The sequence below is a fragment of the Akebia trifoliata genome, chromosome 2, assembly GCF_017979445.1.
Source record: "Akebia trifoliata isolate Shusen 1 chromosome 2, ASM1797944v1, whole genome shotgun sequence".
Classification (NCBI taxonomy): Eukaryota; Viridiplantae; Streptophyta; class Magnoliopsida; order Ranunculales; family Lardizabalaceae; genus Akebia; species Akebia trifoliata.
This window is the reverse complement of record NC_141376.1, coordinates 31,342,646-31,407,239: the sequence shown is the minus strand read 5'-3', so window position 1 is coordinate 31,407,239 and position 64,594 is coordinate 31,342,646. Positions and strand designations below refer to the sequence as shown.

Genomic DNA, 64,594 nt, shown 5'->3' with positions numbered 1-64,594 from the left:
CGCAACTCATGCAAAGAGGGGCAGCTGTAGACACCCGAATTGAGCGGGCCCTCGACGTAAAATACCTCAAAAAATTGAAAAATTGAAATGCGCCCAAGGCCCAAACCTACAAGAACACCATCGATTTTCAACTAATAAATGTCCGAGGCCACTCACGTGGCCCATGGACCCGCCACCTCACCACCACTCTCCTACATCCTTAAATCAACCCCATATTATTTTACCTAAAACCATCTTTATTCTATCCAAACCCAAACCACCTTATTCTATACTCCTAAATCCAACCCAACCTAAACCCAACTCATTACCCAAGTCCAACCCACATCCACTCAACCCAATACTATGCTACCCAAGCCCAACCATTCCTCTTAAACCCAAATCCATTACAATTACTATTCAATTTCCTATCCAAGCCCACACCCAAACCCAACCTAAGCCTATCAACCCAAAACCCAACTCATAACATAAGCCCGATTCAATACCCAAACCCAATCCAACCTATCAATCTCATCAAACCAATCACAAATTCAAATGACACATGTCATCACACCCTTTCACACCTCCCTCATCTAATCAACTCAACCCATAACCCTACCTAACCTACTAACCTATTCCCATCCTCTCAGCATCACCACCAACATCACAACACATACCCTACACACCCTAACCTATTCCCCATCATTTCATCATCAACAACCAACCACTCAACCCATACCCTATACACCCTAACCTATTCCCCATTCTTTAACAACCCACATCATAACCCATATCTCCCACACATCAAACCATCACTTTCCCTCAAAATACTCTCATAAAATCACCTCAACCCATACCTCCCACCATCACCCCCATACTCTTCTCTCTAATCATCCAACCACCATCACCAATCAACCAATCTTTCCATCTCTCCATTTGTCACATGTCATCATCCCTTCAATCCTCTCAAAATCAAACCAATCACTACTCATCTCTCCAAATCAAACATCATACCTCTTCAACCATCTCAACACTCATTCCCCAAACAACTCCCTTACACCACCATTCCTCCTATCAACCATCACTCATCTCACCCCACCAAACACTCTACCCAAATGGATTTGGGTAAGACCCAAACCATTTGGGTTAAAACACAATCCATTTCCCTCATTACAAAACTACCCTTATTTCCCCCTCAAATTTCACACTCTTTTCCTCTAAAACCCATGCCATTATCCTTTATTCTAATCCCTCACTCTATTATACCCTTAAAATACTTCCCAACTTCTATAAAAACCCCTCCATTCTCCTCTTACCACAACTAATGAAATTTTGATAAGAAATCCTCTAAAAACTATAACTTTCTACTCTACTCTCAACACCTCACTCTCAACTCAACTCAATCTTCTACAACCTCAAGCAAGTCCAAGTCAACTCAAGGGAAGACATATTTGAAGATCAACTCAAGGACAAGGTGGGTTCAACAAAAGGAACACCCCCTCCACATCCCCTCTTCTACTCTCCCTTTTCCCACACATTTGCACACACCACCATGGGTTAAATCACCAAAGGGCCCCTTCTACATAAGGGTACCCTTAATGATTGAAGCCAACATCGAAAGTCCCTCACACTTGAGGGCACACATCAAATGTTTTTTTTTTTTTTTAATTTCATTTTCATTTTCTTTTTAAGTTAAAAAACCGAATCCGAGGTTACCACATTGTGTGGGTGGAGTAGGGTGCCTAACACCTTCCCTACTCCACAAATGGACCCCCTTACCTTGAATCAAGGGTTGGGCCGCGTGCATTATCCAATGAGAGTCATCATATGTTCAAAGTGACATGTTTTTCAAGAAATACAACTTCGGGTGATCATTCACACCCAATTCCGCATTTGAATGGTGACGACTCCAAAACACCCAAAGTGAAGGGATGTTTGAAGAACATCGAAAATCCCGTATCCACAGGAGGTATGTATGGAATCATAGAAATCATAAAAATAACATTGATGCTGGCGTGACATTGGATTTACTACGATTCTCACATCTCAGATGTGGAGGTGCACACATAATTGTAGATACTTTTTACTCATATCTTGAGGAAACACATCTAAGGTTATGTGCACAACCCACATCGGAACTGTGAGAATCACAGTAAATCCCAATGTCACCCTTGCACAACTCTGAAAATAATTGCATTTATGACATTTTTACAATGATTTGCAAAGGTACCAAGCAACCTCAATGTTTCAGAAAAAATATATATCTATATATATATATATATATATATATATATATATTCAAACAACCAAGCGAATTTAGCTAAAATTCAATAGAACAGAGTTGTTCATTGTTTTTTGGTTTCATAATAATAAGTTTTTACTCAACAAGATGAACAATAAGATCATGGTCAAAGAACCCATAAAGTGTCCTACCCAAATAGAATTTACTAATGCTATTTCATTAACAACTATTTGTCAAATTATTTATTTAATAAAAAAATTATTTAATTGTTATTATTATGTTTTTGGTCCGGGCTTATATGAACGAAGTGATTTTAAGCCTATCCCCTTTGAATTTTATGATCTTGAGAATTACAAACCCTATCGTAAATTATTTTCAATACATTGACCTCATCTTCAATCCATCTTTTCCAACCTTGCCTTGTGAAAAATCCTTAATTTTTTTCACCTCCCTAAACACTGTCTTGTTCTTGGATATTTGAAGATTGAAGTTGTTAGAATTTTAAAATTGAAAATGAGGGTAGAAAATTTTGACCCAAAAGATTGAATATGATTGGTTTTGGGAAGAAAATTCTTAGGTTGTTTTGGCTACGGGTTAAAGGAAAGGGCATTTAGCACATTTTTAATTAATCAATTAGAGAAAACTGAGATCAAAGGGCATGTCATCAACTTGAAAACACAGGAGGGTATCTCAAATAAATATTCACCAAAAGTGAAGGGATATATATCCAAATCACTCCAAAATGATTTATTTCATGGTTAAAAATAATTTTGGTGACAATCGGTATACCAATAACATTTCTTTTATATGGTAAGCATGTTCAGTTATGTGGGTCTGCACAAGCATATGAGATACACACTAGGATCTTCTGCAAACCTAACCAACACACTAAAAGCACCTAGGCCATATTAGTGTGAAAAGTTAAGTCTTTCTCTCGAGGTTGACACTTCGACCTTTAAAAGATCGAGCTCAATATTTTACATCATTTTTTCATGGAGCGACGTTTGTACTGAGAAAAATGATGTTTACATGAAGATTCAATAAAAAATGACATTTGGCTGGATATTTGAATATATGTTAAGTCTTGAATTTGAAAAAGGTATTTCTCGACATTTAGTCAAATCTGTAGGCCACAAGAAAAGTTGGTTTCGTAGTATAATATTTGAGAATCATAGAGTTATTTACATATGGAGTTAGAATAAAATTTGAGGAAAAATATGTCATACCCTCGTCATTGCATTACTGGATGGAAGGATGGCTAGGCTTGTAGTTTCGGGGTGTAATAGTAGGGAGGGGGTAAAGTTAGTCCCATATCGACTAGGGGACGTTTCGAGATTCCCGGTTATAAGTAGTCTAACTCCCTAATTAGCTCGTAACAATGCATTTTAAAATCATGAGAATAATCTAAAGCAGAAAATCTTATAACTTGGTCAAGGGTGGGGGCATTAATAATGATATTAGAGTTGAGGATGGCTCTCTTGTTAGGTGGGGATTGTTGTACATTCTTGCCAGTGTGCTACATACTAGACCCATGATCGATCGGACATGCATCATTGTGAATTCGTGGTTCACGGTGGCAAAGAAGAGGAGGAAAGAAGGGGGGGGGGGGGGGGGGGGGCATTCGAGATTCTGGACTATAGGTAGTTCAATTCTCTTACCTTGAAATAACGCGCTTTAAAGTCATGAGGAAAACTCAAAACAGATAATATTGTCACCTAATCAAGGGTGGGAGTGTTACAAAATACAAGTCTTATCTAATTTTAGGAAAGCTAATAGTTATAAACTTGTAACAAATAAAAGGGATAGATAGGTTGCATATCACTTAATACGCGTTGTACTCCATCACTTAACAAAACAACTTGAACTGTACTAGTATGATTGCGAATGTAAAAACATAAGCATTATTTTCTTCTTCTTGAAAATCATAGTGGAAACATGGAGCCTAAGCTTCATAAAATCTTTATAGTCTACAGGAACTCCTACTAATGCTGGTTTGTAAAATTCCTTATCAAGGTGGAAGAAAAGGGTATAAGATAAAAACATTAAAAGATACAAAAAGTAAGCATTTTTTAGGTTGGAGTGCCACTAGTACTAGTTGATGTCAAAGTAGTCAGTCCCCAAGTAAAATTCTCAGTTAAGCGCATGGGAATAGGAACCATAGGTATAAAATTCCACTCTTATGATATTTTGAAAATATAGGCAAAGTTAGTGAAATCTCGGCTGAGTCAACTGGGTTCAAACAGCTTTGGAGTTGACAAAAAATTGAGTGGATAATAATCTTTTCAAGATTATTATGAGGAAAGATCCATAACTTACAGTTGGCCCAAGCCCAGACCATCAACTGTCTTCAACTAGGCCAAAAATAAATAAAGAACAGGCCCAGTCAATTTACATTTCTAATGTTCAAGTGGAACAACAGTCTCTTCTCTCTTCTGAGCTATCATTGGGGAGTAACTCCACATTACTTATGGTGATAATCTTATATGAACCTAATTAATTAATATATTAAAAGTGCATAGACCGCGCGTACTGGTGGAGAAAGTAGAGGATGATGCACTTTGTGTTGGATATCGGTTTTAAAATCTCATCCGAGACTGAGATGACATGCCCAAGTCATCTTGGTATCGTCCATCAACGAGACAGAGACAAGGTGTCTCAAGCCTGTGGAATCTTGTGAGATGACTCAAGCCAAGATTTTGAAAATCCTGTCCAAGCTCGTAAAACTTGACCAAGTCAACTCTGATTTTGTATATCTTTATTAAAATAATTCATTTTTTTAGAATTTAAATGCATATTATCTAAACAAAATATGATTTCATGATTAAACATCTTATAATCAACTTTCTTTTTTATAAAAAAGTTATGATTATTTTTATATAAATGTGTGTGAATAAGTATCTCTAAACCATAGTTTCGAATCTTTATATGCCCATCTGCATAAAAATGGCAATATGTAACTGTTGAATAGTGCTAGGGTGGTTGGTACGCGCAGCCCGTCAAAGCAAATATATATATATATATATATATATATATATATATATATATTAGAGAGAGAGAGAGAGAGAGAGAGAGAGAGAGAGAGAGAGAGAGAGAAGCCAAGTCTAATGATTTATCTCGTCCGAGGCGAGTTGCCTCATCCGAGATGACTCGGTCTCGTCCATGAAAGAGACAAGATGTCAAGGGAGATTTAAAACCATGTATGTTACATTGGTGTTGTGAAAAATCTCCTTTTGACCGATCAAGATTGATAAACTATGAAGATTAAAACAGAGAAAACAGAGAACACAAAATTGAGACTACAAAAAAATTTGACTATGTCCACGGGCGACGATGATAATTCTTTATTGATGGAAACTATGAAAATACAATTCAACTTTTAGGATTTCTAAAATTGGAATATATATGGCATCCTAGGGCAAAACACACATTTTTCAATTATGAAAATACCCCTAGAAGTTGTAGGGATGCCCAAATTAAAAAAGTCAAATTTGAGCCTTTGACCTAGAATTGGGAGGGAACTTCGTTCCCCTCAGGAGCATGTGCCCCCACACCTCCGGCTATAAGATACCCCCCAAAAAATTCAAGTTAGGGCCATAAACCAACAATTGGTACTCTTATTGGTGCAACCCACTAGCCCTTTTCCTAGGTTGTCCATTCCACTGATATTCATGGTTGCTAACTCGTAGCGTTTGTCACTTTGATACCCTTGTTTTTGGGCCATTAGGTGGCCATTTTCCAAGTCACCCCTTTTTTAGATTCAATCCTTGAGAAGTGGTACTAGCTTAAATACCATTTGATACAAGCATATGAATACACGAAAAGCACTTAAATATGCATTAACACATAAAGTTAAGCTCTATACAATCTTAGGATCGTTGTAGGATATTCATGAGAACATTGTCGATGATTACCAAAACATATAACATACTTTTATACCTTATTGTAGATTATAAATAAGCGAAGTAATTGTTGATTTCTTTAGTTGTTTCATAGGTACTTATATATTAGTCAAATGTATGAGAATGGTTTTTCTTCTCATTTTTGTCATGGCTGTCGAGGATCAAAGTATAAATAGAGGTAAAAAACAAATCACACTACGTGAAAATACACAAAATTCGACGGCCCAAAACCGTCGAATTATGTAACTATTCGTCGGCCTCAACCGTCGAATTCATCTGTCGAATTTGGCCTTGTCGAAAAAAAATTCGACGTTTGAGAACCATAGAATTTTGATATAATTCGACGGCTTAAAACCGTCGAATTTTATAAATTAGACGGCCCAACACCGTCGAATTTTGTAAATTAGACAGTCCAAAACCGTCGAATTTTTTAAATTAGACAGTCCAAAACCGTCGAATTTTTTAAATTAGACGGCCCAAAACCGTCGAATTTTTTGGAATTTTTTAACAGAACATTGACTGTAATTGTTTGTGATTTCCTCTATTAATTTGATGGTCTTCCATCAATTTATCCCTACAACTTATAAGAACAAACAATTAAAACTTTTTCTACAAACAATTACAGTAAAATCAAGCTGAATTAAAAGAATATTTACAAAAAAATAAAAAAAATAAAAAAAATAACTTGAATTTAGCAAATCTTGTATCAAACAATTTCATCTAACATCCTACTAGTTTACAAAACACACAGTTTGAGGATCAAAACCCCCTCACAGAATTCTGCCGAATTTCAACAGATTGTTGATCTTTCCTTGTAAAACCATCTTGTTTCCTCCAAAACCCAAATGGGTTATTCTATTTCCACCCATATCCTTCATCCTCCCCATCAAATTCCTCCTAAAAACTCTCCTCTAACTCATCTGCACTAGTTCTTGAAGAACCTATTAGAATCTCAGACCATAACTCCACATCTCCTCCTTTACTGCAAAACACCTGATTTCCATGGCTTTCAATCTTACACCCAACACCTTCTTTCTTCCCTTTATGCCTCTTTCGTTGTGGAATACAAACTTACCAAGAGCCCACCAGTCAACTGCACTAGTATGGCCAGCTCCAGTGATGATTTCCTGCAAAAAAATTTCGTTGTGAATCACAAAATTCTGAGAACTCTACAAAATGATAAGGTGCCACGTGGATGTAAAAGCATAAAATTCTAAAAAAAGGAAACATTTTTCATCGTTGATGAACACATTTTAACAATTGTTAGTACAGTGGTTGAAACCTTTTATCAGGATTCAGGAGAAGAATGGTTTCCTTAAATCTAATATATGTCGTGAATCCTATAGGAAATATTAAAGTGATCTATTTGTGTAACTACAATATTAGAAAAAGGAAAATGCTGGAATTACACAAACGGAGACACAAAGGCGACAAAAATGATGTGGTGGCACACACATAACCGTAGCTGTAGATTCAAGCCAGAGCACTCTAGATTTCTGCCTGATTGCAGATTCCTCATGCCTAGTTTGGAAACAAACAATATTTGCAACAGAATTAAATGCTACCTAAAGTGCAAGCTCTTTGGTTCATAATCATTTTCTTGCTCTTCTCATGCCTGCCTTTTGTGCTAAGTCAATTAAAGTGTGAGATTGTGCATTTAATGCTAGTCTAAGAGTGCATTTGATAGGTAAAGGGTTGGTGGTTAGTAAGGTGAAGTTGGGTTCAAGAGGGTTTGAACCTAAGACATGGGAACAACACTCCACATGTCTCTACCAACTTGGCCAAGTTGGCACTTCAATGAACATAAATTTTAACGGAAAAAATATAATCTGTTCTGTGATAGATATGCCATTGTAGATTAATCCAAAAGAGCGTATTAAATCGGTTAAGAGGACACTAAAGGAAATTGTAAAACAGTTCAAAGTAATTTCCATTTCAAGAGGATAATGAACAATAATGGTATTTAATTTTATGATAAAATCATATAATCTGACATCCACATCAAGGGTTTCAGTATTCTTCACGAGCCTAACCTTGACCTTGGCTTTTAAGAACCAGTTACAGCAGTTCACCCAAACATGCAGAGTACATATTGATTGCATGTAAAAAAGAATAAATATGTGAATGCTTACATGCTTTGCCATCCCAAGGATGGATCTTTATAGTCCCGGTGTTCTTTTTCCTAATCGGTTCCTCTCCCACAATCCTCTTTATAGTCCCGCCTCACCACGAACTTACAAACAAATACATGCCTGCAATACAAGATTAAAAACAAATAGGTATCACCTTAAGCTTTAAATCCGAACTTCTAAGTTGAGAATAGCAATTAGAATAACAATAGTATTTAACACTAGGTCGTGGTATCAATATACCAAGACTTTAAACAACTTAATTATGATAATGAAGGTGGCATCTTCCCAAATTAGACTTACTTGCACTTCTCCTCCATGAACTCTTTCTGTGACACAGAGTTGGTAATCGCTATAACATGGCAACTTGTTTACTTGTGTGCAATATGTAAAGTCAAAGCTCCCATCCCGCACCCCAGATCGAGGATGCTCTGCCCATCTTTTATTTGAGCCCTCTCCAAGTATAAATCCATCATTGCTATCTCAGCCTCGTCTAACGACATCACTTCATCCTTGAAATAAGAATAGCTGTAAAAAAAGAAAAGAAAAAAAAATTTACGTTATTTTTTACTACTACAAAAATTAAATCCAATAAACACCAAATTCACTCAACATCGACCAATATCATAATTAATCTCTCGGACTTTACCCACACAGACTCGAGAACATATTGATCACACACGCAAAAACAGTAACCTTCCTGTCTCCAAGAATCAAATCATAGCCTTTCCAAATGAGAAGACAGAAAAGAAAAAAAAAATGTGAGGAACCATATTAGAAATGTACTCAATGTGTACTATGTCCATGACTTGTTGATGACAGCCTAACTAAAACCAGACCGAATGGACACTTCTAACTTCCCTTTGTGAGAACTATTGATACTTTTGATCTCTCTTATACCTACCAACCAACCATGACTACTTGACATTTAGTGAGCCACCCTACATGGGTACAAGTATAGTTGAGGAAAAATGATCATGACCAAGGAAAATCAACCATCCAACAAATAGAGCCACAAAGTCAGAAAAATACAAAAGAATAAATTGTGATAATAACTGATGAAAATAATATAAAGTGGAGCAAAAACAAGGTGACAAAACAGAATAAAGACACTTAAGAGAAACTGCAAAACAAGATGGAGTTATTATTACCTTCCAACTATCATAGACAAAAAAAACAGTATACTCAATGATATATGTGATGTAGTCACTAATGGACCTATAATATATGGTGTAAATTTGAGATACATGGAAGAACGCTTACAGCCTCAGCAGCATCTTTTGCAGCTCTGAATCACCGTGAACGCTGCTGATTCATTTTAGCCCTTGGTGCAACCCCATCTGCAAAATTTAGAATTAAGCTAAAACCTATTCTGGTGCAAGTTGCAAATGCAAAGAGAAGCTGATATGGAGCTCACCAATTGCCATATAAAGAAGCTTTCTTGGGCGAACCAATTATAAGAGATGATCAATGTAATCAAATATCAATTTAAACACATCATCATAGGTAGCAAGTACGGGCTGCATGTTAAAAGAATATATTGGTATCAAGGAATCATGAAAAATGTTCTAGCATGAAGAGATGTTAAATGCTTGCTCCTTATTCTACATAATCCCAAAACATAATTAAAAAGAGATAGTTGTTTTGGACTCTGTGAGTGTGGTAGAACTCAAATTTCTGAAATGGATAGTTGAGGTTTCTTATAAAGAATAAATAATTAACAAACACCATGTAAACTCGGCATGTCATATTCAACTTGGTATTCTTATCAGCATGCACATCCAACAAATCAACATTCAGGTCATATCTGCAAATGTCATTGGGAGGCATTAAAAAGAGATTTTTTTTTTCCAGAAAATTGATCAATGAGACCATTGAAAGGTATACCCTATCAAGTTCAAACTCTCAAAAACTTCCTTAAGACTAAGATATTTTCCATCTTGGAATATGACAACCTTCAAAATAAAAATGAATTAGGGTTTTTACAAAAAAAATCCACTAATAACTTTACAATTAGAATTTCATTTTAGCACAAACAAGTCCGGTAAACTAGATTAAAGCATCTAAAATAGAATTTCAACTAGATTAAACTGAAATTACAGAGAAAATTATAAAATGTACCTTTTAAAAGGCTAAAACGAGGCAGGAAGAAGATTTCTGGATTTGAACAGATCAAAACTCTATCGATGAAGTGAAAAGAGCTAGGTGTTCTTCGATCTGAGCTAGCTCTGGTTTGATCGATCGATGTTCTCGAATGCCTCTCAAATATCTGGTTTGATCGGCGTTCAATGTTCTCTAATGCTTCTCGAAAGTCTGCTCGATTGCTCAAAACATTGTGAGTGTAGATCGAAGAGGGAGATTGAGAAGAAATTCAGAGTCGAAAGGGATTAGTGAGTGTAGATCGAAGAGGGAGATTGAGAAGAAATTCAGAGTTTGTGAGTGTAGATCGAAGAGGGTGATTGAGAAGATATTCAAAGTCGAAAGGGATTTGTTAAGAGAAGAGGGAGATCGAAGAGAAATTCCCAATCTCTGAACTTCTCTCTAAAACCATTCATTTTCAGAAAATCAAAATAGTTTTCATTTTAATTTATTTATAAGAAAAAAAGAAAAAAGAAAAAAACCCGGTGGTTCGTTGGGCTGGGGCTGTCGATTTTTTTTGGTGGGCTTAATTGCTGATTTTGGGCCGGCGAATATAAACGTGAGACTTGGGCCGTCGAAATTAACGCTAAATAAGTGCAGAATTTGGACTTTTTTGACGTAGTGTCAAGTGTATCTTTTAATTGTCATTTTCCTTTAAAAAGGTGCTTTGGATATTGGGTGTTTTAACATGTAAATTGTCTTACATGCTTATTCAATAGGGGTGGGTCTTCTTTACATCTTGAAGCTAGTCAATGTTATATATATATTTATTGTGAATGAAATTTTGAGGTGAGGAAGGTTCGATTCCTAGACCTCTCTTCTCTTTTAACATCATTTTACCATTTTTCTTATCCTTTTCTATTATTTTTGACTTGGTATGATGTTTGATCTGTTGAGTAACAAATACTACTTGAACTACTTAGAGCTAATCTTACACGTGTCTAATGCTTGGAACAAGTGGTGGATTAATGTGGAATTTATTCTAATGTTTGAATGGAAATGAAAGTAAAAGTAAAAGAAAAAGTTAAAGTAAGAATTAAGTCATTTGTTTGTAAGTTGTGATGTAAAATTTTAGTCCTACATCGAATAAAAACAACTAAATAGTGTAACTCTTATATAGAAGCTCTCACATTGTGTAGTAAATGTGAGATAGATATGGGTCAAGCCCATGGCAAGTGAGAGCCCATGGGTTCTAAAAGGGATTTGGGCTTATTGGTCCAAAAAATCTTAGTGTATATGTGCACATGGAATGCGCGCTCAGGGGGGGTGCAAGTCTTCGAATTTAAACGTCAAGTAGAGTCAACTTATAATTGTTTTAAATGACACAAATGGTATCTCAACTCTACAGACATGTGTGTTTGTTTGAACAGTCACAACCCAAACTTTACAGACATGTGTGTCTATTCGAAAAGTCACAACTCAAGTACATTAGAGATACTTCTAATTCTATAGATTCTCATTTGTTACAATTTTTGCATTCATTCAATTTTTGAGTTATTACTTGCATAATGCCCTTCTGTTTTCAAGAGATTTTTTTCGTGTGTCCTTGAGAATACAATTCACAGTACAAGTTCATTTGTACATATACATTAGGAGTGTTGCATTGTACACATGTGGAGCGTTATATCCTAAGAAATGGACATCCAAAAACTATTAGTACATCATAAGGGCAAAATCTGTCTTAAGTCTATTTTGTCCAATATAAGCCTCATTCATTTCAATATTAAGATAGTATTTTTATGGTATTTATAATTTATTTTGTTACTTTATTTCACATCATTTTTCTATTTATTCTCTCTAATCTTACATCCTAGAAATAACAAGTCTTTCGATTGAATGGGAAGTGATTTACTGCTTTTAGAATCCTTCTTTGTTTAGAACTCTATAAAAATTGATGGTGTGAAGGGTTTCAAACACAGAAAAATAATAATAATTATATTCTTTTTCTTCTTATTTGAGTTCTTTCTCCTTTGTTCTTAAATAAAATATGTTTTTCTTCGCTAGAGTACATCCTGAGAATTCTTGAGTTTTTATTATTGTTCTTGTAATCAAGTTTTTCCGGTTGAATCTTGGGAGGAAGACCAATCAACCCTTAAGCATGAGACAAAGGGTGATTATTTCCTTTAGGACAACGTGCACAACACATGCCTTCTACATTGTTTGCTGGTCCAAATTGATTCTTCAATCATCTTGTTGTTTCAGGTTGGTTGTTGATTTCAAAATTGAACATTTAACACAACTGTTGTAGTTGCTTTTCCGTTTATATTCACTGATGTTTGTATTGGATCCTCAAACCATGTTAGTCTATTTATTTTTCTCATTGGTTAATCGTTCTGATTTAATATTGCTTAATTACCATCACACTTTATTGTTTACAACAATTAATTGTGTGTTTATGACCATATTTTGTTGTCTTTTTTTTTAATTATAAATAAATTAAGGGTTAGGATCCATTGACTCCTAAAAAGTACTTATGTAAAAAACACATAACCCCAACCCTTTAAATGCAAAATCCAATGTTTGAGATTTATCATCGGGAAAAGTATTCCAAGATTTGTGTTTGAAAGGTTGAGATCATGTATTTTGTAGATACATGATCTTCAAAACCTTTGGGTCACTGGTTTGGAGTCGCCACCATTCAATTAAGGTGTGAATGGATATTATAAAAAAAGTTTTGAAATTAATTTTTTCTTGGCTTGTTGTGACTCACATATCCATATGGATAGAGAAAGGGTCTTCCTAGAGACTCTATGGTAAGGGAGTTCAGTTGAGGGACAATGAAGGTATTAGGCACCTTGTCCCTCCTATCCTAAGATGGTTACCATAGTTGATCAAAAGTAAAATTTGAAACTCATTTTTTGGGGGGTTTTAAAGATAGAAGAAGCTATAAATTTTTTTTAAGGAAAATTGACAATAATTTTTTTTTTAAAAAAATGAACAAGTCAAAATGATGAGCAAGTCCCTACTAGAAGTAGGTGCTTGCTGTAACTTTTTTGTGAGCTTGGGACTTTGACGGAAATCCATATGGATTTCATCATTTAAGGTCTCAAAGTTTCAAAACAAGTTTATGTGCTCCCTAGAGAGACTTTATTTGTTAATTTGATTCTTAGGTGATATTCATGGATTGAACAAAATCATGCTTGAATCAAATTTTATGCATGAAATTTTTATCAATTTTTCGGACTATTTTTGTTGGCTCTAAAGGTTATGGATAAACCTAGAAAGACTTATACCCCCACTTGTAACCATTTTAAGAGTGAGTGTGTGTAAAGTGTATGCATAGGATGGACTCATTAAGAGAAGATTACGTCCTAAGAGAATTTACTCTCTAGCACTATTTTCATAAAAAAAGATTAAAAAAATGATGAACTATAATTCTAGAAAACTTAAAATGAAAGAAAAGTAAAATATCTACGCTATGAATTTAAATTGCATGGAAATAAAGAATGTAAAATAACCTCATCTAATGCTCTCATGGAATTTATTAAGTACTTATTGGGGGAGATTACCTCTAAGAGGGATTTTTCTCTATCCCCAAGCCTCTAAACTTCAAAATTTAAAGAACTACATTAGAAAATAAAAAAGTAAATTAAATAGAGAAAAGTGCTTGAAAGTAAAGCAAAAGGGGAGAGTAAGTGTACGGAGATTAAATGGGGAGGTTGGAGGGTTTAATCCCACCTTGGTCTTTTTCTTCTTGTATTTTTTTTATAAATTTTGAGATAGATTTGAGATAATGGGAAAACTAGAGAGGTTTAGGAGAGATTTTGGTAGAATTTTGAACCACCAAAATAAACTCCTCTTTTTGTCTTGGAACGATCTTCTATATATAGGATTTTAAGAGATCCTTATGGATAAATTAGTCTTAAATCAACATGGGATGGATACACATTTGATTTTGAAAATCTTAATGGCCTAAGTCTATTGATTACGTTTTGATGCATGCGGGCTTGTGGACAATTTTTCGACTACCCATTTTTCAAACCTCAATGTACACCGGAGTGTCCACGTCTTATCTTGGTGAATGGGGAGGATGTTCTCCTCCCCGCTAACCAAAATAACAATCTCGAGGATTTGAGAATATCGACATCTAGGGTTAAGATTTTAGCAAGGGAGGGGGTGGTTTGTGCATTGAGCTATGAATCGCATGTGCACGTGCATTTTTTGAAAAAATGTATCAATCTTAAACATCATTTGTCCAATGAAAATAAAAAATACAAAGCGTAAAATAAGTAAATATTACATACATTCTCCAATGACAAAAAAAAAAAGACATAAAAGATGTTAGTAGATAAGCACAAATGCAAACAAATGAAACTATTTTTTTTCTTTTTAAAATGATCGAATCAAAAAAAGGGTCAGACCTTCTAGTGGTCTTCCCAATGGAGTCACCAAGCTATGGACACAAGATTTTTGTTTTCAAATATCTTTCCCACTTTGGGATTTTTTTGGAGTCGCCACCATTCTTTTTGGAAAATGGTGTGAATGGTCACCCAAGTTGCATTTTTTGAAAAACATGTTATTTTGGCATTTTAGTGACTCTCGTACGGATATAGCTAATTGGTCCAATCTTAGATCTAGGTAAGGGGGTCCATGTTAGGGAGTAAGGAAGGTGTTAGGCACCATACTTCCTTCATGATTGGTGGTAATCTCAGATTCAATCGTTTTGAAAATAAAATAAAAAAGATTCGATATGTGCCCTCGAATGTGAGGGATTTTGATGTTGGTTTAAACCATTGAGGGCACCCTTATTGAAAAAGGGACATTTCAATGGCTCAAAACTTTCGTGGTATGTGTATAGGTATAGAAAAGGGAGAAAAGTAGAAGAGGGAAGTTGGAGGGGAGAAAAGGGGGATTATTTGTCCAAAACCCACATTGACCTTGTCTTCATCTTCTTTGATTCTTTAAAATATGAGTTTTCATTGTCTTGATCTTGATATGATAAGGAGTTAGACCTTTGATGATTGAGGGTTAAGTTGATAAGTTGAAAAATTGAGGGTGATTAGTGAGTAGAATGAGAGTGGAGAAATAAGAAAGTATCATTGTATATTTTTTTCTATTGGGAATGTATTTTTTTCTATTAGGGATGCATTTTTTTTATTGGGTGGTTGTGTTGAGAATGAGAGGGGATTTATAGAATTTTGGGAGTTATTTTAGGGGTAAAATGGGGTGAAATGATAAGAAAGGGTAGAATTGTGTAAGGTTTGTGAGAGGGGTGTGTTTTAATTAAAAAAGATGGAAGGGTATTTGTGGAAGGATGTTGAAATGGATCATTTGTGATCCAAATGATTTGGATATTTCAACCCATTTTGGTTGAGTGTTAAATGGAATGAAATGAGTAGTGTTTGGTTGAGAGAATGAGGTCGTAAGATGGCAGTTGATTGGTTGAGTGTTTGGTGAGTTAAAGGAAGTGAGTTTTGATTAAAAGATTGGGTTGTGCAAGCGGATTAGTTGGTTAGGTATTGGGAAGGTGAAAGAGGTGATGACATGTGTCAAAAGATATAGGATGAAATGTTTTATGTGTGTTGATTGAAGATAATGAGTATTTGATTGGAGAGAAGGGGTGTATGTTTGGTTTGTGAAGATGGATTTGCAGGAAATGACGAGGGTAAGTTAAAGAAGGGTATGGGTTGAGATGTAGGTAAATGATTTTTTAGAAAAAGGTGATGGGAGTAGGTAGTTGAATGAGGGAAGTGAATTGAGGTGGTGACAAGTGTCCCACCTTGATAATCTTAGTTGATTGGTTGTGATATTGGGCTTGGGTTGAGAATTGGGCTTGGGTAGTGATAGATGATGGGTTGAGTTGTATGGGCTTAGGGGGTAAGTTGGGCTTGGGTATAGTAGTGGGTTGAATTGAATTGAATTTGGGTTGGACTAGGTTGAAAAGTGTAGAGTGGTGGGGTAGCTTTGGGTCCATAGGCCACGTGGGTAGGGCCTTAGGCCATTTATTGAAAGAAATTTGAAGGTTTTATCTTTGAGGTCCGTCCCAATTTTTATGAATTTTGGGGCATTTTCTATCGAGGTTCCAGTCAAATTTGAGTATCTACACTTATCATTTTTAGAACCTAGAAAGTCGTATTGTCATAAAAAAAAAACGGAAACAACATCAATTTTATGGTCCCATCAGGCTAAAAAAGTGAATTGTTATTAGAAATAGAATTTGACCACGTCATTAGATCTGGAATGAAAAATTATATAAAATAGAGTATTTACTCGTCACTTTAGAAGTTCGGACGGTCAAGTTATAATCAAACGAAACAATATTAAAAATATCGATTTCATCCCGTCAACATATATAAATAAATGTTAAATAAAAATCACTATTTATCTTCTCTTCCAATGCATAAAAACTAACCGAGAGTTTTTAAAAAAAAAAAATTTCTCAACTTTCAACCTTAGATTTGTCACGAACAGGTTGTCGTGAACTTCCGACGAAGAAGAAAAAAACATCCGTAGCATCGACCTCTACAAAACCCACACATTTTCTTTTCTTTTTCTTTTTTTCTTTCTTTCTGTTTCGTTGAAAAACAATCTTAGGATACATGGGAGTTTCGAAACTTCGACCTCAAATTTCATCTACTTCGAGGCCAAACCGTCCTCCGTCGTAGAAAGGAGAAAGGATGACGATATTTAGATCTTTGAAACCACCGGATCCGATAAAAAATCAACCATCTTGATGTCTGATCCACCTCAATTTCTGAGTTGATCATCTCGATTTTCATACACGTGCTTCAATTCTGTAGCATAGAGATTGGTAGAGACTCTCAATTTCTATTGCTAACTATAGATTGTGAAAATTGCATTTAGGATTTTAATAAAAATTTATTATGTGTTACAAAAATATTGAACTTTTTTCGTTATTTAAAATTCATATCAGGACCTTCATATTTGATGTATTTAATTGTATTTTATAACAAATTATACGTGGATATGATATTTCATAGGGTTATTTCCACCAAATGAGTTCTATGCACTACTTAGACCCCATTTTGATATAAGTTTTGTAAATTTTTAATTTAAATGATAAAAATAAATTTTCAAATGTGAAAAATGATTTAATAGCAGAAAATAAATATTTGAGTGAATGAATATCTAAAAATAAAATATGTGTTTGAAAACGTAAAAAGTGCAATAATAAAAAAAAAATGGATAAAATTATAAAATGTAAGAATTACACCCGAGGGCCGATGTCTGTATTTTACATTATAATGTTGTGTGTGGGTTGGAGAATGCATATATAGGGATAATGATATTGGTTGCATGTTTATTTACTTTCTATAGCGCGAGGCGCAATTTTTGTTTCTGTTATGTTATTTATTTTAACCATGTGGCCACAGTCACATGGTAGAAAATTAGATATCCATTCTCAACTCTGTAATGTTAATTTCTTATTTATTTTCAAAGAAAAGAAATGATATGTATATGCAACTATTTATTGAACTGTTAAAGAACTTGTGAATACTTGAAGGAATAATATGTTATATCATCTGGAGTGATATATTATCCTGGAATCCACAGTAGGAACCGCCAAACTCATACATGGTATGAGACACGTATGAGAGTGGAGTCACAATTGGAATCTTAGTTTATTCATCTTTATCTTTACTAATGAACTTGTAATGTAAAGGTGGTCATATACGAATGGAGTTGTATATTTGGGAATCACTGACACACCTGATAGGCATAGACGAAGATGATTAATCAATGATCACTCACAATCTATAGTAGTCGAACGTTTAGACACATCGAAAAGAGACATATTACTTACGATCACGTCAAATGACCAGGCTGAGTCAGATAAATGGTCTTCCAAGTGTGATAAACAACGATTATCTACAAAATCAGGAACTAATACTTTATTATGAAATATCATGTCTCAACTAGGAGTGATCCAATTGTGAATCTCAATTCTTTAATTCCACTACTCCACCATTGTGTATTATGCACTATTGTCTTATTTTGATATTTAAAATGCAATGCATGTTTAATGTTTTCATTTAGTCAATTAGATTTGCATAAAAGAAAATGCTATAGTGAGTATTATTAATTGATTGAATGTGAGTTTTAAAAATGTTCAGTTACTCATCCTTGACTATACATACCTGTTAATCTTAATTTATTCTGTAAAATTTTACTTATGTTAAAATGATTTAGTATGTTTCTTTGTTAATGTTAGGAGAAATTATTGATAGAAATTATTTGCTTCTCTGCTAAGTAACCATTGTTACTCGCCCTTTTCTTTTCTATTTTATTAGTTTCAAATCCAAAGCTTGGCAAGGCAAGTGTAGAGCACGAGTGAGGATTATCTGATAAGTCAGGTTGATGACCAGAATCCGTTACCTAGTGAATATTAGGGCTATACCTTCTAGTGGTGTTAATTCGTCAGGAGTATTATAGATTTTGGTAAAACGTTAGGACTTTAATCCTATATTTTATTTATCTTTCCGCACTCTAATTTATCGTACGTTATTAGATGTAAATAGGTCACTGTTGTTATTATATTTTGTATGTACATAAGCAGGTTGTTATGTATATTATTTATCAGGTGAAGCATGTATTTAGTGCCTTGAAATGCTAACATAAACAGATGATACCATGTCGAAATTTTGAAGCATCACCTAGTACCTCGAGATTTGACATGGGGCTTTGTGTTAGTATTTCGGAGATACCACATTTTTATTAAGTGTATTCAAAATAGACCCTAAAGCTCAAGTTTAATCAAAGCCCAAAGCCAAGACTTACCTAATTTTCAAAGCATTTTTGACTAAGTTAAGATAAATCCCACTTATTTTCCACTCAACCATTCTTATATTTTCCACTTCACCCCATCACTACATTGTCTTCTACTATTTCATCTATCCAAATCCTATAAATAATCCCCAAGCCTATGATAAAATATTATACCTTGCTACTTTGCAAAATTTATGCAATTTTCATTACTCTTTTCCCCCATCTTTTTTTTCGTTTTTCATTTTGTAAATTTAGTTTAAATTTTGTCGTAAGAAGAATGGAGGTTATCGACAAGTTGTAGATCAATCAAAGCTTTCAGTCTCCATTCTATCTATTTCTTTTTCTTTTAATTTATTTACTTAACGTTGCGATGATCACCTAGATTCTTTCCGTCTAGGAAATTAAAGAAGCAGTGAGCAAGTTTAACAGTTAGCAAGCATTTACTTTAATTTATTAAAATCATTAGATGATTAATAGGTTTCACTTCATATACCTTAAAGCTTAAATTATTTTAAACATAATTTTCCTTATTTTCCATCACATGTCATGATTGATCATTATTGGATTAAGTCTTACTATGATCGATGCTCGAAGTGATGGATAATCCTTAAAAATTATTGCATCACAAGGGAATGAGACCTTAGACTTGGACTTCGGACTTAAGATATATCTTCCGGATTAAGAGTCTTAGACGTGACCTTAATTCGAGTAATAAAAAACATAAATAAAAAATGAGCTAATTACTAATCTGACTCATGACATATTTAATTCCTCAGACATTTAATTGCTTATTTACTTGATTTATTTATTTTATGCAATTTAATTCGTAGTTAATAATTCCAAAAATTCATTTTTGAAACATAACTATTTTTTCTCGTTTAATTTTCGTTAAACTATTGATAACATTGCTTCCCTATGGACTGACTTCTACTTGTAAACACAAGAAGGTTTGAAATTATTTGTTCATATATTACATTAAAAAAAAAAAGGAAGTATCATTCTATAAGGAACAAATACCAGAAAGTCCAGCAACCTCTTTAAAATCACAATTTTCATCCTTGGGTATTTCATTTACATCTACAATATACTTGAATACCTCATCTATGAAATGTTGGATGTATCTTTCACGATCATATGATCTCTTCCGATAAAATAAACACTTCTTGATTAGTACCTTATTCATTGTATGCCTAGAAGAAGAAGGTAATGCTTCACTTTGAACTGAAGAAACCTTAGGTGGATCTGATGCTTCACTTTGAGCTGAAGTCCTACTATCAATCTATTTGGTATGTACATACCAAAGCTATTCTTCCACATTCAGTCTAAATCTATCGAACGACATCGAAAAATTAAACAACAATCTTTTGCTTCTAACATTTGTTACAAAGGTTAATAATACTTGAAAATGAAACAAATTTCATGTGATTATGTTCGTTGCTCATTCCATATGACATAACACTATCAAAAAAATGTAAATAAAGAAGATGAATCATAAAAATCCTATAAAACTTACCTTCATTGCTTCAAATCTATCGATGAACACCGAAGAAATGAAAATACTTGAGTGTAATGGCCATTATGCCTTTATCCATGCAAATTAATTTGTATTTAATATTTTTTGTAGAAATTTATAGGTTTCAATCGGTGAGAGTGAAGTGTTGTTTCCAATTGGTGGGATTTTTGCACACACCTTTCGGTATGTGAAGGTGCCTACAATAAATCATAATGAAAGTGTAAAATTGCAAAAAAAAAATTTAAACAAAAGTCACATAAGTTGGTGCAATTGGCTTTTTTGATGTATGCAAATAAAGGAATTCATTATCTTGAGAAGTTGACAAAACTCACTACAAATATTTTTATCTTTTAAACGAAATTATATATACTACTCATTTAACGTGTGCGTCCTCACTTGGAAAATGGTGGTGATCCATAATCTATATCGAAGAAAGCTCTGAAGGTATGTTTAATTGCATGGAAAGTGACTTTCCATGGAATTTGAAATCCATGGAAAAATAGTGGTGGAAAGTATGTAGGGTTGGAAAATCAAATTCTATTGTTTGATTATACTTGGAAAAAATCCTAGGGAAAAAGAAGAAGAAGAATGAGAGAAGGAGGAGGAGAAAAAAAATGAGAGGAGGGGAAGAGGAAGAGGAAAAAGAAGATAAGGAGGAAGAGGGAGGGGGGAGGATGTCGTCGTGGTGGTGGTGCTGGAAGTAAGTGAGGAAGAAGATGATGAGGAAGATAAAGGAAGAGCGTGGTGGTGGTGGCGGCGGAGAAGATGAGAGAGAGAGAGAGAGAGAAAGTGGTCGGAGATAGTGATGACGGTGACGGCAACGACGATGGTGACGGTGACGGTGACGAAGATGGTGACGATGACAAGGTTATTGTAATGGTGATGGTGGTGGTAGGGAAAAAGAAGATATGAGTGTGGAAGAATTGGGGATGAAAATTTTGGGTGGATTTCACTTTCCCACTCATACGAGTAAGAAAGTGAAATCCATGTTTTGGTGGACTTTTTGGTTGATATGAAAAATGAATTTTCATTTTCATGTGCAATCAAACACTTGAAAATGTCATTTTCCATAAAAATTGATTTTCCACCTTATTTTTCATGTGCAATCAAACATATCCTAAAAGAAATTTGTTTATATTACCTTGATACAATATGCTTGAAGTCGTTTGAGCCATTTTTATGGATGATTATATCCATTGCATATTGTCATCTTGGCATATTAAAAAGAATGGTTAAAAGTAACAAACATATTTAAATTATTTTAGTGGCAAGCTGAGCCTTGATAAGCTTGTCATAAAGATTAGGTGAAGAGTTTGAAACCTCACAAGGCAATGAATTCGTTGGGGCAACCTTTTAGGGTCGGGTTGACCCTCGACTCAACTAGTTGCACATAAGACATTTCAAGGGGACAGTGTGTGTAACTATGGGATTAGTCTCAAACAAAGGGTGGGGATAAGCAAAAAATTAAAATTAAATTTTTTTTTTTAGGTCCACCTAAAGCTAGAGATACATGATGTTCATAGAACAAGGTCCTCACAAAATTATGATCTCTCTCTCTCTCTATTTATTTTAAAATTTTTGAGATCTCAAGAAAATATCAATTAATACATTTATTTTGGAGCATTATTGTTGGCATATACAATTTTGGAATGAGTTTTAGTGGAGATGTGTTTGAAGGCAAAATTGTTTTTGTAAATGAAGGTTAATTGAATCTCTTGAAGATAAAGTTAACTTGTGGAAACCAATGCAAAAGGAATAATGTGTAATTAAACTCCCAAACTAACATTCTCTTAACGTGATACTTGGCAAACTTTCTCTGATGCTAAGTCAATGCCAAATTTATTGTTAGCTAGAATCCAATCATCTTTTCTTTCGAGAGATTCTATGAGCACACCAACTTTTAATAATAGCACACCATTCCTCTTGAAATTTAGGGAATTTTCCCAAATTATACGCAACTTATGTCCAAACTTCGATTTCAATTGACTTATTCAGTTCAAACCGGGCCTGAACCGCTCAATTTGACACCCAAAATCCGGTTCAGCTGTATTGAGCCAAAATGTGTTGGCTAAAGTTGGTGCGTGTTATGTTCGCGTCAACAAATTTGAAAACGAGAAGGGTGGGTTGCGCGTTGAGTACGTGTTATAGTTGGACAGAAAACAAATAATAACGTATACTAGTTGAAAAGATGACTCGAAGAGAGAGAGAGAGGACTGGGTCAAGTGCACCGCTTCGTTGACGGGAATTTGTTCAACAGGTCAAACTTCAGGGCTCTAATTGTTTCCCTCTCTGACCATCCTCTGGTGTACATTTTCAAACTTTCAACGGTCAAATATTCAAAACCTTTCACTTCTTCCTCACAAGTCACAACCGACTTTTAGATCCTATAATCTAAGGAGTAGATTAGTTACCCAACTCAATGCATCCTTTTTGGGCCATGTGGCCTCCAATTTTCGGGCCTTCTCGTTCTTCAATTTCATCATCACTTCATTGAAGTCTTATTTCAAAAATATTGGGTAGATTGAACGTTTCAATTTTGTCCTCCAGCTCCAACTATCCAAGTATGGTTAGAGCTATGTACCCTAGTATTGCAATTGTTTTCATATCTACTCATTCGTTTCACTCTTCAAAAATTTAATCTCCATGTTCATATCCACGTAAGTATCTTAGATGTTAAATTTATTATGAAAAAACATTCGTGATTAAATTACTTAGGAAAATTTCGTAACTACCCATTCTTGCAACATCCAAAAACATGATCGGATGCCATACAGACGTAGAGAACGAAAATTTTAAGAACATAAAAGAAAAAAAAAAATTCGCTGTTGATTTAAATTTTAAATTTGAGAGTTCAATGACGGCTCATTTACAAAGCCTTTGATTAAAAATAAAAAAACTCTATTTTTTTTTATTTATATTTTAGTCTTATCTAGGTCATGATCTCTAGAAGACTGAGGTGTTATACATACGAGATTTTGAACCCATTTACTTGAAATTATTAATCGAACTGATTTTTTAATTAAATATTGAGTATTACGCTAACATCCCTCGACACTGCATTCAACACTTTGGGTGACATGGTGCTGTGTACAAGACAATTGATTTTTTCACTTGTAGCTTAAGGAAAAGCATCTATATTCTGTACATACTGCCACGTCAGCATGAGGAAGGAAGTCCAGTATTTTCCAAAAATATTATAGGGTCAACAATGAGCTTCAAAAACTGAAGTTATATAATTATCTCATTCCCTGATGTACAGGATCCAGACATTCTAACTTCTCACCCTCCCGTTTGAAAGGTTCCATGTTATGCTCTATTTTTTTATTCACACAGAAGTTTAAAGTTGAAACCAACCGCGTATGATCTGTATTATCTGACTAAACATACAACATATATGCATATATATACCCATAGAATTCCCTTCTCTTCTTCACAAACGCAAAATCATTCTTCCTTTTTTATCTTTCTTGTTTCTCTCATCATACCAACCAACACAGCCAAACAAATGATATCAACTTGGAGACAACGAAGAGCCAGCCGGCGTGCCGGAAACAAGAAAACCAATGTGTACCCAAACATGGAGGTCACGATTCCAACCCATTTCCGGTGCCCCATATCACTAGACCTAATGAAAGATCCAGTTACATTATCGACGGGGATCACATATGATCGTGAAAGCATTGAGACATGGATGGAAGCTGGAAATTTCACTTGCCCGGTGACAAATCAAATGTTAAGGAGCTTCGATCAGATCCCAAATCATACTATAACGAGAATGATACAAGATTGGTGTGTCGCTAATCGCTCTCATGGTATTGAGAGGATTCCAACACCACGAATTCCGATATCCCCAGTTGAGGTCTCAGAAATTCTTTCAAGGATTACATCTGCAGCTCAAAAAAGAGATCAATCCAAGTGTTGGGAATTGGTGGAAAAGATCAAGAACTTGGCGAAGGAGAGCGAGCGTAATAGGCGGTGCATTGTTGCTAATGGAACAATAGGGGTATTATCAGCGGCATTCGAAACCTTTGCAAAATCATCGTTTGAGCAACATGTTGGGATATTGGAGGCAATCTTATCATTACTTACATCAACGTTTTCACTTGATGCAGAAGCCCAAATGTACTTGGGCTCATCGACATCTTTAAATTGCCTAGTATGGTTTTTGAAGTGTGGAGATATCTCGGGAAGACGGAACGCAGTTTTGGTACTTAAAGAACTTCAATCTTTGGATCAAAGACATGTAGAAGCCTTAGCAGAGATCAAGGAAGGGATTGAACCATTGTTTAAGCTAATTAAAGAACCCATCTGCCCTGCAACTACAAAAGCGTCTTTAATGGTTATTTACCACTTGGTTTCATCTAGAGATGAAATTAAATCAAGATTGGCAAAGATGGGTTTGGTTTCACTACTTGTAGAAATTCTTGTCGACTCCGAAAGAAGCATAAATGAGAAGTCCCTAGCTGTATTCGATGCGATTTGTGGTTGTGAGGAAGGAAGAGAACAAGCTTATAATCATTCCCTAACTATGCCAGTCTTAGTCAAGAAACTTCTCCGAGTGTCAGATATGGCGACCGAGTTTGCTGTCTCGTCTCTTTGGAAGCTTTGTAAGAATGAAAAAAGAGAGGATGGAGGTGTTCTTGTGGAGGCTCTTCAAGTGGGTGCTTTTCAGAAGCTTTTGTTACTCTTACAAGTTGGTTGTGGTGAGAGAACAAAGGAGAAGACTACAGAATTGTTGAAATTGCTGAATCTTTACAGGGGTAAGTCTGAATGTATTGAATCAGCTGATTTCAAGGAGCTTGAAAGACCTTTTTGAATTATGATTTATTTTATTCTTTATAAAAAAAAAAAAATGAAATATGTGTACAAATGAAGAGAATTTTATATGAACATTTGAAAGTCTATATTGGTGCTCTAATTTGTATGATTTTATTATCAATGTTCAGAGGTTGTAATATTAATAGAAAAGTACTAGCTAAAGGTGAATAAGTTGGATCTGAGGATATGTTAGATCTCATTAATTTGAGAGTTTTGAGTATCAATTGAGAATTATTAGCAAGAGATATGGAAATGAAGGATTGAGAATTTTAATTTTTATAATATTATTATTTTTTCCTTTTTGTTGTAATCTGGTCAGGAATTTCTTTTTGAATATTTCTTTAGAGTGATGGGCACAATCCATCAATACTACATCCTTTAGATTCTTAACATATCCATTCCAAAATTAAGAAAAAACACATTTTTTTCTTATCTCTGGAAGTTGGTGTCAAATACCTTATAGCTTCCTCTGCTTGATTTGATGGATAAAAATAAGAATTGCACTAATTACTTGAATCAGACACAATGTTTGTAAAACAAAGTAATTAGAAGTGCCAAGAGGAGGGTATCAAATAAAGGGGAAAAAGAAGAAGAAAAAAGGATGAGGTTGATAATTAATGTAAAAATAGTGTCAAATTCCTTGGTAAGGATCTGATACAAGTTCATAAATTAGTTGTAGAAAAATCTTAGTAACAACTTCGAGATGAAGCAACTAAATTTTGATTTTAGTGTCTATTGCAGCCAAGTTTAGGTTAGAATTGTAGAAATATTTCAAAAAAAAAATTATACAATTTTCTTGAAAATGATGGGAATATTATTAGAATTGTCATTGAAAATGTGGGGAATGATAAAACATAAGTTACTAAATACAATATAAACATTCACATAGAGCATGAATACAGAGAAATAATTTTGCCACACATACGTGGGTGCTCGAATCAAAGTGGTGGAAAACAAAACAAAACAAAAAAACTATATATAGTCCAAAAGAAAATTAGAAAATCACATTATTTGTTTTTAACCATTAAGGTTTTTAGGTTGTAAGGACGCCACTCCAACTCTGAATACACCATGATAGGATGAAGAAACATGCTATCAGTGGAATATGGAGGAACATATGATTTATTTAGCCGATCCTAAATCTTTGAGACGTTGTTGTTGTCGCCGTCTTATCATCTTATTTGGCATTAATTAATCACCAATTTGTCTAAAATTTGTTGTTGTCGACAAATGATTAAGAAGAAGATATATAAATGAACGAACAATCTATTTGAAGATGGACCAAGCCTCTTGTGCTTCTTGTTCAAGGAGTGAAACTCCAAAGCCATCTCTTCCCAAAAGAGAAGATTCTCTCATTGCCTACGTAAATTGATAAAATTCAGAATTCATTGAAAACCAACCATACACACTATTAGGTTTCCAATATAATACAATGTGACAATTAACTCCAATATGTTATCTTATTCCTAATGTGAACTAAATATTATAGTTCTATTATGGATGTTTTACAAAAAACCGATGAGTTTTTTTGCAAAAAATCTGAATAATCTCATATATTTGTTTATCTTATATTGAAAAAGAAATGGTCATATACTTCATTTCATAACTATTTATATGCAGCTCTTGTGCATGAGATGTCTTGTATTTCTTTAGTTTTTTTTTTTTTTTTTTTTTTTCTTCTAATTTTTGGGAGATAGGTTTTTTTTTATCTACTCCCGACTTTATAAATAGAGATCTCTAGTGCAGTAAAAGTTATGAGAGAGTCTAGATCATATGCACCTAGGGTGGAGGATTAAAATCCTCCTCCCACACCTCAACACAGTCACAATTCAAAGAAATTTTAAAAAGGAGATATTTCAAGCACTAAGTCCTTGGATTATGATTTACATGGCATGTGTTGAAGTGTGGGAGGACTTCAATCCTCCACCCTGGATGCATACAATCCGGACTTTATGAGAAAATAATGATTGTTCTTGTTATGTTTCGTGAGCATAGACACACTGCCACACCACGTAAGTCCTTGTGTGCGATTTTTACCTTGTTGTTTCCTTTTTTTTTCATAATACCAAAATGGATTTCTTTATATTGTTTAGTCACATTTGTTATTTACTTATTTACCCTTGCTCTGAACCTACATTCAATTCAACTCAGCATGATTACCGGTAATTTCATCATGATTACTAGTATAAGTATTGATATTCTCCTTGTTTTCAGTCAAAAGAACTTCATTGTCAATAAAAATGACTACACATTTGCTTTTTCATGGACGAATGCCAGCAGAGACCCTCTTGGCCCAACCTAAACACTCTAGGATCTTTTTTCAAACCTACCCCCATTTCAAGTCAAGAGATAGATAAATAGATATATCCCATTGCTCCGATCGGCGCGTTTGAAAAAGTTCATCAAATTATTCATACAACAATCGTGCATCAAATAACCATTTTTGTAATTAATAATATGGTTTATTGAGTAATTTCAGCAAAATACCTAACTGTTTTAGTAGTTTCCCCTTTCTATTATTTACATTGTTTTCACTATGTATATAATTGTACCAATAAAACCTTCATTATTATAAAGAACATTAGGTAAGGATAAGTTGTTACAGACAAAACAGTGTGGAAGAATGATTTTTTTTTTTAGTGGTATTTTTTCCTTGGACAGAATGTTTAATGAAAACAAGTGTTATACATTTTCAACATTGGGTAATCCTTCTAGAAGATGCCATTGAAGATCTACCCAATCAAATACCTAAACATCCAATCAGTTCTTTTAAATTAAAAGGGAAATTGTCTGTAAGAAGAGTTTATTTTTCAAATTATAAAGACTAAGACCATCTGATCACACTACAAGAAAAATTAGCTAATACAACGACTTTTTGTGGCGGTCAAAGTTTGACCGTCGTTATATAAGATTTATTTCGCACAAAATCACTCACTCACTCACTCACTCACTCACTCACTCTCGCTGTACTCACTCACTCACTCACTCTCGCTGTACTCACTCACTCACTCTTCGTTTTCTCTGTTTCTCGTCTCAAACGAATTCTGTTTCGTTTTCTGTCTCTCTCTCTCTCGTCTGAAATTTGAAAACGAATCTCACTCTCTCTCTCGTCTGCAAATAAACGAAGCCTCACTCTCTCTCTCTCTCGTCTGCATTTCGTGCTGCATTTCGTGTTCATATTGAGGAGTTAAACTAATAAAAATTTATTGTGTCTTAGGATTTGAATCTTTTCAACAAATGAATAATGGGAAGTTGTCCTCCTTTTATTCGAACACACGTAGGATTCTAATCTATGCCCTTTGGATCCAAGTTGTTTTATTGATAGTAGTTTTAGCTATTTGATTTGCTGAATTCTTTAGAAAACTTGGGGCGAAAGGGCTGGTTACAGTTATCTATTTAGCGATTATTGTTTTTTTGGGTGTAGAAGAGTTCATACAAGTCTTTTTTTGCATGGTGCCAAGCATGCAGCATAGGCATGGACTACTTCTTCTACTCATTCCATCCTTTCCCTGTGGAAATACCAAAATACATAAAAACTCATAATTATTACATTATTATTTATAGAATAGACATGCCCTAATGGCCATGTTGACGAATCCGTGGAATGTGTAAGCTGTTCTGAAATAGCTGGGTGGTGGCTTTAGGCCTTTTCTATAAAATGTGCATTCAGAAACACTGAGTCTATGTCAAATTTGATATGCATTTATATTTATGTGCACGCACATATAATGTTCTTATTCACAATTTTTTTTATTCCATCCTCTTTTGATTGATAGTAGCACGGGTACCTTTTTCTATTTTTTCACAGGATCTTCTCTTTAATTCTGCCACTGAGGATTCTTTTCAACTGTTCTTTTTATATTACATTTGAAAAGCTCTCCTTCCCTTTGGGCTCTTTGGGCGATCTTTTTCAAGAAACTTAATTTACCTGTTTATATAAGAAGCACTGAATGTTTAAATATATTGGTACAGGATGGCGAATTCAGGTGAAGACTTCTCTCAGATTGACATTTCCAAAGAGGTTTACAGTGACCTAGTTTCATTTCTGAGTTTGATACCTTTTCTTTCAGAAGAATTTAGATTTTTTTCCCCTTTTCGATTTGTGAAATGTTCTTTTGCAGGAAAAGGATAAGCTCGTTGCAGAAGTAATCCGCTATGTACTCTTCAAAACCCATCAGAACTCTGGGTGTCCTATCAAAAGGGATGAACTCACTCAACTGATAACCAAAAACTATCGCCAGCGGGCCCTTCCTTCTCTTATTATTAAAGAAGCCATAGAGAAGCTTTCTAAAATTTTTGGGTTTGAAATGAGGGAACTTCAACGGTCTCGCTCTTCATCCACAAATCAGGGTCGTTCTTCACAACAAAGTGAGAAGCTATTAACGCTCTCTGATACAGAATATGTCCTAACTAGGAATATGGCTCATCACATCTTATACTTTCCCTGCATTGACACTAATTATTGTTCTGATAATGCAATCCAGGTGTTACAGATGCAAAATCATATGTAATTATAAGCGAGCTGTCTGCTGATGTGTATAGGAAATATGTCGAAGATACAGAGACTTCGCACATGACAGGCTTTACTTTTGTTGTTATCAGTATAGTATATCTTGCGGGAGGCAAAATCCCAGAAGGTATGTTTCATAATGGAGCAGGTCTACAGTCTTAAGAGTTATAGACAGTAATTACCATCAATAAGGAGAACATTTGGGCAAGTTTCACACTTATAGGTGGTTGTTACCCGTTTGTTGGTGTGCATTACGTAGAAACCCTCTATGCCAAGATCTAGCTGATTGCGGATCCCAACCATCTAAACAATAGACCTGTTCAGGGGTTGTCAAATTCGTTTAAGCTATCCAAAATAATATCATAATTCAAATATTTAGATGGTTATGATAATCTGATAAGGTTGACATTTTAGCTAAAAATGTCTTATGTGGACTCACAACTCCTGCCTTTGCACCAGGTGTTCTAACATGCTGTTTAGGTTTAGCAATTACTCCATGTATCAAGCTTGCATTAGCAATCTCTTGCTTCATTTTTGCTTTTCATTGTTCTCAAAATAAATGGATTCAACTTTTTGGAATTGGGAGAGAACTGCAGAAACTCTGTGGCATCATTTGAGGCGACTGGGACTTTCTGAAACCGATGAAAGCCATCCATTCCTTGGAAACCTCAAGCAGGCATTAGAGGCAATCGTCCAACAGAGGTTAGAGTGAATTTATACACACAGACACGAGCTATGATTTTACTTGCGAGCAGCATCAACATCTGATGGCTTTCCCCAGATTTCTGCTTGATTCTGTTTTTACTGCGTAGATATTTGCAGAAGAACAAGGTTAATGGCCCAGAAGGCAATACATTGTTTTATGAGCTTGCTGAGAGAGCATTAGATCAGTCGGTCAGTGGGAGAATGAAAGAATACATATCACAGGTATGCTTTACAGCTTTAGAGATAGAGGTTGAGAATATACTTCAATTTTCTTTTCTTGGCTACACATACATGGAGAGTGGGCCTAAAATTGAAGGAGTTCCAAACTAAGAGATCTCCTGAGAGCAAAACCTGACTCAATCAGATTATAATCACTATAAACGATTTACTGGCCAGTCACCAATTTTTTCTGCCCCTCCAAAACAATGCCATATCGATGCTTGTGATGCAGTTGAATCAACTATTGGTATAGGAGATTATTCAAGGAAGGACCCATCAAATACTTGCTCCCATTGGTGTAGTTGCAACTACAAATTGGGGACCTTTGTTTTCCATTTCTTTTCTATTTAATACAAGATTTTGCTTGTTTGTCTTGGCCTTCCATAATTGATCTTTGTTTTCCAGGTATATCTAGTACACAAGGGTCCTACTTAAGTGCTAAATGAAATTTTATATAAATCTAAACTACCAGTTAAAACGACTCCATGAGTGAGTTTGGAAGCACCGACGAGTTTTTTATTTCTGTTGGTTTCTATATTTTCAAAATGATAGCATGAGAAATTAACTTTCACCCTCACCCCTTTCCCCTTCTTATTTTATTTTTTTGAAATAGAGAAAAAAAAAAAAAAAAACCACTCTTGAAGCAAGAGTTCAAAGAAAAAACTCAATCATGAATTATATTGAATGACCTTTGGCATTCAGAACCTTGACTTCAGAACCTTTAACAAAATATTTGAAATCAAACTCCAAAGGTGATTTTGACATAACTCTCAATCAAATTACTCTATTTGAGACCTTTGGCATCCTTTAACAAAATATTTAATTAAGCAGAAAATTACCTTTCAATGTCTCCACATTCTTCTCATCCCCATTCCTTTATTAGTTGTATATAGAAAACCCCACAAGTTCAACCATACAGTTTTCTTCAGAATTTTTTTGGAACAAAATGTTTAACAAGCCATTAAAAAACATAGAATAAAAGCAACTCCCATTTGACCACATTTACCCAAAAAAAATATTGAAAACAAAAGCAAATCAAAGCTACATAGTTGCATCTACATTTCTAACGCTTGAAAATACGATTGGATTAAACTCCCTAAACAATTGCGTTGGCAGCACTTGCAATTCTGGGCCACAAATCAGCACACTCCTTCCCAATGGGGCCAGTGATTGCAGATCCTGAAAAGAGATCCAGCTTTATGTAAGTTCGAAGATAGACGGCACAGCAGCCACCATTATCTTACAAAATGAACCAACACGTGTACAACGACAATCCAGAACTCTGGACTAACTGATTTCTTTAAATGGGGCAGCTCAGGTGGAGGGTGTCTTCCACATCACCTCACATGGCATGGTTCAAAAATAGGTGTCTCTTGAACGAAAAAGCCTAATTTATGCCATTCAAATGGAGTACAGTACATGGTAGGCCAGAGGATGGGCTTGGATTCTGGATTTTGGTCCACGTAGACTCCTATGAATGACCAATTCTAGTTTGTGCAATCTATTATATTATAGTGGCAATAAATTCAAATTATATCACTAAACTAGGCTGATGTTTGGTTTGCAGGGATATGTATAATGAATGGACGGTGGAGTTGAAAGCAATGGCTGACCTATACTTCTGGACACTACTCTACTTGTAAGCTATACAGTCATTGTGCTATGCTTTTATTTGGCAGTATGGTGTTCATTTTATCCTTTTGCTAGTAAATTTTGGTGTATTTTGTTGTTGACGTGGATTTTGTTAGATACTCATGCTTGTCATGCTCCATGTAGTGTTTAATTTAATTTTCTTGATAGTGTCTGACTTTTTGTTGTCTTCCTATTTTACTTTACTGTAGAATGAGACTTCAATACCAAATGGAATATTAGGAATCGATAAAGAAGCTCGGAGAACAATGGGTGATAAATCAGCGTGGTGTATGGCTTGGCTTTGCAGAATCAAAGAAAGAGAGAATTTGATTTGCTTTGCTTTTGTGTTTGAAGACTCAAAAAGAGAAAAACAAAGATGTCTGGTAACACTCAAAGCATGGGTTACAAAGCTGGTCAAGCCAAGGGCCAAGCTGAGGTGAGCTTTCAAATGGCATGGTTCATGATGCATGATGTGCATGATGTATTATCACATGGGCAGTACATGATGTGGTGCAATGTGCATCATCATGTTATAGCTAATATTGATCTTCTATATATATATATATATATGTATTATTGTTATTTTTTTAATGTGTCGAATATTAAAATATCTGCTAATTTATTGTGATGTGATAATGTATGATGTTGATGATTTGCATCATCATTTTACTGTAGTGGCTGGACCTACCCCCCCGGCCAATCTTTCTTAAATTTGTCGATTTCTCATCTTATTTAAACTGATTTCTATCATAACTAATATGGGTTGGATTTGTTGTCTTTAGTTCGTTATAAATCTCTATCAAAAAATGTATGTTGTGTGTGTAATTGCATTTTCTTTTATACCATTTCCAATGTATGTTGTGCCTGTGGGCTTAGACCCATAGCTCAGTCAAACTTTGAGGTCATGGGTTCAAGTCCAGCTTACTCATAAAAAAAATGTGTTGTGTGTGTAATTGTATTTTTTCATGACGGGTGAATTCCTTTTGTTATAAACAGATCTGGAGAATATGCTTGCACTGCTTATGTAACATTCAAAGAGGCTCATGCCCTTGAAACTGCTGTCTTGCTCAGTGTAAGTTTCCAATCTAAACTCTTGATTATGAAACAATGAAATTGATGTGTATTGGGGAGAAATTGAATTACTTTGGTGGGAAAGGTGGATGTCTACTGAATTGATGGAGCATACATATACCTACTGACTTGTCCAGTTACATTGCAAGCTTTTAACATTACTTTATTGATCTTTAATGTGCCCATATCTTCGTGAATTTGCAGTCCTATCTCAATATCCATGTTTGTTCATTGCATTTGAATTATAACTTTGCAGGGAGCTACAATTGTGGATCATCCATATAAATATTGCTATAAATTGTGGATCCGAAACCTTTAGTATAAACTGATTTGATGTGCTTTAGTATAAACCTTGAATTTAATTTATATGCATGAATCGACTTGACTATGATCACAGGGTGTATTCACGGGAGATTGTGGCAAATAACTAGTTCATGGGGTGACGATCGTGGGCTATGGAGCAACTCTAGATAGGACCAAGTATTGGATAGTGAAGAACTCATGGGGTGAGAAAGTTTACATAAGAATGTAGTACAGCATAGTTGATGAAGAGGGAATATGTGGTATAGCCACGGATGCTTCATATCCTATCAAGACCTCAGCAAAGACAACTAATTAGTTATAATTTTTGTAATGTAAAAGTGAAATTAGTAGCTCATGTTGTATCATAATCTGTGTAATAGTAAAACAATGAACTCTAGTAGAGTGGGGCATTTGGGTCTTTTCATATTGGTAAGTGGGTTCATGGTCATCAATTTCAAAATATTAGGGGTATCTCCAATATTCTGCAATACATGAGGGGGCTGGTGTAAAATAAAATTTTTTTTTTCTTCAAAAACCTTTACAGCGACGGCCAAAAGCCAAAAGCGTAGCTAAAGAGTAAATTTATTTTTTTTAAAAATGATACCCTATAGCGACGGCCAGCATTGGCTGTCGCTATAAGTCCTGCACTAACGACGTCCGTGAATTAGTTGGCCGTCGATATAACATATAGCGATGGACTATTTAGCGACGACGACCGACGGCCTCCCTGGCCGTCGCTACGTGTTTTTGCTACGGTATTTTTCCCTATAGCGACGGTCACGACCGTCGCTATAGCCCTATTTTACTGTAGTGTCAGCTTGACCTTTTGTTCAAGGGAGGAATAGCATATATGGGATCGTTGAAATAATTTCCTTCAACTATTTTGAACTTATTTGTTTGGAAATAGAAGCTTCTCCTTGAGTTGGTACCCTAATTTGAAACTAGGAAAATCAAGTTAACCCAATTGTCAACTCAACCACCATTCGAGCTGGATCCACTCGACCGATTGAAAATTAGCTCGAGTTAATCATATGTTAAATTATATTTCAATTTAAAATTCATAATTACATTTACAAATTTTCCATTATGTTTCCAAATCTATAAAACCTTGGAAAAAAATTCAAAAAATATAAATATATCATTGACATGGAGTAATTCCTCATATATAATGGTAAAAAACAAGATGTACAGATGAATCGGCTCATCAAATTTTCAATAAATAAGATCTACATAAGGAAAAGCACTTTCCATGTCATGAGATGATTCAAGAAGTTTATGACTAACTCTAGTCATGTCAAGTTGACTCAAGTCTTAATCTGAGTCGGCTCATCAAGTTTTATAACATAACTGGAAACAATCTTTCACGAAATATAAGAGCAAATTTTCATGATAACTAAGTTGGAATGGACTGATTTTCATGATAAATTCGGGAAAATTTTTGGGGATTATACAAATGACTTTTTTTGGGTTCCTTCTCAAAATTCATTATTTTTAGCTTCCCTTAACTCTATATCTAATTCTTGAGGTTTGAAGGTTAAAGAAGTTAAATTTTGAAGTTGTAGGTGTTACCCTATTCAACAATTAATCAATAAATCATCGATTAATACATCAATGATCTTTTTTGCGGTAATTTTCCAAATTGGAGAAAGTGCAATGCTAATGCACCAATCATGTTATGATCCTGTTTACCATCTAAAATAATATTTTTGTTAGTTAGTTTTTCTTTCAAACATCATCTCTCTTACCAGTTGGTTGGGTAGGCCTTACTGTAATTGTTCATGTTAGAGAAATCATGATAACCCCTATTTATTCCCTTTCTCACTGGTAAGACCAAAATTTTAAAACTAGTTGAGTCAAAGTCAATTTGCCTCGACTCGATTGTATTTGATTTAAAGATGACCTGGACTTGAACTCGAAGGACCCAACTGGCTGAGTCAAACTTTGTAAATCAGGAACTCAGTTTTTCAATTTTGTTGAATCAGCTAAAAAATTAAAATGAACCAAATCAGGTTAAAAACTCGCCAAAAAAAAAAAAAACTCGATTGAGTTAATCTACAATATATAATATTTTGTGGAGGATAACAACTAAGTCGAGTTTTCAATCCAAGTGTTGGGAATTGGTGGAAAAGATCAAGAACTTGGCGAAGGAGAGCGAGCGTAATAGGCGGTGCATTGTTGCTAATGGAACAATAGGGGTATTATCAGCAGCATTTGAAACCTTTGCAAAATCATCGTTTGAGCAACATGTTGGGATATTGGAGGCAATCTTATCATTACTTACATCAACGTTTTCACTTGATGCAGAAGCCCAAATGTACTTGGGTTCATCGACATCTTTAAATTGCCTAGTATGGTTTTTGAAGTGTGGAGATATCTCGGGAAGACGGAACGCAGTTTTGGTACTTAAAGAACTTCAATCTTTGGATCAAAGACATGTAGAAGCCTTAGCAGAGATCAAGGAAGGGATTGAACCATTGTTTAAGCTAATTAAACAACCCATCTGCCCTGCAACTACAAAAGCATCTTTAATGGTTATTTACTACTTGGCTTCATCTAGAGATGAAATTAAATCAAGATTGGCAAAGATGGGTTTGGTTTCACTACTTGTAGAAATTCTTGTTGACTCCGAAAGAAGCATAAATGAGAAGTCCCTAGCTGTATTCGACGCAATTTGTGGTTGTGAGGAAGGAAGAGAACAAGCTTATAATCATTCCCTAACTATGCCAGTCTTAGTCAAGAAACTTCTCCGAGTGTCAGATATGGCAACCGAGTTTGCTGTCTCGTCTCTTTGGAAGCTTTGTAAGAATGAAAAAAGAGAGGATGGAGGTGTTCTAGTGGAGGCTCTTCAAGTGGGTGCTTTTCAGAAGCTTTTGTTGCTCTTACAAGTTGGTTGTGGTGAGAGAACAAAGGAGAAGGCCACAGAATTGTTGAAATTGCTGAATCTTTACAGGGGTAAGTCTGAATGTATTGAATCAGCTGATTTCAAGGAGCTTGAAAGACCTTTTTGAATTGTGATTTATTTTATTCTTTATAAAAAAAAATATGAAATATGTGTACAAATTAAGAGATATGAACATTTGAAAGTCTATATTGGTGCTCTAATTTGTATGATTTTATTATCAATGTTCAGAGGTTGTAATATTAATAGAAAAGTACTAGCTAAAGGTGAATAAGTTGGATCTGAGGATATGTTAGATCTCATTAATTTGAGAGTTTTGAGTATCAATTGAGAATTATTAGCAAGAGATATGGAAATGAAGGATTGAGAATTTTAATTTTTATAATATTATTATTTTTTCCCTTATGTTGTAATCTGGTCAGGAATTTATTTTTGAATATTTCTTTAGAGTGATGGGCACAATCCATCAATACTACATCCTTAGATTCTTAACATATCCATTCCAAAATTAGGAAACAACACATTTTTTCCTTGTCTCTGGAAGTTGGTGTCAAATACCTTATAGCTTCCTCTGCTTGATTTGATGGATAAAAATAAGAATTGCACTAATTACTTGAATCAGACACAATGTTTGTAAAACAAAGTAATTAGAAGTGCCAAGAGGAGGGTATCAAATAAAGGGAAAAAGAAAAAGAAAAAAGGATGAGGTTGATAATTATTGTAAACATAGTGTCAAATCCCTTGATAAGGATCTGATACAAGTTCATAAATTAGTTGTACAAAAATCTTAGTAACAACTTCGAGATGAAGCAACTAAATTTTGATTTTAGTGTCTATTTCAGCCAAGTTAAGGTTGGAATTGTAGAAATATTTCAAAAAAAAATTATACAATTTTCTTGAAAATGATGGGAATATTATTAGAATTGTCATTGAAAATGTGGGGAATGATAAAACATAAGTTACTAAATACAATTATAAACATTAACATAGAGCATGAATAGAGAGAAATAATTTTGCGACACATACGTGGGTGCTTGAATCAAAGTGGTGGGAAAAAAAAAAAACTATATATAGTCCAAAAGAAAATTAGAAAATCACATTATTTGTTTTTAACCATTAAGGTTTTTAGGTTGGAAGGACGCCATTCCAACTCTGAATAGACCATGATAGGATGAAGAAACATGCTATCAGTGGAATATGGAGGAACATATGATTTATTTAGCCGATCCTAAATCTTTTAGATGTTGTTGTCGTTGCCGTCTTATCATCTTAGCATTAATTAATCACCAATTTGTCTAAAATTTGTTGTTGTCGACAAATGATTAAGAAGAAGCTATATAAATGAACAAACAATGTATTTGAAGATGGACCATACCTCTTGTGCTTCTTGTTCAAGGAGTGAAACTCCAAAGCGATCTCTTCCCAAAAGAGAAGATTCTCTCATTGCCTACATAAATTGATAAAATTCAGAATTCATTGAAAACCAACCCTACACACCATTAGGTTTCCAATATAATACAATGTGACAATTAACTCCAATATGTTATCTTATTCCCAATGTGAACTAAATATTATAGTTCTATTATGGATATTTTACAAAAACTGACAAGTTTTTTTTGCAAAAAATCTGTATAATCTCATATATTTGTTTATCTTATAATGAAAAAGAAATGGTCATATACTTCATTTCATAACTATTTATATGCAGCTCTCGTGCATGAGATGTCTTGTATTTCTTTAGTTTTTTTTTTTTTTTTTTTCTTCCATTTTTTGGGAGATAGGTTTGTTTTATCTACTCCCGACTTTATAAATAGAGATCTCTAGTGCAGTAAAAGTTATGAGAGAGTCTAGATCATATGCACCTAGGGTGGAGGATTAAAATCCTCCTCCCACACCTCAACACAGCCACAATTCAAAGAAATTTTAAAAAGGAGATATTTCAAGCACTAAGTCCTTGGATTATGATTTACATGGCATGTGTTGAAGTGTGGGAGGACTTCAATCCTCCACCCTGGATGCATACAATCCGGACTTTATGAGAAAATAATGATTGTTCTTGTTATGTTTCGTGGGCATAGACACACTGCCACACCACGTAAGTCCTTGTGTGCGATTTTTATCTTGTTGTTACCTTTTTTTTTCATAATACCAAAATGGATTTCTTTATATTGTTTAGTCACATTTGTTATTTACTTATTTACCCTTTCTCTGAACCTACATTCAATTCAACTCAGCACGATTACTGGTAATTTCATCATGATTACTGGTATAAGTATTGATATTCTGCTTGTTATCAGTCAAAAGAACTTCGTTATCAGTAAAAATGACTACACGTTTGCTTTTTCGTGGACGAATGCCAACAGAGACCCTCTTGGCCCAACCTAAACACTCTAGGATCTTTTTTCAAACCTACTCCCATTTCAATTCAAGAGATAGATAAATAGATATATCCCATTGCTCCAATCGACGCGTTTGAAATAATTCATCAAATTATTCATACAACAATCGTGCATCAAATAACCATTTTTGTAATTAATAATATGATTTATTGAGTAATTTCAGCAAAATACCTAACTGTTTTAGTAGTTTCCCCTTTCTATTATTTACATTGTTTTCACTATGTATATAATTGTACCAATAAAACCTTCATTATTATAAAGAACATTAGGTAAGGATAAGTTGTTTTAGACAAAACAGTGTGGAAGAATGATTTTTTTTTTAGTGGTATTTTTTCCTTTGACAGAATGTTTAATGAAAACAAGTGTTATACATTTTCAACATTGGGTAATCCTTCTAGAAGATGCCATTGAAGATCTACCCAATCAAATACCTAAACATCCAATCAGTTCTTTTAAATTAGAAGGGAAATTGTCTGTAAAAAGAGTCTATTTTTCAAATTATAAAGACTAAGACCATCTGATCAGCTTGATCTTTTGTTCAAGGGAGGAATAGCATATATGGGATCGTTGAAATAATTTCCTTCAACCATTTTGAACTTATTTGTTTGGAAATAGAAGCTTCTCCTTGAGTTGGTACCCTAATTTGAAACTAGGAAAATCAAGTTAACCCAATTGTGGACTCAACCACCATTCGAGCTGGATCCACTCGACCGATTGAAAATTAGCTCGAGTTAATCATATGTTAAATTACATTTCAATTTAAAATTCATAATTACATTTACAAATTTTCCATTATGTTTCCAAATCTATAAAACCTTGGAAAAAAATTCAAAAAATATAAATATATCATTGACATGGAGTAATTCCTCATATATAATGGTAAAAAACTAGATGTACAGATGAATCGGCTCATCAAATTTTCAATAAATAAGATCTACATAAGGAAAAGCACTTTCCATGTCATGAGATGATTCAAGAAGTTTATGACTAACTCTAGTCATGTCAAGTTGACTCAAGTCTTAATCTGAGTCGGCTCATCAAGTTTTATAACATAACTGGAAACAATCTTTCACGAAATATAAGAGCAAATTTTCGTGATAACTAAGTTGGAATGGACTGATTTTCATGATAAATTCGGGCAAATTTTTGGGGATTATACAAATGACTTTTTTTGGGTTCCTTCTCAAAATTCATTATTTTTAGCTTCCCTTAACTCTATATCTAATTCTTGAGGTTTGAAGGTTAAAGAAGTTAAATTTTGAAGTTGGAGGTGTTACCCTATTCAACAATTAATCAATAAATCATCGATTAATACATCAATGATCTTTTTTGCGGTAATTTTCCAAATTGGAGAAAGTGCAATGCTAATGCACCAATCATGTTATGATCCTGTTTTACCATCTAAAATAATATTTTTGTTAGTTAGTTTTTCTTTCAAACATCATCTCTCTTACCAGTTGGTTGGGTAGGCCTTACTGTAATTGTTCATGTTAGAGAAATCATGATAACCCCTATTTATTCCCTTTCTCACTTGGTAAGACCAAAATTTTAAAACTAGTTGAGTCAAAGCCAATTTGCCTCGACTCGATTGTATTTGATTTAAAGATGACCTGGACTTGAACTCGATGGAACCAACTGGCTGAGTCAAACTTTGTAAATCAGGAACTCAGTTTTTCAATTTTGTTGAATCAGCTAAAAAATTAAAATGAACCAAATCAGGTTAAAAACTCGCCCAAATCCCCCTTGGCTACACACACACACACACAAAAAAAAAAAAAAAAAACTCGATTGAGTTAATCTACAATATATAATATTTTGTGGAGGATAACAACTAAGTCGAGTTTTCTACTTGAGTTGATGGACATTAGAGTCTGAACTTTTGAGATATTTTCAACTATGTGTAAAACCCATTTTGCAAAACTTGTTGAGTCAATTTAAATATTGATCAAGTTGACTCAACTCAATTGAATTTAGAATTATCATACATTGGGGAGGGTAAGACTAGATTGATTAGTTATAAGCTAATACCATTTCCCTGTTGTAGCATAATCTTGTTAAGACTTCAATTGAAACTTAGAGATCTTATCTCTTTGTAAAACAAAACAAAAAAACCTTAATCATATCTCTTTATCATGAAAATTTGTCGAGTCCAAAATTTCTAACCCCATCGAAAGTGGTTTATAAAAGATGGACAGTCCAGAATTCTTCAACTTGTAAACATGGGGTTAGAAATTTCATAATGGACTGATTTTTGGTAAGGACGATCTCCTCACCATGGAGATCATCTTCACAAAAAATCAGTCCATTATGAACATTTTTACCCATATAAGACAAAACATGCACTACGTGAAAATTGAAAAATTCGACAATAAAATTTGACGGGCCTAAGCCCACGAATTTTATAAAGTGAATTTTGACGGTCTAGGTCCGTCGAAATTCTTGATGTTCTCAGATTTAATGACTTAGAGCTGTCGAATTTATCCCATCCTTCATTAATTTGACAATTTCAACCCGTTGAAACAAAAAAATTGACAATGAAAAATTCGACTTTAATTCAACCCCTTGGTCCATCGAATTTTATGAAATTTGATGGCTTAAGACTGTCAAATTTGGGCTTTTTTTCTCATTGTGACGTTGTAGCTTTATGAGTAGTTTTATGTGCATATGGATCCTGATCCTTTATATATATATATAGGGTCCTGTTCGGCACCCTAAGTTTTACCACACACTTTAACAAATGCGTTTTGTCTTACATGGGTTAGAAGTTTCGGAATGAGCTGATTTTTGGTGAGGATGATCTCTATGGTGAGGAGATCATCCTCACCAAAAATCAGCTCATTCCAAAACTTCTAACCCCATCAAAATTGATTTACAAAAAATGGACGGTCCACGATTTTTCAACGTGTAAACATGGGGCCAAACATTTCGGAATGGGCTGATTTTTGGGGAGGATGATCTTCTAATCATAGAGATCATCCTCACCAAAAATCAGCTCATTCCAAAACTTCTAACCCATGTAGGACAAAAAACGTTTGTTAAAGTGTGTGGTAAAACTTAGGGTGCTGAACATTTCCCATATATATATATATATATATATATATGGGTCGGGTTCCTGCAACACACATTGCGACACACATATAAACAACGTGTTTGTCTTATATGGGCAAAAATGTTTGGAATGGGCTGATTTTTTGTGAGGATGATCTCTGTGATGAGGGAATCATCCTGGCAAAAAATCATACCATTCCAAAACTTGTAACCCCATCAAAATTGATTTACAAAAATTGGACGGTCTATAATTTTTCAACAAAAATTGGACGGTCTAGAAGTTCCATAATGAGCTGATTTTTGGCAAGGATGATCTCCTCACCACAGAGATCATCCTCACAAAAAATCAGCACATTCCAAACATTTTTGCCCATATAAGACAAAACACGTTGTCTATATGTGTGTTGAAATGGTTGTCGTTTGAACCTGACCCTATATGGGTCGGGTTCCTGCAACACACATTGCGACACACATATAAACAACGTGTTTGTCTTATATGGGCAAAAATGTTTGGAATGGGCTGATTTTTTGTGAGGATGATCTCTGTGATGAGGGAATCATCCTGGCAAAAAATCATACCATTCCAAAACTTGTAACCCCATCAAAATTGATTTACAAAAATTGGACGGTCTATAATTTTTCAACAAAAATTGGACGGTCTAGAAGTTCCATAATGAGCTGATTTTTGGCAAGGATGATCTCCTCACCACAGAGATCATCCTCACAAAAAATCAGCACATTCCAAACATTTTTGCCCATATAAGACAAAACACGTTGTCTATATGTGTGTTGAAATGGTTGTCGTTTGAACCTGACCCTATATGGGTCGGGTTCCTGCAACACACATTGCGACACACATATAAACAACGTGTTTGTCTTATATGGGCAAAAATGTTTGGAATGGGCTGATTTTTTGTGAGGATGATCTCTGTGATGAGGGAATCATCCTGGCAAAAAATCATACCATTCCAAAACTTGTAACCCCATCAAAATTGATTTACAAAAATTGGACGGTCTATAATTTTTCAACAAAAATTGGACGGTCTAGAAGTTCCATAATGAGCTGATTTTTGGCAAGGATGATCTCCTCACCACAGAGATCATCCTCACAAAAAATCAGCACATTCCAAACATTTTTGCCCATATAAGACAAAACACGTTGTCTATATGTGTGTTGAAATGGTTGTCGTTTGAACCTGACCCTATATATATTATATATATATATATATATATATATATATATATATATATATATATATATATATTTATTGATGAGACATCTAATATGACAGTTGAAGCCAACTTAATCGTTCATCCGTGTGGACCACATTTAAAATTTTGTGCTTTGCGAATGGTCCATGTATCTCGTCTTCTTATTTATTTTATTAGTAAATAGTGCAATACTCGATCAATTGAAAGGAGAACCTAAAGAGGTGGTAGATGAAGAGCAAAAGCACATACCTAAGAAAACAAACACTATTAGATGTCCGATTCACCTCCTAACATAAAAATTTGTCAAAACATGAAGTCTTCAAAGAAGAAATCCCAAAATCTTTAGAGTTTACATTAGCCAGTAAAGAACTAAAATCTTGGTGACGACCTCATGAATTTTTCCTATCTCGAAGTCCATTCTCAATAAATTTTGGTCCATTCTCAATAAATTCTGAGGGCTGTCATCATACTTTTAAAAAATGGTCATAGACCGAGTCATGATGACTGACAGGATTCATCTCGGTGTTGTTTGTGAACGAAGTGAGATTTTCAATCTGACTTGTTCTTTATGTTGATTAATGACTTGTCAATATTTTAGAAATATGAACCTAAGTTAATAAAACTCGGCCAAATTCTCGGATTTATTATTTTTTGATATAAGTAATAAATTTCTTAATGATTTAAACACACAGATTGGAATTCATGGACAACAAGATAATCAAAGTTTTTTTGTTAATCACTTTTGATGAGGTTAAAAGTTATCACAAAGATCATTCTTACCAAAAATCAGCCTATTCCGAAACTTCTAACTCCATCAAAAGTGGCTTAAATACTAGAAACTAACAGTTCACCATTCTTCAACTTATAAAATATAGGCTAGAAATTTTGGCATAGGCTGATTTTTTGGTGAGGATAATCTCCACACAATAGAAATTATCCTCATAAAAAATCAGTCCACTCCAAAACTTCTAGCCCATATTTTACTAAAAAACTTTGAATATCTTATTGTCCCTTGAACCCGACTCATTTATATCTATACTAGAGTTCCATCGTGCCTACACCACTGACAATGGATCTGTTCTGTATTGGATCGGTACCAAGCTGCTACTGATCCGAAACCTTTGCCACAAAATCCATATCTGATTGGATAAAAAATTATGAACCGAATCCGAATCGATTAAGGGTTCACTCGATAGAAAGCCAATCTAATATGATCCAGTTTCAATGTTAAAAAATCGGATTCAGTATTTCTTGTTTAAAAAAAAATTGGTGATGAACTCCGTAATAAATCTATGAAAAATCTGTTGCAACCATAAAGAGGTAAGATTGTGGGCAAGCTTTATTCCATGCTAGCTATGACGCGATTGTTCAGTTGGTTTGTCTGCTTCCCCTTTTCATCTTCTTAGATCTCTAAAAGAGAGTGAGAGATTGGATAATAATCCAATGGTTCGATGCTCAAATTGAAGCCAATTGTGGACATTAGCACCAATTTCTTTATTATATGGTTCAGCGTTTCTTTCCTTCATCATATTTCACCATTAACGGACGTTAGGGTTGAGAGAGAGAGGAGGGGAGGAGGAGGTTGAAGACAATGGGCTTAGGAGAAAGAAATAGTGTTTTGAGATTGAGGTTTAGGATAATGGTTTTTGGGCAAAGTTTTTTATTGAATAAACAGAGAGAAAGAGTGGAATATAAGAGCTCAAATTGAATAAACCCTCCCCGTTACAAAACACGTGGCATTTGAATTTATTTCACATCCTTATATTTCCATCAAAATTTAAAATACCTCCTTGGATACGCCACGTGTAATCCAATGAAGCAGGTTTCTTCAAAATTTTGAAACATGCTGCCTGCCTCAAAGTTTGTTTATAGATGAATAAAGGTAAATGGTAATTTTTGTATTTAACAAAGAGAGAAAGATGGAGGAAGAACGGTTAAGAGTAAATTTTTGTCATTAATAATGAGAGAGAAAGAGTGGACGATGATACGTCAAAGGGTATTTTGCATATATGCGGTTCAGATATCTACCAAATCAAATTGGGGTTAATCTGCAATTGATCTAAAAATTTATTGAATTTATATATTTCAATTTAAATCTGATCTGAACATCTAAATCATCAATCCATATTATTATTTTTTTTTTTTTTTTGTCAGATACCAAATGAAATTTAGTTCATTGCCAACCCTAGCCTACAGCTCGGGCATCGTCTTTAATAAGGAATGGTAGATCGAGTGAAACGTAACGTAAACCACATGGTTAAGAAGTGTGACAAATTCTAGCGATCATTGTAAATCCCTAAGTTTATGGCATTCCATACTAAATTGAGCAGTCCTACTATGAGAAGACAAATTGGAGAAGGGGGAGAAGATCAGGGAAAGATCCGATTAAAGATAAGGGCAATCTAGGAAACTTGCTAAAGGAGGAAACCATTCCATAAATCTATAAATAAGAATAGGCCACCATAAAAAAGGTGTATTATTTTTGACTTAGGGAGAGGTTCTATACTTCTATTTTCTGACTTGGGCGTCGAAGTTATTGTGGTGCAGGACTAACAAGTTGAGGGTGGGGATCAAATTCAATCAAGTAAAGAGGCTCGCATCTCTAGGTAAATCACAAATTAGACTATTACAATTGGTTTCATTCGTGGGAAACAAACTAGAACACGACGAAGCATGGTGAATAAAGGAAACGAAAAGTCGAGGGGAGCTATTGGAGCTCAATTAGCACTAGGAAGTTAGGGGACTATTGGAGCCCAAGGAATAACAAGGAACCAAGAGCCTCCAAAGGCTGTACATACTTTTCTTGCTTAAATACGAGTGGAGTTGCAACAAAGAAGCAGTCGAAGAAACTTTGTGCGCTGAAGAAGGTCAATGAAGAGAGGATGCAACAACTAGCAGAAGGATTAAAGACAATAAGAGCAACGGAAATAACAAGAAATGAGAGTTTGAATTTTGGGAGGCGAGAAAAGGAAATCCGTGGTGTTAATCGATATGTTCCTTTTGCAAACCCTATGACCTTGGGGAAATAGAGGAATTGTTGAAGAAAAGAGGAACTGCAGCAAAGGAAGATCAGTTCGATCGCTTGATTCGGTCAGTTGTGAGAGACTTATAAGTTTCACCATTCTCGGAAGGGATTATTTGTTCTAACCCACCCAAAAAGTTTCACACACCAAAATATGACACCTTTTATGGAACGCGCAACCCAATGGAACACATCATGCATTACAAGAGCCAGATGATCTTGTACCAGGGAGATGATGCCTTGATGTGCAAGATGTTCTCGTCTATGCTAAGGTCAGCGAGCTATCTCTTGGTTCCAAGGGTTAAGTGTAGGCTCGATTGGAAGTTTCTCAGAGTTGGAAGAGGTTTTTATGGCTCAGTAAATTCACAACCAAATAAGGAAGGTGAAGGCCAATGTCTTATTCAATTTGAGGTAAGAATAAGGATAAAGCATTTGGGTTTTCACTACTCCATTTCGAACCCAAGCAATGTAGGTAGAAAATTTGGATGACAAGTTGGTAGTTCAGCCTAAGTAAACGCGGTCATTCATGGCACTAGACTGTATGAAGAACTGATTATTGACTTACCAGAAAGAATGAAATATCTTTACATAACGGTCGAGAAATTCATCAACTTGGAAAATGCTTTAAAGGCCCAAGTGTGAGGGAATTCGTCAACAATGAGTGTGATAACTCTGAAAAAAGGCATTGATAAGACCGGAACTCAAGAAAATCAATCGAGGAATGAGAAGAAACAAAGTTGGGACATGTAAGAAAGGGTACCGTGGAATGCAAACAGGATGATGACATCCCTCACTAAAAAGCCTTCAGAGATTTTAAAACACATAAGGGGCGATCCGAATTTTGTACAGCCCTAAGCCAATTACAAGGGAAGGGTTGAAAAGCCTTACTGTGAATACCACCGAACCGAAGATTACCTAATAGATGATTAGTACAGGATGAATCACATTATCCAAGACGTGATTGATTAAGGAAAATTGAGAAGATTCGTAGCTGCAACTATTAAAAATAATAGGTCTAGAAACATCCTAAATGGAAATGTGGAGGAGTTTTTTATATCTCAAATTTGGGTATCCAACTATTGTTCTCCTCCTTCTCTCAATATAATTGTACAAATATGACCCGTGTAAAAAGGCACCACAGTTCTTAGTAAGGGCCCCCACACCATATATCAATATTTTTGTCTTATATGGATTAAAAGTTTTGGATTATGCTGATTTTTGTGAGGATAATCTCTATGATAAAGAGATTATCCTCACCAAAATCAATCCAATTCGAAACTTCTAACCCCATCAAAACAAATTGAAGAATCATTGATCGTTCTTTTTTTGTAAATTACTTTTGATGGGACTGTTGTTACTGAATACTGATTTCTTATGGCAGAGAGAAAAGAAGTTAGAACAAATCTTGATTTTGAAATTGAATGTGATAAAAAATATTACCTAAAAAAATAGTTGAGGTGGGCACAAAACATTGTCCTAAAACGAAATTCGCCCCTACTACGATACCACAGTCTGTAAGCGTTCGTTCTGCAGGATTCAATAACTCACGTATCCAAAATGATACTCTAAATTGGAACGTAACTTCGAACTTGATGATGTTGTGTGCTCTCACAACGAAGAATAAAGATGTACTAGTAGTCGAAATATAAAAATAGCAGAGAAATCAAGTGTGTTTAAAGTGACTAAACATTGGATATAAATTAAAGAGAAAGTGACTGTTTAGATCGAACAGACACATTGTGTTGGTTCAAACATAATAAAAAATGTCTAGAATTTTTAAATAAAATCAGGCTTGGGCCTTGATAATTAAAGCAAAAACGGGCCTTCGCGTGCACCCACGTGAAGTATAAATCCGAGATTTTGCACCCCCCTGCGCGCACGTCATACGTGGGCTCACTTATTAAGGTTTTCGGACTGGTGGATCCAAATTCCAATTGGAACCTTAGGTTTACCTCTTGGGCCCCCGTGAGTCCGCCCACTACTTCTATCCACTTTAAAGCTATTAGAAGCACAACTATTTAAGAATTGCAAATCAATTCTTCTCCTAGTCGATGTGGAACTAAAATTATTCAAGGCAAAAAATAAAACTATCAACTAAACTTAAAGCAATAAAGTAAAAAAGCATAAATCATAAAGCTAACATGGGATTGAAATACCCTATGGTTAATAGATTGATTTACCATATGGTTAAAACTAATTGAATAGTAAAGGGTTTTCAAATTCAACCCTCTAAATTTCAACAATCCCCCACATGAATGCAGAAAACTTAAAATAAATATATATATATAAAAAAGAGCACTTTGAACAACCATGTTTCAGTATAGGTGTCTTTTAGACTTGAATCTTACTTAGTATAAGTCTATCAGATTTACAAGTCGATCAGTGGACTTTAAGCCTTGAATTGTCAACCTTTAGTGTAAATCAAAAAAATAGACTATATACACAAGTTACTCAATCAACTATCAAATTCTATCGATGGTGTTCATTTTGGCCCGGAACATATCCTAGTATCATGAGTGCTTTAGAGAGCTTAGCCTTAACTCTCATAGAATCGGTCCAATTCTACACTCATTTAGGTGTGCCTATGAGAAGTACCCTGATATACTCTACTTTTACAAGTATAGGCAACATTAAGAATTATAATTCAACATTTCTTCTTTACAAGCAATAATAAACACTTCATAGGAATGGACTTGGAACACTCTGTTCCATTAGTATTTTCTTTTAAATTATATTCAACTAGTTTTCCCATTGAACCTATTTTTTGGAATCTCTAAACAATTAGGTTAGGTTTCCATTGAAGTAATTTTTAATCAATAGGCTTTAGGCCCATTCTCCTCAAAGTCGATGCAACTAACTCTCTAGATAATCCTTTTGTTAGAAGATCCGTCAAATTTTCCTTAGACTTTACAAAGTCAATGGAAATAATTCCATTAGAGAGTAGTTGTTTTACAGAGTTGTGTCTCCTTTTAATATGCCTTGACTTGCCATTATATACATTATTTTTTGTTCTTGCAATGACAGCTTGGTTGTCAAAGTGAATAGATATTATAGATACCAGTTTAAGCCAAATAGAAATATTAACAAGAAAATTCCTTAGCTACTCAGCTTCTTCACTAGTCTTGTCCATGGCAATAAACTCAGATTCTATGGTGGAACGAGCTATGCAAGTTTGCTTGGTGGATTTCCATGAGATTGCTGCACCTCCAAGTGTAAATATATAGCTACTAGTGGATTTCGACTCTTCTGAGTCTAATATCCAATTGGCATTATTGTATACTTCTAATACGGTAGGATACCTATTGTAATGCAGTCTGTAACTCATGATATACCTTAAGTATCTCATGATCCTCACCAAAACTTCCTAGTGATCATATAATGGGTTGCTAGTGTATCTACTTAATCTATTTACTGAATACGCAATATCAGGCCTAGTACAGTTCATAATATACATTAAACAATCAATAATTTTAGAATATTCTAATTGAAAAACACATTTACCAATATTTTTCATCAACTTATAATTTGGATCAAAAGGTGTTTTTACAGGAATACAATCAAACTGATTAAAACATTTCAAAACATTTTCAATATAATGAGATTCTGATAAATCAAATCCATTATTATTTCTAAAAATTCTTATTCCAAGAATTAAATCAACAGGACCTAAGTTTTTCACGTCAAAATTTCTAGACAATAATTTCTTAGTTTGATTTACAACATTTATATTAGATCCAAAAATTAGCATGTCATCTACATATAGGCAAATAATCACATAAGAATCAACGACAGTTTTATAATAAACACACTTATCAGCTTCGTTGATTTTAAATCCATTTGATATCATTACATTATCAAATATTTCATACCACTATTTTGAAGCTTGTTTTAAACCATATAAAGATTTAATTAATCTACAAACTTTATTTTCATGTTCTTTAATTCTTTAATTACAAATCCTTCCGGTTGGTCCATATATGTTTATTCATCAAGTTCTCTATTTAAAAAGGTAATTTTTACATCTATTTGATAAATTTCTAATTTATAAATGGAAGTTATAGCAATAAGAATTCTAATAGAAGTGATCCTAGTAACAGGATAATAAGTGTCAAAAAAGTCAATACTTTTTTTTTTGCTTGTACCCTTTAGCCACTAGTTTGGCTTTACACTTATCTATAGTTTCATCAAATTTTAATTTTTTTAAAAAAATTCATTTACAACCAATTTTTTTATTACTAAGAGGTAGATTAATTAATTTCCAAGTGTTATTACTCATAATTGAATCCATTTCACTATTTATAGCTTCTTTCCAAAATGGAGCCTCAGGTGTTGAAATTACATCTTTAAAGGTTTGAGGATCTCCTTTTAAGATAAAATTAATAAAATCAAGTCCAAAGGATGTTACTATTCTAGTTTTCTTGCTTCTCTTAGGTTCTATATCAGACTCTTATTCTCTAGGTTCATTATTAGATAATTTAAAGTGTGGTCTCTTTAATAGTTTTTCAATTTTATCCTTACACAGATACACATCCTCAAAAAATTCAGCATCCCTGGATTCTATTATAGTGTTAGAATTAATATCATTTATATCAGATTTATATACAAGAAATCTGTGCGTACTACTATTAATAGCATATCCAATAAAAATACAATCTATAGTTTTAGGACCTAATTTTATTCTTTTATGTTAAGGTATAGCCACCGTGGTTAAACAGCCTCACACTTTCGTGTATTTAAAAGTAGGTGTTCTAACTTTCCAAAGTTCATAAGGTGATTTTTCAGAATTTGTTAATGGAATTTTATTTAAAATATAACAAGATGTTAAAAGGGCTTCTGTCCATAAATTTAAAGGTACACCTGAACTAACAAGTAAAGAGTTTACCATGTCTTTTAAAGTTCTATTTTTCCTCTCAGCTACACCATTCTGTTGGGGAGAATAAGGAGCAGTAGTTTGGTATATTATTCCATTTTCTTGACAAAATATAGTTAGAGGATTAGATTCATATTCTCCTCCTCGATCATATCTTAAAATTTTTATTTTCTTTTCAAATTGATTTTCAACTTCAGATTCATAAATTTTAAACATTTATAATGTTTCATCTTTACTACTTAAAAGATATATCATACAAAATTTAGTACAATCGTCAATAAAAGTTATGAAATATTTTTTTACCGCCTTTAGATTGAACGTATTTGAAATCACACAAATCAGAATGTATTAATTCTAAAAGTTTTGTACATCTTTCAATATTTTTAAAAGGTCTTTTAGCAAATTTTGATTCAACACAAATTTCACATTTTTTAGATGTATCAATATGTATTTTAGGAATCATACTACTATTCATTAATTTGATAACCGATTTATTCTTAACATGGCCTAATCTAATATGCCAAATATTAGAATACTCAGAAATATGAGCAAAAGAATTAATATTATTAATAAAATAAAAAATTATATTGAATTTAAATAATCCATCATATAAATAGCCCTTGCCCTCAAATATTCCATTCTTTGTAATTATACATTTATTAGACTCAAACACCATTTTGAAGCCTCTCTTACTTAAAAGAGAACCTGAAACTAGATTTATTCGAATGTCTGGAACATGAAACACATCATTCAGAGTCAGAACTTTGTCAGATGTGAAATTCACATTCACTTTTTCTTTTCCGATCACAGCGGATGTGGAAGAATTTCCCATAAATAACTTTTCATCTCTAACGTTGTTGTAAGAGGAAAACATGCATCTCTTAGAGCATATGTGTTTAGTAGCTCCCATATCCAGCCACCAATCATTGGTATTTCTTACCAGATTCACTTTTGAAACAACCGCTGATAGGTTCTGAGTTTCAGTCACATTGGCTTATTCATGTTTCTGATGGTGTTGCTAATTTTTTTCTTTTGTGACATTCCTTAGCCTGGTGTCCAGGTTTATTACAAAAATAGTAATTTCCATTGATCTTCTTGATATTGACTTTTGGACCATGCAAGTTTTTCTTTACATATTTTTTCTAGAATCCGAGTTTGAACTTTCTAGTGAATTTGAAAAGTTCTTCTTCCATTACATTCGTTTTAGAAATCATGGAATTTATTTCACTCTTCTTCTCATTCTTTTGGTTATCCTCTTCAATTCTAAGTCTTATCACTAGATCCTCGAGTCCTATTTCATTTTTTTTATGCTTCAAATTATTTTTGAAGTTTTTCTAAGATGGTGATAATTTTTCAATTATCGATCCAACTTGGAATCCTTCATTTATACTCATGCCTTCAGCATGAATCTCATGAATAAGGATTTGAAATTCTTCAAATTGTGATACAACTGACTTAGAGTCTACCATCTTAAAATCTAGAAAAAGTCCAACAATAAATTTCTTTGTGCCTGCATCTTCTAAAGTATATTTTTTTTCAAGAATTTCCTACAATGTCTTGACAGACTCAATAGAGGAATACACCTTATGAAGGACAATACTTAATCCATTTAGGATATAATTCTGGCACATGAAATTGGAATGTTCCCATTTCCGATATTCGGTTCTTTTGATTTGGTCCTTCTCATCATCATCTAAAGAAACTGATTCTTGAGTGATGATATGAACCAAATATAATGTTGTTAAATAAAACAACATTTTTTGTTGCCAGAATTTAAAATTCTTTCCATCAAATTTATTGAGTTTTTCACTTGCACGGAATTGGAGACTGTCTCCATAGAAATCAATCTCGTTTTAAATTGGGCTTGAGCCTTGATAATTAAAGCAAAAACGGGCCTTCGCGCACACCTACGTGAAGTGTAAATCCAAGATTTTGCACCCCCCTGCGCGCATGTCGTACGTGCGCACACGAATTAAGATTTTCGGACTGGTAGATCCAAATTCCAATTGGAACCTTGACTTTACCTCTTGGGCCCCCGCGAGTCCGCCTACTACTTCTATCCACTTTAAAACTATTAGAAGTACAACTATTTAAGAATTGCAAATCAATTCTTCTCCTAGTCGATGTGGGACTAAAATTACTCAAGGTAAAAAATAAAACTATCAACTAAACTTAAAGCAATAAAATAAAAAGTATAAAGCATAAAGCAAACATGGGATTGAAATACCCTATGATTAATGGATTGATTTACGATATGGTTAAAATTAATTGAATATTAAAGGATTTTCAAATTCAACCCTTTAAATTCCAATAGGGACTAGAAGTTTTGGAATAAGCTGAATTTTGGTGAGATTGATCTCTATGATTAAAAACCTTTGCCTATAGCTAGGCGCCTTTAACACTCCTAAAAATATTGCTTACATGCATTACTATAATAGTTAGGTTGGTATGACCAACTTAAGCATGCACCATCCCTCTCTCTTATTAAGGGTATGAAAAGATAAAATATTTTTAAGCTAAAGGCGTTTTTTTTTTTTTTGATCAAAGACTTTAACAAAGAAAATGCTAAACTGACTTCCAATAACAATATCCCAGCACGGCATTGAAGGGGTTGTTTGGACAAAACCATAAATGATTTTACTCGATATATGATTAGCGTGATCTGGAGAAAATCGACGGTTCTCTTTTCACGAAATGTTGAAAGCAGTGTTTTAGGAAGTAAGTGTGGCATGGCTCCTTTAAAAATGAACCACCTCCAAACTCCCAAATATTAAATTCAGGTACAGCTTATCTTTTTCTTATTATTCTTATTTTTTTAATTCTTAAAATTTTGTGATCGACATCTCTGAATCCGACCCCATTTGTTGGTGCCACATGGAGGTTTGTCATAGAATTTTTCAACGGTGATAGGTAAGATTGAAATTCAATTGAATTGAATTCACCCATTAGGTTTCATGGGCTAAGAGGCCCACAGCTTGTACAAATTACAGTATTTGTGCCTATTAACACCTAGGGGTGCAACTTTGTTCGGTTTGGGGTCAAATTAGAATCGAACCAACATAAGTCGATTCCACTAAATAAGAATCAGAATCGAACCAAATTCCATTAGAGCCAAATCAAATCAAACCGAATTAAAGTCAGTTTGGTTCGGTTCGATTATATAGATGATTAATATTCTATAAATTATAAGTAATATTTTTTAATGAAAAAACAAATATAAAATTTCATACAATAAATCACAATTATATCCATAAAAAGTCATTAGTTTACTCATAAAAGATCATTAATCTATGTCCTAATTCCTAAAATAATTCATAATAATTATTATATATGATGCTTAAGGGTTTGATTTTCGATTTGGTTCGATTCTATACAAATTTAATTCGAGAATCGAACTAAATTGATCAATTCTCCATTTTTCGTAACCCGGAACTCAACCGCAACCTGCTCCAAATCGAATCAAACCACCCCCAAATACTTAATAGTAATATGGCTTATAATAATTATTATTAGTTACTACCTACTACGTTGTTTCACCCTTCACCAGGCCCATCTAACTTTGACCCTTTTTTTTCTATTTTATTTTTTTCTCCCAATAAATAAGCAACAACTCCAAGATTCCAACTAAGATTTTTAATAAACAAAAAGGCATAGAGAAATACATACAAATAAATCATAGCTTTAAAACTGGTGGAAAGAAAACTAGCTAGGACAATTTGGCTTGACTCCAATGAATTTCCTCAAATTTAGGGGGGCATTTGGTTTGGATTCTAGAATTTGATTCTGATTCATTATTAGATTCTAAATCTAAAGTATCGTTTGATTCATGTTATAAACCTGATTTTTTCACAATCCAAACCCAGAAACATGAAGAGTCAAGAACAATTATCATGTCGTTTTTCCTTATTCTCACAGACTAACCATTGATGATGATCATTTTTTTTCCTTTTCTCTAAGTGCATTGATGACAATCTTCGAATACATCATATAATAATAATAATTAATAACCCTCGTGGTAGTAATAGTAGTTCTACTACTAATAATAATAAATATAAAAAATATAAATCATCATAATTCTTTGAGTAATCTTAACATGCCTCGTAAATGTATAAAATACTTGAAAATTAAATTGAAAATGATTTAAATGTCATCTTTTTCAATCTCCTTTCAAAAATCTTTAATTTTTTCTTTAAAAAATCTTTTGTATTCAATCTCTAGAACAAATATTTTCTCCCATTTTCAATCTCAATATGTGGAATTGGGTAAAAAAAAATTTCAGAAGATTTGTTTTAAGAAAAAGTGTTTTCCAAAAGAGATTTTGGATTCTAAAAATCAATTTTGATTTATAATCCATAATCAATATCAAGAATCAAGATCTATGATCTGAATCTAACGCCCCCTTGGTGAAACCAGTTCTCTACTCGGATGGTATCTAATCAATTAATGACTTGGCTGTCATCTTTAAACTGGAGGAGTCATGTCAGAAGCTCAACTGATCAGTTTTGTTGTTATATTTAATATTTATTCATCGATAGCAAATTAATAATTTATTTTAAAATATTAAAAAATATATTTAAAGAGAACTGTGGCACCCCCAACCTTTACTTATTATATTCAATTTCTTATATTATTTCTCACATCCCAATTAATAATTAAAGTAAATCATTCAAACATTACAAGGGTTTGACTCAAATTATTAATTAAACATTAATTATAACAGTTTCAACAGTTATTTATAATTATAATTAGGGCCATGTACAATCTTAAATCCCAAAAAGAAAAGGGAAAAAATATGAGGATGTGTGATGTGCGAGTATTGTACATACCCAAGACTAGTCCTTGGACAAGACCATGGTCGGATTGATGAAAGCCCAAAACACCAGCTGTTCCATTGTTTCAAAGGATGCCCAATTATTAGGGGAAAAAAAAAACATGAGAGAGAGAGAGAGAGAGTTACTGTTGAGACCCCAATTTTTAATGTTCTTGTCAACTATTTACTTATTTTTTATATTTTTAATTAGGATATAACAATTACATGTTGGGTTTCCAATAGCAGTTTTATTTTTAAACTCTGAAATATGAATCAAACAAAAAACACACCGTCATCGCCGTTACCACCACCCTTACTCATCTGATAACCAAAACTAATGGATACTTCCCACACAACCCGATCTCTATCCATTAATCTCTTCTTCTTTTTCCTCCTTTTATCTTCTAATCTTTTCACTTTCTTCTTCTTCTCTTCCTCTTCTTCTTGTTATTGTTCTTTCAACCCAACCACCACCATCACTGATGATGCAACTTCTCCTACCATTACAAGCCTCCCATCTGAATTCCTTGCAATTACATCACAACAATTACTCCCATTTGGATACAACACCAACTTTGATTCCGACACCATTCATCCTCCAATAGGCCACCCATGCACACGCTTCCGCAATGAACTCAAGCACTACATGTCATACAACATCAATGGGTCTTGCCCTGACGACGAACTTCTAGCCCAAAAACTTCTTCTCAAGGGCTGTGAACCTCTCCCTCGTCGTCGGTGCCGCCCTTCTTCTCCTCCCGACTATGTCGAACCCTACCCACTCCCTCTTAGCCTATGGTCTACCCCTTCGGATAAATCCATTGTATGGACCGCCTATTCTTGCAAAAATTACTCTTGCCTCATCAACCGAAAGCGTAATCAAAAGGGTTTTGATGATTGTAAGGATTGTTTCGATCTCAATGGTCGAGAGAAGACTCGTTGGATTTCATTGAGTAGTGGTGGTGGGCTAGATTTCTCAATCGATGACGTACTTGGCTATAGAAAGCCGGGTACAATTCGAATTGGGCTCGATATCGGAGGTGGGACGGGATCATTTGCAATTAGAATGATGGAGAGGAACATAACAATTGTAACAACTTCGATGAACTTTAATGGTCCTTTTAACAACTTCATAGCTTCAAGAGGTGTTGTACCTTTGTATGTGAGCATCTCTCAAAGGCTTCCCTTCTTCGATAACACGCTTGATATCATTCATTCGATGCATGTTTTGAGTAATTGGATACCAACGACGTTGCTACATTTCTTGTTGTTTGATATATATAGGGTGCTTAGGCCTGGTGGGTTGTTTTGGTTAGACCATTTCTTTTGTGTCGAGGAGCAATTGGAGGAAGTGTACAAGCCAATGATTGAAAGTATTGGATTCAACAAGGTAAAATGGGTTGTGGGGAGGAAGCTTGATAGGGGACCTGAGCTTAAGGAGATGTACCTCTCAGCATTGTTAGAGAAGCCATTGAAGAAGTCTTGGTGAGATTAGACATTGTAATTTCTTTCTTCCCTTTTTTTAAGTGATGAGTTGAAAATATTTTTTTTTCTCCTTATCCTTATTACAAAGGAAAAAATGGTTTCTACTACTACCTTTGTTAGTTTTGTTTGATTAAAACTAATTTGGATCTTAATTACGTGAAATAACTATAGTTTGTTGGCTGGGGCGGAGCTAAGGCTGTCAATGAGTCGATTCCGATTCGATTCCTATGATATTTGGAACCATAACTTTTATATTTTATTGATTCCGATTCTTATCAATTATGATTCTAAAAGCGCCCTCGATTCGTGGGGTGCGCGGATCCGCTTTTGACCTTTGAAGTTTGAGAGTCGCCAACTAGTTATTACTGTATAAGAACTGAACATTGACTCGAAATGGATAAATAAACAACTAATTTACTAAAAAATACAGGTCCGGGGATCACGGTACGGGGTTGGAAGGTGTTAGGCACTAATCTCGCCTGGCAAACGTCAGTCTCTACTAATTCCCAAATAAAACTACATTGCTAACAAGACCTAAATAACAATAAAAAATAAAAATAGTCACCTTTTTCGAATGCAACGACTTTTTTCCCTCAGATCTAATAGAATAACTCTTTGTACAGTATTCTTCGTTTCGTTCTGTTGCTGGATCTGATTTCTGATCTCCAAGTTGAGGTATCTTCTTCTTGGATCTATAAGTTTTCTGATTTTTTATGAATTTTAAGGTGTTTTAGAAGGGTTTTTGGGTGTTTTTTGAGCTAAAATTTGGGTATGAATGTTAGATAAGGAGTTGGGACTTCAAAAAAAGGGTTTATGGGAGGCTAGGGAAGTTTTTTGACCTACTTTTTCTAGGGTTTATTTTTTTATATAAAAATAGGTTGTGAAGACCCCTATTTATAAATTCTTTAAGTATTTATTTAGATAGAATTAGTGTTTAATTATAATTATTTTAGTTAGAGTTATATTTTAATTAGAATTGTTTTAGGTAGAGTTATATTTTAGTTAGAATTCTATTAAATAAAGTTATTATTTAATTAGGATTGTTAAATAGAATTATTATTTAATTAGAAGTCTATTAGGGTTTTGACTTTTGGTCTTATTTGATTGACTTTAAGATTTTGACTTTAGTCTTACTTGATTGACTTTAATATCTTAACTTTAGTCTTACTTGATTAACTTTAATTTTTTGGAGAACCCCCCTCTATTATATCTTTAATTCTTTGGACCCCCAAATGGGGGGTCCTTGAATAAATATCTTAGCAACCATCAACAATTTTGCCTGAGAGCTTGATTGATCAATTTTTTTAGTTCAAATTTTTAAATTAATTTTATTAATGTTTCACTTTAATTATTTAATATTTTATTTATTAATTTCAAAAAATTTTAATAATAAAAATTATAAAATTACCGTTTTGCTCTCGGAGAAGACTTTTTGTGTTTCAAGTCGATTTTTTATGTTCTAAGATGTTTTAGAATCGATTTTTCGTAAGGAATTCAATGGAAATATTGGTTTGTGTCATTTATGAAATTTTTTGTGTGGAATGGTCGTGAACTTTATGAGAGGTATTTTCGTAATTTTATTGAATTCTATGAAAATTGACGAAATGATTTATTTGATTTCTATTTGTTATTTTATGTGTTTGAATAGATTTTTCTATGAGTAATGTAGGCTGTAGGGATATTTTAAGGTTAATGGTATTTTGGTAATTTAATCATTTTTTAGTGATTTTTATCGTGAAACTTCTTTTTGTGTGAAAAATGATGATTTCTAAGCTTTTGGGGTTATATTTTCCTATCGTAGCGCAGTTTCTACAGTTTTGTTAATTTGAGATACCTCATCTGAATTTTTAAAACGTATCTTGTAACAAAATAAAGCATTGGAATGATCATCCATCATTGAGAACCGTTGTGATCAGGTTGACGAGTTGATTAATCAGGCAAATGCAAAAATAGGATGTCTACAGATTCTAGTTTTAAAATAAGTGGAGCCGGAATCGGAACCGAAATCATTAAAAATCATGGGTACCCATCGATTCCAATTCTCAATAATAAAATAAGAAAAATTATTTCAAAATTATTATTATAAAAAATTTCTTCTAAAAAATAACATATTATTTGTATAGTATCAACTTAATAATAATTTGCTCTACTAAAATGATGATTTAATAACTTTTATTTTCAAATATTAAAATGTATTTCCTTTACAAGTAATAAATTTAAAAAAAATGATTCATCGTAAACTCAAATATCTAGTTTATATGAAATTTGAAGAATTTTATATCATATATATTAATTTTAAAATATAGGATTACCTTGAATCATGAATAATGTAAAAATAAATTGGTTCCAGGTACCCATTGAATTGAACCTAATAGTTTTGGTTCCATATTAGACCTGACTCTAATCGATTCTAATAAAAAGGGAATCGAAACCAGGGTTTTCGATTTCGGGTAAATAGGTACCCATTGACACCCTTAGGCGGAGTGAGAATTTTGCCCATGTGAGGGCAGTCGAATAGAGAATTTTTTTGTGGGGACAACTAAGAGTGGAAAAAAATAGTTGTAGGGGCAACTAGGGGTGGCTTTTTTTTTTTTTTTTTTTGTGGGGGTAATAATGACAGATTTTTTTCTCTACCATTAAAATCTATCGCAATAATTCATTAATCCATAGACATTAAAAATTCTCTTGGGGGCAAGTACCTTACTGTAAATCCGCCCATGTTTGGTGCCGATTGTGTTGTAAAAATTTACACATTCAAATATTCAATATGATTTTCATTGTTCCAATAGAAACTAATCAACACATATCTCAAACATACATATTCATGTCAAATTAAATCAGGGAATGATTATTTATCTTGTGTCATCGTAATTTAATCTTTGATTCAATATGTTGGAAGTACGTGCTTCAATTCACGTTCCTCGTAGATTTCGAAATCCTAATCAAATTTGATCATTTTTATTGCTAGATTGACCTTCCCCCTTCTATATATATGGATTGGTTGGATTAGTGATTGATAGATATCATTTCTCTTATTTTGTTGTTCTCCACAAATTATTATGTATTTAACGTTTCATTATGAGTAGCCGATCTCATCTTATAGATGGGGGTTGAAGGCCTAGAATCATTATTTTAGTATGTTTCCTATCCATCAAGGTCTTTTACTAATCTTTAAATAATATAGAATTCTAATTATATTGAGTTTCTATTAATATTGATATTCCTAAATATCATAGAATCTTTGAGCGATTTGGACATCAAAATCGTTGAGGTCAACTTAACCAAGGTCAATAAAACCACACGTTACATGGGTCTAACAAATCATTGTTCAGACCTATTAGCAGTATAAAATAGTTCAATTTCTAATTTTTTATGATATTATTTCTCTCATCGTAGAGTGCTTTGTGTATGGTGTGGATTGGCCAACTCAAACTCTATCAAATTGGCTATTAGCATAATTGATTTATTAGATTTCAAGATTATTTAATTATTATTTTTTTCGTGTTTAAAGTAGAATCCCACTGTCACTCAATCACATTTTAATTTATATAACACTTGTCTTGAGTTTGGCCAATTCAGGCCAGATTCAAAGCAGGTATTGTTTTATATTGAAAATTTTCTGATCAGGCCGACCAAACTCGATATGACTTTGTTAAGTCAGATCGATAAATTGACTAAAATAATACCCAGTCTGTGGTCCTCATTTCTCATCAAAGAGCATAATAAGTTAAGCGGTGAGCAAAAAGAGGAAAAAAAGACAGATAGGAAGCAATAACTCATCAAGACCACATTGCAAGAGCTAGGTAGGTAGCAATGAAGAAGACTACATGGTTGGGTAAGCCTAAGCCTTGTAAAGAGGCGTTCAAGTTGCTTATAAAAAGGAAAAATTGTAGGTTTTGCTGTCTTTTTGTTTAGGTTTATTGTGCTATCTTATCGGCAAAGGTCTGTCCAATGGGATGGGATGGGCATTGGGTTCCAACTCGCTAAAATAAAAATATTGCAAGAATTGTCGAATCCGGTCTCAAGACCACCAGACTCCTACCTAATTGGATTTTTTTTATTTCAAAATTTTTTATAACAAATCAACATCATTTTCACGTGGGGCATTGATGATGTAATTAATAATAATAAAAAATTTCTCTCTCCTACCTATCGTAAAAAATCAAAATTTCCTAATAAGATCATCTTGTCACATTAAAAAAATAGAATCCAATATGAAAGTGCTATAGATGATGAAATTCTATGAATTTCAAAAATATAAAAAAATATTATTTTTCACCATTGTATTTTAATTTTAAATTTGGATACTCGGTAACCGTCCATTTTCAACACCATTGATCAAGTTCGAAAAATTTTGATTTTTTTTTTATCATGAAATCTATAAAATTGTGATGCTCGATTGCCAATATGATAATCAATGTGGATCCCATGATACTTTTTAATATTTGAAATCTAAAAATAAAGATTTTTGGGTTGGATGTGCTTGCAAGAGAGAAATTTCATTCTTATTACTTAAGTCATCAGCACCACATGCCAAAACATTGTTGGTCTGTGAACAAATTTGCTCACAATGCTGTGAGCAAACAATCACTCCTAATGACACAAGCAATAATAAAAGAATTTTTCTCTCTTGGCCATGGTAAAAAATTGAAATTTCTTGATAAGATCATCTTTTCCCATACAAAAATATGATCCAATACAAAAGTGTTGTAGATGGTAAAATTAAAAATATATATATATATATATATATATATATATATATAAGATCAGGATCCGTGTACACACATATCTACTCATATATCTACAACGTGTTTTGTCCTATGTGGGTTAAAAGTTTTGGATTGAGCTGATTTTTGGTAGGGATGATCTTTATGACTAGGAGATCATCCCCACTAAAAATCAGCTAATTTTAAAACTTCTAACCCCATATTTATAAGTTGAAGAATCGTGGACCGTCCATTTTTTGTAAATCACTTTTGACGAGGTTAAAGATTTCGAATTGAGCTGATTTTTGGTGAGGATGATCTCCTCATCATAGAGATCATCCTCACCAAAAATCAGTTCAATCCAAAACTTTTAGCCACATAGGACAAAACACGTTGTAGATATATGTGTACACGGAACCCGACCCATATATATATAATTAAAAATGTTATTTTTCACCGTTGTATTTTTATTTTAAATTTGGGTGCTTGGTAGCCGTCCATTTTCAACACTATTAATCAAGCTCGAAAAAATTTATTTATTTTTTTCGTTTTTTTTACCATAAGGTTTTTCATGAAATATAGAAGGTTTTGGCGTTCAATTGCCAGTATGATAATCCATGTGGATCCCACAATACTTTTTAAGATTTGAAATCTAAAAATAAAGATTTTTTGATAGTGGATTGCGGGGCAAGAGAAAGAAATTTCCTTCTTATTACTTACATCATCAGTGCCACATGTCAAAACAATATTGGTCTGTGAGCAAACAATCACTCTTCAAGTTGGGGTAAGAATGTTTTCTACCACCACAATCAGCCAGGCCTTCCACTTGGCGTTACACCAAGAGGATGTTGCAATGATTCGAAATTGAGCCTAATAAACAAATAATTTTAAGGGTTCAACTTCCAATCCTCTCACAATAGTTTGACCATTATTACCACCACACAAGTAATTGACTTTTCCTGAGATGCAAGCAAGACAAAGAAAAGGCTTATGGTACATTTGTGACAACTAAGGTTTAAAATGTTGTTTCGTATCGATATTTCAGATTTCTAAAATATCGAAACGATACCGAAACATACATGTACATACGTAGGTTTTGAGATTTTTGGGGAGATTTAAGATCATCTATTTAGGTTTTAGAGTCACCACCATTCAATTTAAGTGTAAATGGGCACCATAAGATAAATTTAGGAAATTCTTTTTCCTTGGCTTGTAGTGATTCACTTTCAACGGTAAGGTAAAATTCTACCTAGAGTCCTAGGCAAGAAGGCTCGATTAAGGGACAAGGAAAGTGTTAGGCACCTTGTCCCTCCCATTCATTGATGCTTACCAATATGAACATAGAATGAAGTATTTAAAATTATTCTTTTGATTTTGAAGATATAAGAAGTTATAAAGAGAATATAAAAAAATGAGCTATAATCTAATTTTAGAAAATATGCAAATTAAGAGGATGAGCAAGCCATACACTAAAGTATATGCTTACTGGATTTTTTTATGAGCTTGTGACTTTGATGAAAATCCACTTGAATTTCATAACTTGGGATCCCAAAGCTTCAAAACTAGTTCATATGCTCCCTTAAAAGGCTTTTTTATTGGTTTGATCTTTTTGTGGGGTTCATAACTTGAATCTCATCATATTGGAATCAAGACTACATGCATGAGATTTTTGTCTATTTTTTTGGACTATTTTTGTTAATTCTAAAAGTTTGTTATAAGGTCATAAGGACCTATACCATTTGCTTATGGCCATTTTAAAAAGTGGGTGTGTGCAAAGTGTATGCATGTGATGGACTTAACAAGAGAAGATTACCTTCAATGAGGGTTTACTTTCTAACTATATTGCCATCAAAGAAAAATAAAAAGACAATTATTCTAAGAATTTTAAAGTGCAAGGAAAATAAATGAAAGTAAAGACAACTTATTCTAATGCTCTCAAAGAGTTTATTGAGGACTTATTGGAGGTGATTAAACCTAAGAAGAATTACTCTCTACCCCCAAGCCTCTAATTAAGACAACACAAATCTTTATTACTAAAGCATTAAAAAAAAAAAAAGCAATAAAGGGAAAGGCACTTTAAAATAAAGATGGGGAATAGTAGAGTAGTGGGTTAGAGAGGGGGAATGGAGATTTCTTTTTTCTTCTTCTTAGATTTTTCTTCTATGGGTTTTTGAGATAGGTTTGAGAGAATGGGAAGGCTAAAGGGCTTTGAGAGGGATTTGAGTAGAATTTTGGATCATCAAATGAGCTCTTTTATTTA

At 33.8% G+C, this 64,594-nt stretch overlaps 4 protein-coding genes and 1 long non-coding RNA gene across 14 annotated transcripts; 4 read left to right on the top strand and 1 right to left on the bottom strand.

Annotated features, from left to right (window-relative positions):
* Nucleotides 1-7,132: 7,132 nt before the first annotated feature.
* Nucleotides 7,133-10,836, bottom strand: LOC147410143 (uncharacterized). Of its 2 annotated transcripts, XR_015175648.1 has the most exons (6): nucleotides 10,368-10,836; nucleotides 9,664-9,766; nucleotides 9,510-9,586; nucleotides 8,550-8,774; nucleotides 8,250-8,369; nucleotides 7,133-7,244 (listed from the first exon to the last, which is right to left on the bottom strand). It is a non-coding gene; the product is annotated as an uncharacterized LOC147410143 (long non-coding RNA). The 2 variants fall into 2 exon arrangements; XR_015175649.1 differs by lacking the exon at nucleotides 9,664-9,766 and having other exon boundaries at nucleotides 10,368-10,831.
* A 13,208-nt stretch (nucleotides 10,837-24,044) lies between these two features.
* LOC147410142 (U-box domain-containing protein 21-like) lies at nucleotides 24,045-25,710 on the top strand. Its single transcript, XM_086432383.1, has one exon. It carries the CDS (start codon nucleotides 24,131-24,133, stop codon nucleotides 25,439-25,441), a length of 1,311 nt encoding a protein of 436 aa, XP_086288509.1. The 5' UTR covers nucleotides 24,045-24,130; the 3' UTR covers nucleotides 25,442-25,710.
* Nucleotides 25,711-28,749: 3,039 nt separating this feature from the next.
* LOC147410141 (uncharacterized) lies at nucleotides 28,750-34,556 on the top strand. Of its 9 annotated transcripts, none has more exons than XM_086432380.1 (11): nucleotides 28,750-29,464; nucleotides 29,565-29,811; nucleotides 29,928-30,080; nucleotides 30,550-30,655; nucleotides 30,776-30,880; nucleotides 31,994-32,078; nucleotides 32,191-32,299; nucleotides 32,445-32,516; nucleotides 32,719-32,945; nucleotides 33,506-33,581; nucleotides 33,978-34,551. In XM_086432380.1, exons 1-5 carry the CDS (start codon nucleotides 29,417-29,419, stop codon nucleotides 30,837-30,839), a joined length of 618 nt encoding a protein of 205 aa, XP_086288506.1. In that variant the 5' UTR covers nucleotides 28,750-29,416; the 3' UTR covers nucleotides 30,840-30,880; nucleotides 31,994-32,078; nucleotides 32,191-32,299; nucleotides 32,445-32,516; nucleotides 32,719-32,945; nucleotides 33,506-33,581; nucleotides 33,978-34,551. The 9 variants fall into 9 exon arrangements, with proteins under 9 accessions (XP_086288506.1, XP_086288505.1, XP_086288507.1 ...); XM_086432377.1 differs by having other exon boundaries at nucleotides 28,756-29,464; nucleotides 30,766-30,880; nucleotides 33,978-34,545; XM_086432379.1 differs by having other exon boundaries at nucleotides 31,994-32,299.
* LOC147410140 (U-box domain-containing protein 21-like) lies at nucleotides 32,886-36,945 on the top strand. The gene is made up of 3 exons (XM_086432064.1): nucleotides 32,886-33,007; nucleotides 33,506-33,581; nucleotides 35,974-36,945. The coding sequence occupies exons 1-3, from the start codon at nucleotides 32,886-32,888 to the stop codon at nucleotides 36,889-36,891; spliced, it is 1,116 nt and encodes a 371-aa protein (XP_086288190.1). The 3' UTR covers nucleotides 36,892-36,945.
* A 19,525-nt stretch (nucleotides 36,946-56,470) lies between these two features.
* LOC147410139 (putative methyltransferase At1g29790) lies at nucleotides 56,471-57,632 on the top strand. The gene has a single exon (XM_086417445.1). The coding sequence runs from the start codon at nucleotides 56,481-56,483 to the stop codon at nucleotides 57,630-57,632; it is 1,152 nt and encodes a 383-aa protein (XP_086273571.1). The 5' UTR covers nucleotides 56,471-56,480.
* The last annotated feature ends 6,962 nt before the right edge of the window (nucleotides 57,633-64,594 follow it).

Coding starts and splice junctions, on each gene's coding strand:
- LOC147410142 (XM_086432383.1), top strand. CDS start 24,131: ATGATATCAACTTGGAGACAACGAAGAGCCAGCCGGCGTGCCGGAAAC.
- LOC147410141 (XM_086432374.1), top strand. CDS start 29,417: ATGGCGAATTCAGGTGAAGACTTCTCTCAGATTGACATTTCCAAAGAG. Junction 29,812..29,927: donor GGGTCGTTCTTCACAACAAA/GTGAGAAGCTAT, acceptor AATGCAATCCAG/GTGTTACAGATGCAAAATCA. Junction 30,081..30,549: donor GGGAGGCAAAATCCCAGAAG/GTATGTTTCATA, acceptor AGAGAACTGCAG/AAACTCTGTGGCATCATTTG.
- LOC147410140 (XM_086432064.1), top strand. CDS start 32,886: ATGTCTGGTAACACTCAAAGCATGGGTTACAAAGCTGGTCAAGCCAAG. Junction 33,008..33,505: donor GATGTATTATCACATGGGCA/GTACATGATGTG, acceptor TGTTATAAACAG/ATCTGGAGAATATGCTTGCA. Junction 33,582..35,973: donor AAACTGCTGTCTTGCTCAGT/GTAAGTTTCCAA, acceptor ATAACAACTAAG/TCGAGTTTTCAATCCAAGTG.
- LOC147410139 (XM_086417445.1), top strand. CDS start 56,481: ATGGATACTTCCCACACAACCCGATCTCTATCCATTAATCTCTTCTTC.